At 35.3% G+C, this 72089-nt stretch overlaps 2 protein-coding genes across 2 annotated transcripts; both read left to right on the forward strand.

Moving 5' to 3' along the window:
- The first annotated feature begins 18171 nt into the window (after positions 1-18171).
- Positions 18172-18894, forward strand: LOC145661020 (uncharacterized). Its single transcript, XM_081726456.1, has one exon. The coding sequence runs from the start codon at positions 18172-18174 to the stop codon at positions 18892-18894; it is 723 nt and encodes a 240-aa protein (XP_081582582.1).
- A 16331-nt stretch (positions 18895-35225) lies between these two features.
- Positions 35226-51090, forward strand: LOC145661021 (uncharacterized). The gene is made up of 3 exons (XM_081726457.1): positions 35226-35531; positions 44585-44644; positions 50314-51090. The coding sequence occupies exons 1-3, from the start codon at positions 35226-35228 to the stop codon at positions 51088-51090; spliced, it is 1143 nt and encodes a 380-aa protein (XP_081582583.1).
- The last annotated feature ends 20999 nt before the right edge of the window (positions 51091-72089 follow it).

Below are 72089 nucleotides of genomic sequence, written 5' to 3' on the forward strand. Positions count from 1 at the left end.
TACCTTACAAAATGAAACATCCTAAAGAGTACAAAGATGAATTATCAATTTTACGTTGAAATAAACATTTAAATTTATTTTGTGTGATTGTAATGTGAGTCTTGAGTCCTTTTTTCTACTAATGATCTCACGTATTGTAATAGGAAGAGGTGTACAATTAAATGCATGGGGGATATTTTGTTATTTTTTTGGAGGAGATTGTCGTCATAGCCTGATTTTCATCCCTAATGATGGTTAATAATCAAGTACTAAATTTCTCTCTTTAGTACAGAAATTCCCCAGTCACCATTTTAGGTGAGGTGGATTTAGTTAAGATGGAAACTCTCATCTCGCCTAAAATAGCGGATATTGTTATCTTGTGGAAATTAGTGGCTAATAGGCCATTAGGAGAGGTGGGAGGATACTTCTCGTATAGTGGCTAGCGCGTCTTTTGTTCACAAAGTCCCAAGTTCTATTCGCGGTGAGAGAACATTGCAATCTGAACACAATACGGTCGTTCGGATAGACTATGTTAGACTGTAGCTCCAGGTATATTTGACTGCTGTATTTCTGGGTACCACTTCACTTTTCTAATTGTATACGACTGACCCTTTGCCAATTGTCCGATACTTGTCCAGATTGTATGACTTTCCCTATTAGAGTTTATCGAGCAACGTAGATAAAATGTTAGCATTTTCATTTTACAATCAGTAGGTTTCTCGATCGAATAATACAGCCAGACATTCTTACCTACTGAAATCTTTCTAGCCTGTTTGCTCAATTCCAGAACTGTATGTGAAATTGTGTCTTTAAACTTATATCCTAATCTACTTCGTTCTAAACTTTCTTTCCATTATGTGTTTGTTAACTATTATTCTCAATACATCTATATTAATATATAAGTACAAGACTATTACATGAAATGACTAATACATAGAGCAGTGGCGGATCATGAGAGAAATCACATCAACAAAAATTATAATTTAATCACTACAACTCAAGAGAATAAAATCAACTTATTGCAATTCTTCTTAATAAGCCTTAGGACCAATGGGTAAGTTCTCTTCTCTAATCCTGAAACGATAAAATCGGAATTTTAGTTGATCTGGCTTCCCTCACGATCCGCCTCTGAAATAGAGAATTGTATGTCCGAATACGTGTGTGCCAACTTGAGCAAGGATAACCCCCAAATATTCAAGATTTTGAAGATTTTTCCGGTCGAAGTGTTCGTTGGTGTTACCCAGCGTTATTGGGGTCACTGTTTCTTCGTCCTCTTCATTCGTCCCATAAGCCACCTGGATATATATTCCCGTTTCCTTTCTACACGTTAACCGGTAACTTAGATCTTAAGTTCAAGCAACTTTAATTACGGAAATATGATGACCTTGGTGTGTGCTATTGAAATAATTTCGTTTACTTTCCCCCTGTTTCCTTTCTTTCTTTCTTTATTTTAAAATAACTTTCTTCCTGGTTTTAATATTTACCTTAAACATACGAAAGGAGGAACAGAAAGAAATAAAAAATAAAAAATTAATTTCTCTCTTATTAAAAAAACACGGACCTGAAACCAAGTCAGAGAGTGACAGACATTTTGCCCAAACGTGACCACGCATTCACTCCAAATTGCATTCGTAATCGTCACTATCGCTCGATGTAGAACGTTAATTAAAGAAGACTGATAACTTTTATAATAAAGATGTTTTATTTTCATTCATTCCGTCATTGTTTCCCCAGCCAGCATGTTACCGTGAAAGTAGACAGGGCGTGTCTTCCAAGACATCTTTCAATAAAAGAACGAAGCCGCCATAGCGGCGAAGTCACACACTTTAAGTGTACCAGTAGTGCCTGTAGTGCAAAAAGTGCTACACGTAAACAAACATGAAGATTTTGGTAAGTTTATTTATAACATGTCCATAATACACATCATACAAATATCACGTAATCATCTAAATTTCTATACACAACACCAAGATAAAAACCACTTCGCGCATGGATGAGTAGGTGTTACAATTTGCATGATCACTTACGTGGGGATTTAGAAGGTGTATTAAAGTCACGTAGATAACGTTAATAGTCATTATCAATATTTTACAAACACGTACCAATACATGTACATAATATCTTGTACGTGAGACTATTTTACTATTATAATGGATATTTTATACTTATTTTCCCTCTGATCAATAACTATTGGTTAGTTGCTAATTGCTTGAACGCAAATTTCTCCATTTTACAGTTAGCAAAGTTTTACGAATATTATAATATTAAGATTGTGAGTGATTTTAAGTAGTGTTGTGTTATTTATGTGCTGAGATTTTAAAACCCTGTGTTAATTAAGTGTCTGTGAACTCTGAGTGAAATTTTATTAGAATATCTTTACAATCTGTTGTCGATCCAAATTTTGACCGAATACCATGAAACGAGTCCCTTTAGCGGTGAGTGGCGACAAAAATCTAGGTCTGACGATAAATACATATATCCTGTATGTCATGATATAGGAATTTATCTAACTTTTAAAAAATTGACAAAATAATATTAAAGTGTGGAATATAAAATTTCAAAAGAGTTTGACTGACCATCCAAAATGATATAATTCAAATATGCGTTTACATTTTGAATTACCAAGTAATTCTTATAAATCTAAGATCATTTTTTGTCTTCTTCAGTGCGAAAATGACACAAATATGCAAGTGTTCTGCAGTTTTTATTTTTCGTGTAAGATCACGTGGTTCGAAACTCAAGATAAACTATTATGTGTTATACAACTACATTGCCGAAAGAACACGTAAAATAGCAAACAGCCATTATATGTAGAAAGAAGGGGTATTAAAAATGAAAGTGTGTTAGCAAAATCCAATTAAAAGATTATATTCAATGTATTTGAATTATACATAATGTAGTTCACGATAAATCTCAGAAAGATATAAGAAATGTATTGCCTCAAATTTGTTTTCTAGAGCTGAACAACACATTATGCACCAAGAAAATTTGAGATGTAAGTTTACATTGTAAAATTGGAACAAATAATAATGTTCTCCAACAATTTAGAAGAGCAGATCAAGAGCATAGAAAGCGCACGTGCTAATCTCTCAGTCAATAGTCCCAAATAGATACACTGTAGCAAAAATACACTGTAGCAATAGTCCCAAATAGTACAAAATTGCACATTCCACTTGGTTACTTTTAATTTTCGTCCCTCAGACCATAATTGCCATGGACACATTAAATTCATCATAGTTTTATAGTTTATAGTAAACATAGGTACATATGATATCAACAGAGCTCCTTCATAGCTAAGCGGTTACCATACGCGCTTTTGACGTGGGAGAAACGGGTTCAATTCCCAGCGGGAGCTCATGTGTTTCGGATTCCACGTTGAGCAGTAGGTCCTGTCTTATATTACCTCTCTGCTGAAATGGACGTTAAACTTAAAAAAATGATATCAGCACCAATAAGATTACAAGACTTTGTGCATGAACGTCCCATCAAATATGGATTAAATAGAATAGAAAAGAACCCTATGACAAAAACCAAATTTACGAATCTCGCAATACAACAACAATAACAAGGTTTGAAGCACTATATGCACTAAGTATAAAGGTGTTCTTAATGTCTTTGAAAATTATTTTTTAATAACTTAATAAATATTTTTCAATTTTTCCATACAAAGATGTTTTGAATATATAGGTACTATTTATTATCAAACATCTTCATTAACACCGTCACCATCACCATCATAGGTATTACTTTCTATGTCATTATTGGCAGGTCACTTGCCGCAACTGAGATGCTTCCATGCTCTACATTCTTCAACTAAACTATCCCTTTTCATGCACGATTTTTCTGTTTTGATGCCGTTCATCAATTGTGGCCTGCTTCGTCCCCTTCCCCTTTTATCTACTGCCACACCCTCTAGCACGTCCCTTACGATGCAGTTCCTTCTTAGCCAATGTTCAAAAAAGTTTCTGTTCCTCTATTCAATAATGTCTGGAATTGTTCTTTTCTATCCTACCATCTCTAACACCCTCTCATTCGTTTTCTTCTCGACCCAACCAATTCTCTCCATTCTTCTCTACACCTATATTTCCAAAGCTTCCAGTTATTTTTAATCACTTTTAAGTAATGTCCATGCTTGTGCCCCATACAGTACAATACTCCACATGAAACGTTTTTATGAGTCTTTTTTTTCTCAATTCTTTGTTCAAGGTTCCACAAAACAGACTCTTCTTCCTCTTAAATTCTTCCTTCGCCATTCCTTTTATATCATTGCTTTCATTTCACGGTCACACTTCATATCATCACTAATAATACTACCCAGATATCGAAAAATACACACTTGTTCTATTTTCTCCCCTCCTAGTTCCATATTTGACACCGATCCCTTCATGCCAATCACCATGCCTTTTGTATTTCTAACACTTATTTTCATCTCATATTCTTCACAGTCCTTCCTCAAGCAATTTAACATATTATATTTTCAAATTTCGCAACAAACGCCACATCATCTACAAACCGTATAAACCTATTCATTCTACCTCCTACCAAAATGCGTCTTCCTTTTGTAGGCTCTCTTTTACTATCCCTTCTTAATAGATATTAAATAATGTTGACTAAATACAGCATCCCTGTCAAACTTTCCTTCCTCTTGCACTGTTCTTTTTGTCCTCCGTTACTCTAACACATACTTGTAAGTTGATACATGAGTTTCTTATGAGTCTTCAATCAATCTTTCCGTTCCTACCCATTCTACTTTAGAACTCCCAATAACAATTCCCAATTCACACGGTCAAAACTCTTTTCTAGATAATAAGATCAATAATAATACATCTGCTTCCCTTTCTCTATAATCCTTTCACCGATCATCCCTAATAATCAAATTGTATCTCTTGTGTCCTTACCTCTCCTGAATCCGAACTGTTCCTCCTCAACTTTTTTCATCTGTTCTTCCGTACAGCGTTCTATTTAGGAATGCGCACGAGACGAGTCGGGATACGGCTCTTCCAATAGATAAATATACAATTTTCGAGTCGAGACATCACTTTTACAGCACATTTTCGAGACAAGACAGTGATAAATCTTGTCTCGTGTGCATCCCTAGTTCTATTCAGAATTCGAAGCATTTTTTTTTCTGCGTGAGATATGAGCCTAATAATTCTAAAATCTCACATATCTCTGGGTTCAATTTCTTAACCATTGATATCTTGATCGCCTTCAGGAAACCTTTTGGCCACGCTACTATTTCATATACTTCATTGAAAAGTCGGAACAATTCTTTTTTACCCTTGCCTCCGATATTCTTAATGAATTCGATTAGTATATTATCTATTCCTGTTACTTTCCCATTCCTAATTTCGGATATAGCTTTTTCAAACTAATCTCGAAGAATACTGAACTCTTTATCATCCTCTTGTACTTCACTTTCTACTTCAGCATCTAGGTCAATCTGATATGGGTTCTCAACATATTCTTTCCATCTTCCTAAGACCACTTTTCTCGCTAACTACCTACCCAGTTTTATTTTCTGCTATAATCATTATACCTCCTTGTTTCATCGGAAGTTCCATAAATTTCACCTCCTTGTATATTTCCTCATATTTCTCAACTCTATTTCTTCTACGTCATCGCATTTTCTTTTGTAAACCTCCTTCCTTGGTCTGTCTGTTTCCCTTCGTAACTCGTCGTTTAACCTCCTGTACATCTTTCTGCCCTCTTCCTTATAATCCTATTTCTCCGTCTTTCTTTCCCTTATCTTCTGCAACATCTGTTCTAGGAAACCCTTCTTCATCCTCATGTACTACATTTTCTACTTCAAAGTCCAGGCCACACGGTCTACCCCTACTCTCATATAAGTCCTCAATATATTCTTTCCACCTTCCTAAAACTTCACTTCTCTCGCTTACTATGTCCCCAATTCTTGTAGTTCTTGTAAGTTCTATTCTTCACAATAAACTTCTAATTGATCAACCTGTGAAAAGGATAAATAAGGGTTGGAAAGGCACATTTTTTGCTTATTATTTAGTTTCTCATATTTTTAGACTAAAATATTTCGGGATACTCAATGAAAATTTACAGTATATTCATAGGTATGCATTTGTTTCTTGCTGAGATGTCAGAAATAATAGGTTAACAGGTTAAGTAGTAATACTTTAATTGGATAACATGTTGCGTGACATAGAGTAGATTATTTCTATCAGTTGAATATCGGTCACTAATAAAAGCGGGACATTTAGAGTCCCGGACAATACTTTCGTGCCAATGGGATATAACATATAAATTTAGGACTGTCTCAACTAATTCGGGACGTGGGAGAGCCCTACCAATAACATAGTCCTTTTTCAAAATTTTTCTTGAACCTTTTAATAAATATAGGATATGCTTTATATAGTTGCATAATTAAACTACAATATTTCTGGAAGTCAATTTCTTACTGTTTGTTAATTTCACCGTGGAACCCCCCCCCTCCCGTTTCTTTTTTGAAAAAGTAGATACAACAAATAAATCGGAATGAAATGTGCCAAATACTGTATAATATTGGTGACCATCGACAATTAATATCCATCATACTCCCGAATTCATTTTACGAAAATTATTTTTAATGTGGAAAACCTCATTCAACTTACAAATAGGGTCAATATCCATGAGTTACTATTAATAACTAAATCAGAAGTGGAAAGTTTTCTTGTTACAATATGTATTCTGCCACTGCCTGCTCGTGATTAAAAGTTTATACTTTCATTCGGATAAAATAGATCAGCGGATTACGATTGTGAAGTACCATTGGAATCCAACAATAGCTTTCGTTCCTATCATGAATAGTCTGAATAATAATAATAATACAACCAAACGGTATAGATTAAGCACAAGTCGACCTGAACATAAATTTTAAGTGTATCTTGCTATCGAAACACGATTATTCTGCATTGCCAAGATTCGTTTGTTACAACCAAAATAATTAAAATATTATAATGTCAAATATTATGAATTAGATTAAGTAAAGTGACATAATTTAGTATTGTGTAGCCCTTCCTAAGTAGCAGCCATAGTTTCGACGGAGGCCACCTATGGACTCGCTGCATGATAATATCTAAGTCACTATAGGAACTGAATAAACATCTACACAGCAATTTTAATACTGCATTTAGTCGAACTATTAAAATTTACTTTAATCTCCTGTCAATATACAGCCACGTATTGTATCTTAAATTTTATCTCAACTCATGGAAACTTGCCTCTATTTCAGTTCAAATTCCTCTTTTGAGCAATTCCAGTAAATAACTAGTATCTCAACTAATTTAGTTAGATTGTTTTAATCAGGAAAATTCGATATTTGACTTCCACAACAAAACTTACGGTACTTGCATTTGAAATTTCTGCTCAATATCTTAATCTGGATCCCAGAAACCCATTTCTGAAGAATTAAGTACTATTTGAGGTTCTGAAATCTGTCTCATGCTGCAGCGTAAACTAAAGCATATGATTTATAACAACAAACGAGACTATGAAAATACCCTTTTAATTAATCATCGATTTCTAAAATCTATCTTTATGGAGAATAAACCTGATTATTTAGACTTAAATAGTTTTATAAATAAAATTTAAAAAAATAAACTGTACAACTAATTTAAAAATCATATGATTTTATATTTTTAATCCCTCCATATTATGGGCACAATATTCTCATGGCGTCATCATATTTCCAATGACGTAAATGCCAACCCTCTATATACGAATTAAACTAAAATACTTGAAATTATTACAACACTATAAAACTTAAACTAGAACTTATGTAATGAACGTCAATTAATTCCTTTTTAAGTTTAACGTACCACGATTATGCCCATTAGCCTAAAGGAGACGATGATTGAAGCTAGTGAATAATGGTGGAAAACAATGGCATTTAAAATGTGGGAAGAAACAGGAGTACCCCGAGAAAACCCAAGGACACAATGTTGTCCACCACAAAATTACTTGGCCGGGAGTGGAGCCAGAGAGCTACAGTGTCCGCACGTCTACCGCTGAGCTACAGTGTCCGCACGTCAATAAATAGATCCAGTACAAGAGAATAAAAAAAAAAAAAAAAACTCCGTTCTACAACTAATCCAGAATTTCGAAGAAATGAGTGGAAATTATAAAATCGCTGCCTAATTACGCGAAAACTGAGAAAATACCTAACTATATAAGCTGCAAAGATATAATGTACTATTAACACTAGTATTCTGAGGCTCTCTTAACGCTGGACTAGTGGCTAAAGCGCACACGCTGGTATTTGAACTCATTACTGTAGTTCATATTTCACTTTAAACTGTAGGTACACGTCTTCTATAAAAACGAATATCTTACTTATACAAAGCATAAAGTTCACATCCTATATTTATTAGGATCACATATATGGGCCTTATAATATTGTAATGTTATTAGTATCACGCTAGTGGCCTTATTAGATTATAATGGTAGGATCACGCTAGTGGACCTCATAAGATTCTAATATTATTAGGATCATACAAAATTACCATATTAGTGAACCATATTGGAAGCACGCTAGTGGGCTTTATAAGCTTTTCATGTTAAAGTCCGACCATCCGTCCGTTCATTATATCACACGATAACTGTTGAACGAAAACGAATTTTTGACTTTTTGCCGAGTTTGGTTAATGAAGGAAATCTGTTAACATTTTCGGGGGTAATTGTGGCTTTAACTATGGTTAACCATATCCCATTTAGTCATAGATGTACATTTTGCGTAACGCTAAATATAAAAACGCCTAAATTATTCAACGGTTACAGATTGCATAAATATCTATGTGAAACTACTTATATTTTCCTTAAATCTTGTTGGTTCGATCCCAGCTCCCGCCAAGTGAGCTTTGTGGTGGACGAACACCGTGTGCGTGGGTTTTCTCGGGGTTCTTCCGTTTCCTCCCACTTTCTTCATTTCACCATTTCATTCATTACTCATCATTACCGTCTTCTTTAGCCTAACCGGCATAATCGTGGGACGTAAAACTCAAAGATTTCATTTCATTTTTTAAAATATTGTTATAAACGCAACCTCATTCATTCAAAAATGTGCGTTACGCGTGATCGTCTTTACTATATTTAGCAGATTTTTTTAACCGTTTCACTACCAAGCGTAAGCACAATTCACATAGACCAAGAGAAGGAAAAAACTTTCAAAACATAAAATGTATTTCAATTAACAAGTAAACATTGTCAATTCCAATTTTAAGTGTTTATCTGATTTATTTTTCAGAAAGCAACGCGTAAAATTTTCAAGTATAAATTGCGTGTTTCCTTTTTAAAAAAAGAAAAGAAAAAACATATTGTACAAGAGCTATATAAAATAGTAGGGTATCACACTTGCACTACTAATAGCAATGTTGTATATAGTCATCAGCTGATTACTTATCAAACACTTTGTCAGTTCATTACGATTACAGAAACAAATATACTTCCTAAAATTAAGATTAGTAATAGGGCAAGGGCATTTTGTACCCTTTACCTACTATTTCCGTTACTATTCACTTAGAAAATGATTTAAATATATTTGTTATAAGAAAATAGATGTACTAAACTCTTATTGTCATAATCCCAGTGGTAATACTCAGTCGAAAGGGAATAACAGTTTCCTCAAGTACAGCCATCCTCACTTTTCTGGGTTTATCTCATTCATACCGGTCAAATGGCTGGATGGTACCTAGCAGACACGTTAGCAGGCCGCTATCTACCTTCCCCATTCCTTTCATGGTTTCCTCCTTCCCCGGATAGTATGCTCGCCGAGGGACGTCATCCCTCAAACACGACAAGTTCAAGGCTATAAAAGCAAGTAATGTCCACAGATATTTATAAACAAAATAATCTTATTGACATAAGACAAAAACTTGAAGTAAGAGGTCACAAGTATTTATAAATAAGTAAAAACTTAGATTTTAAAAGTGTGAAAACTTTACGGGACTCTTAGATCTGCGAGGTTTGTTGGTTGGATTGTATTTTCGAGTTCCTTTCAGCGTAAGGATATATAAGACATGGACGTTTAGCTTCAGGTAGATTCCGAAAGCTCCTTCATGGTTAAGCGATTAGCGTACGCGCTTTTGACGTGGGAGATCTGTGTTCCATTCCTGGCGGGAGCTCATGTGGTTCGTATCCCACGTTAATCAGTAGATCCACGTCTCTTATAGCCTCGATGCTGAAAGGGAACTCAGAATCAAATTAAATCAAGAATTCGAACCACAGCAATGCTTTGAAATTTCAAGGTTCTCCCACAAGGAATCGAAGCTAGGTATGGCTTTAGTCTTAAAAGATAAAAAAAGAAGTATTTCACAAATGAAAAGTATATATATATATATATATATATATATATATATATATATATATATATATATATATTGAAAACATCAATGACTCCAAAATTAGGCTAAGCTCCCTCGTGACTATGTGATTAGCGTACGTACCTTTCTTGCGGGAGACCTGTGTTCGATTCTCGGTAGGAGCTTATCTGGTTCGAATCCCACGTTAAACTATACTTCCACGTCTCAGATAGCATCGCTGTTAAAAGGACACTAAACTGCAATCAAAAACAACAACCAAACATGGGCCTTATGGGCCTTATGTCAACTCTTATTCTTTAGAATTTAGACCAAATGATTGGCCGCATAATCGGTGCTATTACTTAGACATTTAAGTCGTCCAACTAAAGCCGTCTTTAACTTTCAATCTTTTATATGTGAATGGCGCTATAATGTACTGTATTTGAGACCCAAATTTACTGGGAGAAATGGAGAAGCGTTGGTAGATCTCTTTAATTCTTGCCCTGAGCGCCTAGGTTATTTCATCTTCCTTCCTTTGCATTAGATACCAATTAGCTGGTTTTAGGAGATGTAGCATTTTAAAAATAAAACCTGGCTTTTCAAAAAATCGGTTCTCTTTTAAATCTTTTTAAATGGTTTTCTTATTCATATTAAATATCAGAGTGTTATTTTAGATTGGGTACTAAATTTCGCTTAATTTCATCCTCTGTTCGGAAAACACTTTATTTTGAGTTTCAGATATTCTCTTAGAACCTGATCGGCCGCGTCATTTCAGATTTTGGTAAAGGGACCAAGATTCTCCATTCATATAAGAAGTTTACGTCTTTTTATTTAGTATATTAATATACAGTTAATTAAAAATGTGTATTTCTCAAAATCCGGGAAGGCGAATACCCCCTTTGGCCTCCCTGAGTAATGCTCCCGAAACTAATATGAATTCAGTTTACAAAATTAAAGTCATACACAGACATCTTGGGTATGCTGTTACTTTAATACGAATTCATTATTCAGAGAATCTTCTTTCATTACTGTTGTATTCCTGTTTGAATTGTAGGTTTGTTCCACTATGATTCTTTATAAAAATGTGCCTTTAGATGATACGAACTGAAGTTTTACTCTATGCATAAAATGTAAACCATAATTCTGTTCCACAAAATCCTCTTTATGCATAAATTGTGAATCAGAATTCTGTTCCACAATATCTACTTTATGCATAAATTGGAAATCAGAATTATGTTCCACAAAACCTAACTATTACATTTTCAGAGCAGTTATTGTTAACTCTTTACTAAAACAAACTTGCCGTTAAACGTTACTGTAATAGATCTACAAATAATTTGTTGGAACAAGCAAAGTCAATCCGTTCACTGATTTCCCCATTTTATTTCCTTCCGAACAACCAATTTTTTTTTATTGTCCATTTTTTAAGTGTTTTATTCCTGCTGAATACAGTAACTGGATTTTCTTTTTCGAACTATAATGGTCAAATAAAGGTGGAATGTATTGTTATTTTTTAAATGTTTTTTAAAAAAGATCAACATTTCACATCTAAAAATATCAAGGAAAAACATTAGCTTTTAAGGAGTTTGGTTTACTAAAACTCTTTTATATATTTTAGTGTCCGTCTGTCCGGGAGGCAAAAAATGTGTGTCCGTCCATCTGTCCAGGAGACAAAACAATGTGTGTCCGTCCTTCCGGCAGGCAAAATAATGTGCATCCATCAGTTTGGGAGACAAAAAATGTTTGTCTGTCCGTCTAGGAGGACAAAAATGTGTATTCGTCCGTCCGGGAGGCCAAAAATATGTGTCCATCCGTCCGAGAGACAAAAATGTGTGTCTGTTTGTCTGGGAGACCAAAAAAAAAAAAAAAAAAAATTGTGTCCGTCCATCCGGGAGACAAAGAAATAGAAAGGAACTCAAGAACTACTTGATGGTGCCAGGATGTAAAGACTCATAAGTGAGGAATGGAGTTCGTTAATGGACGTGGATTCATCCAACAGAAGGCAACCATTTTCAGTTTTAACGTTGATTACTATTAAGTAGAAACGGGAGTATTTAGCAAGAAATGGTTCTTTGCTATCTGTTACGCGTCCCAAGAATATTTCAGCTCCACTCTAATCTCTCTACGAAATCCAGAAGTGATAGAAATTACCTCTTCCGGTTTCAATATTAATTTAGAAAAAATATTATTCGGTAGAAACAAACTCTTTCACTAAGTGTACACATGACACTACAACTATTTTCTTTAGAGACATTTTTTCAGCGAGCTCTTGAATATCTACAATAGTCCTGTAGGTCCAAACAAAAGGGTCAATTTCCTTTAAAACATTTTCTTTTTTCAAAGTTCATTTAGCGTACATATATTCATGAGTACAAATTATGTTTGCCTTTACTCATTTAAAGTAAACTTATTTAAGTACAATAGAAGTTCTCAATCAAAATACACAACAATATTTTATGGTAGCTTCCCATTATTATATCGACATTTAATGAACTAATTTACATTTATAATGACTAAACGATGCACTAAATATTTAAGGTATGAATTTCCTGTTTATATGCATTCAGATTTTTTTTTGTTAAGCCTACAATGAGATCATGTAAACACACACACTCGCGAAATTTAAAATTTCTTTTACTTGACTTGACATCAAAGTTGGCCGACAACTTATTACACAAATATACAATCTCACATATGCTTAAATTATTTTATGATTTCACATATTTATAATACATTTAAAAGTCATTCTTTGTGTAAAACTCACTAAATGAACAACCAGTAAAATTAGCTTTGAATCTTCTTAATTACAACATACCTATACATTAACGCGTTTTAAATTATAGGTTTGCCATGTGAAAAGGAATATCATAAGTGGTCTTGAAATTAGAATGTGAAATTGAGAGTATCAAAATATTTTGAAAAAGAATTATACTGTATGATATCCATACAATAAGAGCGTATTTAGGTTATTCAAAGAAATAATTCGCGGAATCATAAAACTTTCTGGAAACATCTCATTGTTTAAAGTTCATTGTCTATCCTGCATACAGTGGTGTAGCCAGCAAGGTGTTCTAGGGGAGGAGGGGGCGACTTTTTCAAGCGGTCTGCCGTTTTACATACTAAAAGGAAACCAAAATGATTAGGAAAGGATTAATAACTCTTGGAAACATGGATCTTGATAATGCACAAGATAGAATCACAGGTTGTAGGAAATATACGAATAAACAACATAAGAAAACGAAAGCTGTTTATGGAAGTCCATTTGTTTAAGTATGTATATATGGATATTAACAGTGATGATTTCAAAGGATGACCCCGGGGAAATTTTCCTCGAGACCATATTACCTTTCGTGCTCAATGTAGATTCCCAATATTTCCGTAATACTACTTTTAACCCCCGCTGTATTGAAGTTCCCCCACCCACCCCGCGGAGAAAAACGGAAATCAACACTAGATGTAAATGATTAAAAAAAATACTAAATGAAAAAGCTTATGGGATGAATCTTATATACTATCATGTAATAGCGTAGTAATAAATTTGCAACTATGGTGCATCCAGTTAAGGAAATGAAAGTACAAAGTGGATGATTAATTCAAGTTGTTTTAGTTATTTTAACATCTTGATTTGTTTGTTTGTTTTTTTTCTTAATTTTCTTTCACATTCTACGTATTATAAACGATCTTCATTTGCTGTAAGTATTTAAACAATTTTATTGAATATATAACAGGCGAACCTCATTTGGTGAGGCTAAGAGGACTTTTGGAGGCCAGGCCCTCATTTTACCGCTTCCCTCTCCGTGGTAGATCTAAAATGTAAAAACTGGGGGGGGGGGAGCAGAAGCCAGACTGTGATAGATATATCATGAGTTTTCTATAAACTTTCAAAAACATATAAATAATAGCTTAAATTAGTTTTGTAACTCAAAAACTGAGGGGTCTAGTCCCTCGGCCGCGGACTAGATCAGCCTCTCCCCCCGTCGCTATATTTCCTCACAGCCACATACAAAAATAATTAATCACTTTGATAACATAAAGAGGGGAGAGTAGTCTTATCACATAATAGATCAAGTCACTGTATTATAATAGAATTAGTGTATAACAGACAACCTGTATTTGACACTTTTTTTTTTTTTGTTGTTGTTGTTGTTACGAAGCTTACAACATAAAGTTGGACACAAACTATATGTACTCGTTTTGGAAAATTGACCATGATTATGCCGTATTAAGACGAAAGTGTTGACAACCTCTGGGTGACATGGAAGCTATATTGACATCCAGGGCAGTAGGTAAGGACTGTGACCTGTATTCTCTTACGAACATTTTCATCCCTCTCTGAAACTTGTTTTTGTTTGTTTAGATAATCTAAAATATACCCTCACGTACTACTGCGTCAATTTGGATTTCTATTTCTGCATCTTTCCTATAGAATTAATCTCAATTCGAAGTCTCGCACGAAATTCTAACACCTCAACAGTGGCGGATTAGCCTGGGTCCGAGGGCCTAGGCCCACCAGTTTTTTTGAGTGACAAAAATAATTTAAGCTTTATTTATATAATTTGAAAGTTTATAATAAACTTATGATATACATATCATAATCTGGGTTTTTGCTGCCCCCCAGTTTTTATCTTCTAGATCCGCCACTACACCTTGAAGCTCTTAGTGAATAGTACATATTTCTTCTCTTGTAAATCAAGTATGAGAAAAGGAAAACATTAGAACGGGAGTATGAGAAAAGGAAACGGGAGAATCCCGAGGAAACCCACGCACACGGTGTTTGTCTACCACAAAGTTCACATAGCGCGAGTTCCAATCGAACCAGGGACTCCATACATCAGAGGTGAACGCTTTACCACAGAACCACCGCGGCCCCCGGTTTGATCAGTGAGTCAGTCCTAGGTAAAGGTATGTTCAAAAATAAACAGTCAAAAATGTAAGCTGCTGAACTCGAGTTAGTCCCATCCCGATAAATATTCTCCCTCTCCCTGCCTTTTGTGAATCTACTAAGGCTCAGGTTTTCGCATATGGAGCTATATAACCAGGTTTGTTCGTTTTCCTTGGGAATAAACACTGTTTGTATATATCAAAAATGGTTGCGGATTCGATGCTCAGCGACACCACCTCCCGAGTTGACCATCTCCCAATTGATCTACCCGTTTTTGGATATACAAAACCGACGATAGGAACAAACTTCACGAACTATCATGAATTTATTTCCATGTTAAGTGCAGTGTAACAGCCAATGAATTACTGTGGGTGATATTCCAAGAACTTGAGAGCAATTTGCAGCAAAACACAGGATGCACGTGAGTAAATACGTGCTATGTGTTATTTCACACCTGATACCTTTACTTCTTTTTTATTATTGTTGTTCCAATTATACCACGTGCCTGTTCTAAGTTAGGGACGGAAATTATACGAGCAACATTCTAATATGATATTCGAGGTCCACAGTATTAGTGTTCAAAGTTAACACTAGTCTACGCACAAACTTCATTTGTCCTTACGTTAGTTTTGCCTTATTTGGTTAATTTAAATGAACATATTTCATTTTAACTAAATATGACATGAAACCTGCTCTAGTAATTAACAATTTCACATCCAGATTCTGACATCCAGGTAGTTTTGTTTTTCCTCTCCCTAACCCGTAGCAAGGAAGGATAACGATATGATTGATGAGATATAGTTAATATTGTGATAAATGTTCGTTAACTACAATATTGTATAAAAATAAGGCATACATGAATACATTGTAGGTGACACCGATCTGAACAAAATTACATACTTTATGGTAAATTCTCGTGTGTGCTTTTCGAAAAAATCGAGAGAAACTAATTTTTTAAATGCCAAACTATGATAGCTCTTTAACTATTGTAACTGTTTGTTAAAATATAATATTGTCTAAAGATAAATCATATATCAATTGATATGAGATGGCATTGATCTGAGAGCTCCTTCGTGACTAAGTGGTTAACGTACGCACCTTTGGCCGGTTTCGATTCCCTGCGGGAGCTCTGTGGTTCGGATTCCACGTTAAACAGTAGGTTCCGTCTCATATAGCCTCGCTGGTGAAAGGGGAGTAAAACTCAAAACCAACTCAACTTAGAGTTGCCGGTTTTCTGGGACAGTCCCGGTTTTCAATAAAATAATCAACTGTCCCAAATAAAAAGGCTTTCGGAATGCCTGTTTGTCCCGGTTTTCGTTCTTCAGATTGAAAAAAATTCAACCCGGAAGAAGTAGTATGTCTTACCTAAAGCCGGAAGGTAATATTTCTGACTCAAATGATGACGCAACAAGGAAAAAAGTATTTCTTCAATCCTAAATGGGAGAGTGTGTCGTAATTGCGCAATGTTTTGGACCTGTTAAACACAAAATATCGGAATTCGGAATAAGGGACACCATGCAGCTCTTCTTATGTTACCTTTTCACATTCTTTATATATCCCTTGAGGGGCTCCATTTGTGTTAACTATATATAGAATGAACTGGAAAATTGTGAGTACTAACCTGGAAATGACAGGTAATTAATTGATTCTGACGAAATGAGAAGGAACCCTGATCTTATATATAGCCTGACATTGGTATCCTGGTTTTTCGCTTACAAAATCTGGCAACCCTAACTCAACATCGATCTGATGAAAATTACGCACTTTATGTCAAATTCTCGTGCGTGGTTTTCGAGAAAATCGAGAGAAACTAACTTTTTAATATCAAAAAGCATGTCGTTCTTTCCCACTCTAATATGGTTGGTAGTTTTTATTTTGCCGAACAAATCATTTATAATATATTTATGTACCAGCTGAAGTGTCCAACTTTGTACAGGAAGATTAATTTTTATGCACAATATTAGATTTTAAAAAAATATATTAGAACAAATAATAACGAGCAATACCTTTGGCGTTGCCAATGTCGATTTCCGAAACTGCTAACATCCACATTCTTGACTAAACTTGAGCTTAAATGTCAACAGGACTGTAACCAATCAGCTTAGCGACCCCGAAAAACTATGATTGTACACTAATCTCGGTCACTTTCAACATTTTCCATACTTCATCTCCCTCCCCCATATCCCGACGGAAGATGAACTTGGACTTAGACGAAATCGGGGATGTTACTGTTCACCTCAGTAATTTCGAAAAGCACATTAATATACGTACAATGTGTATTGTTTTACAAATGTCAATGATGATTTTGTTATGTTGGGATTTGGGTTAACCTTGATTCCGTTGCCTCAACGTCGAATTTTGCTCAGGCTATCTGTCTGTCCACAGCCCAAATTTCATGTTTCAAAGTATATGTGTCAATACACTGAAAGCACAATCAATGGATGATCGCTGATTGTTCCATTCCTGTCTCATTCACCTTCTAACATTACAATCTTTTTCTCTTGAAAAATGTTCAAGTTTATTTTGTTAGGCAACCCATGTCATTATACCCTAAAGATTTTAGTTTACGAAAATCCTGAGATGGACTTGTTAGTTCTAAATCCCCAAATACGTAATTTCACTTTTGTTTCCTTGAGCTACAAGAATTCATGACACGATACTGCACATAGCGGAATACCGGTTTTTAATTAAGTTTCAACCCTGGTCGTCGAGAGCGCTTTTTCAAGAAACAAACCTTCGTTGAGTTTGTCCTTACTATTCGGAACGCCTCAGCTGTACTCACGGACACAAAATTTGGTACAAAAAACCGAGAGCCAAAATTAAATTGTTTTGATTTAGAAAGACTCATACATCTCTTATGAAGTCTTTTACATAAATTTCTACATGCATAGTAAATTATAAGATTCTTGTATATTTATGTGTTAAATTTCAATTATGTACTGTAGTTTCGATTACCTTTTTCATATAAAAAAGATATTTCTTTGGTTTCAGGTCTTCCTACTTCAAATGATCCTCATTTCTACTGCTATTGCGAAGATCGAGAAGCATGGAAAGCCAAAAAGGGGAGTACGTTTAGGTTTTGGAGGAGGCAGTGGATTTCCGAGTAATTCTTTTCCTTCATCCGGGTGGAATTTCGTTCCTCAACAATTCGTGACATTTCCTCAATCTTATCCAAGTTTTACTCAAGCTGTGATACCACGAGCAGTACCTTCTTTCCCAGCAGTATTTGTTAATCCATGGCAGTCTGCCTCGTTCCCTCCTGGCCCCAGTCCTATTGCACACGTTCCACCACCGCCACCAATTATAAACGTTCCATCAACTCCCAGTTTTGACATTGCTCAAACTGCTTCAGAGGCAGCGGCCGCTCGAGAAGCAGCAAACGCAGCACAACAAAGAGTTGCTATAGCAAAGCAAGCAGTTGCAGCTGCACAGGAAGAAGTAGCTGCTGCTAAAGAGGCAGCATTGTCTGCGCAAAGAGTAGCAGAAGCTAAAGAGGCGGCATTAGCTGCACAAAAAGCTGCTGCTGCAAAAGAAGCAGCTGTTGTAGCTCAGCGTGCTGCCGCAGCAAGAGAAGCGGCATTAGCTGCACAAAGAGTGTCAGCAGCGAAAGAAGCAGCAGCTGCAGCCAGAAGAATTGCTGTAGCGAAAGAAGCTGCAGCTGCTGCACAAAGAATATCCACCACACCAAGTATTACAATAGGACCAGGAATTAAGACTTACGGCTACTAATAGATGTCAAGGTACGTATTATCTTTCAATTAAATTTTAATGTAGAGTCTACATCAGGGTAGAGTCAATGTTATTTATGTAGAGTCAATGTTATTTATTGACTGATAAAAGTTACAAACATAACTTTTATGACGTCATACTTTCAGTAAATATAACATTTGCACTTGTACATGAGAAATAAAAAATGGAAGGTTGTTTGATAAAAACATTTTATATACTTGAAAAATTGTTAGAAAAGATGAATGGTCACTTAATTTGAACTCAACTTTAAATGTTCATCTAGCAATAACTTAAATTTAACCAATAATTTGTATGTTTTATTTATTAACTATTTCAATGCATCATGATAAAGCTTGAAGAACGTTATTATTTTAACAATTTACTTGTTTAAAAAAAAAAAAATTATACAGCGTTTTCAATTTAGCATGCCAACAGAAGATTGTATTAGCAGTCCAAAGAAGTTTAGGCTATAGTTAGAAGTATAAAAGCAACTTTACTTCGCGGAAATCAATAAAGAAATTACAGAGAATAGTACTAACTTAATGCTAGTGTAGTGAGTTCTACGCTAGTGTAGTGATTGTAGAAGAATCTTTAGATCCTATAAGTTGCTGGGTTACGAGACGAAGTTCGTAAACCTTCTTAAAGCTGCCCATTTTTCTTTTTTTGGAGGGGTACATAATCCAATTGAAAAACAAATCAGTTTATATAGTGTGCTAAATATAGCAAAATATCTAACATTACCTAAATATAAACTGTAGTAAAATATGACGTATGCTGAAGAGACGACATAACAATTTATAGGAAGGTAAAGGAAAAAGCATTAATTAGTTCGGAAAGCTAAGACAAACTATTTTTTCTTGTAAGTTCGTACATTTTGTTTTCCATCTTTTTACTAAATTGTAATTACATTATTTATAAAAGACAAACATGTGACCTCGCATAATGTAGTTGCTAATACTTTCGCCTTTGGTAAGTGACTCGGGTTCAATTTCCGATGGGGACACCAGGTCGAAAAAGTGTAAGAGCTTTATCAGGCCAGCCATCCTGAGTGAGGTTTTCGTGGGTTTTTCGTCATTCACACCAGGCAAATGCCAGGATGGTACCTAACCTACAGATCCCAGGTCGCTTCCTTCCTTACCTTTCCTCGGATAGTGCGATCAAGAAAGGGACTTATTCCTCATACGTGACGGGCTAACATGGCCAAGATGCCAATAGCCCAGAAATCTAAAATCCTAATCATAATTTTAAAAGACAGACACGTTAATTCCCAATAATAAATATTTACGTTAATAGGTGTCGCCTAACTAGCATCAATAGATATTATTAGCGTGCAAGCAATTTGCAGATTTATAAATCTTCTGGCAATTTAATTCGAACTCAAAGACTGCATCATTTCAATCAAATTATTTCAAAAATCACAATGGTCGTAACCATATTTAGATATGAACATGAATATTTGTGTATTTGTACAGTTAATATATTGCATGACGATTTAATTACAGCTTAAACTGTACTGTTTAATTTTAATTACTATCAAAATAAATAGTGATAATACTGAAAATATTTTTTTCTTGCTGTTTACTATTAGGACAAGGGCCGTAGTCAGAGACGTATGCAGGAACTTATTTTGGGAAAATTAAAGAATTTTCGGGGGAGTCCTCATTCAATGTAGATAAATTATATTTAAATTTGTAAAAATCACCCTTAAAATTAGACTAAAATTACATAAAAGTAGGAGATTTCATGGGTGAAGGTGTCCGGACCCTTCAGGAACCATTCCCTGCGTACGTTCCTTGTCGAAATCATATTTAGATACCAGAATATTAATCATATTTTATACTTGTGTAACCGCATGTTAGTTGATAGGTAAATTAAAAACAGTATGAAATGTGAACTATTACGAGCTTTGAATTAAACAATTTTAACTTATAGTGTACAACAGAAGGAAAACTCGAGCGCAATAACTAATTGAAATAAACAACAGGAAGTGTGATTTGTTAATAATTCTAGTTACGATCTACCCTCTAAGCAAAGATGGTTTAAATATCTCGTACAGCACCCAAAATGTAATTAAATGTAGAGCAGCCGCGGATCTAGAAAGTAAAAAGCGAAGGGGCAAGACAGACCTCAAACTATGATAGGTATATCATAAATTTATCATAAACTTTCAAAAATATATAAATAATAACTTCAATTATCTTTGACACTCAAAAAACTGGAGGACCTAGGCCCCCACGTCCCCGGGATACATCCGCCACTGATGTAGAGTGTCAAAAATCCAAATACTGAAGAGTCTGTGTAAGTTTACAAGAAAGAAAGAAAGAAACTCTTCAGTTTGCATTTGGACGAACTTTCTATAAAAATTAGATTTAAACATAAATTTGTATTTAATGAATCCATTCATATCTATAATGTGAATACCGCAAGGATGAAGGAAAATGCAATTTCGTTCGCAATCATAAAATCCTCATTATAAAAGAAAAATCATTACGAGAAAGTTACACCCTCCCCGCACAGAATTGTCTGTAGGGTCATTATCGTCACCACTGCTATTAACTGTGTTTGAAGACTTGATATGAACCTGCCCTATCAAAGATTACCGATGTAAAAATATTATAGAATTAATAAACAATAACAACGAGTGGTTATTTGAAATAAAATGTTCTACTACCTATCTATATTATTATCTTACTGAAATTTGTTGACTAATTCATAATGTAGTAGGTCTATAATAACTTAAGAATGAAATCTGAAACTTTGCCGTTTCTAAAAGTAGACCTATGACTTTAAGGGTCTTCACTACACTAAAATTAAAATACCGCTAATTTTAGAGTTTATCTGTAATATCTTCAAAACAAACAAAAATATTCGAAAAGCAGAAACGTAGTGAACTAGACAATAAGATTTTACATCTGATACCGTTATCACAACTCATCTATCTGCTTTCGATTTGCAACTGTAGATAGATTTAGCATTTTTTTTGCGGGTTCTGTAAATAGCGGCATACCAAAAACAGATAGGTGAATTGTGGTAAAGGTATCACATGCGAAATCATATTGTCTAGTTCACTACGTTTCTGCTTTTCGAATATTTTTTATTTATTTTGAAGATATTACAGAAAAACTCTAAAATTAGCGGTAGTTTAATTTCGATGTAGTGAAGGCCCTTAAAAGAAACTTTAATTGTAAGTCATATTGTGTTAATCTGAAAATAGGATTGTTAATCTTTTTAAACTCTCGTACCTAATAACTGAGCAGACAATGTAACTTTCCAACCACTGGAGAAGAAAAGCACATAATAAGCTTGCGACTAGATGATGTTGATTAGATTAAGGCTGCATTATTGAATTTCCTATTTATTTTGTTATCTTATCAGAAGTGTTCAGTTAATTTAATTTTCTTTGAAACACAAATTAGTAAACACATATACTGAATAATAACTTCAATCAATGAGAATAATACTTATTTCAGTAACGTTGTTTATGAATCGGACAAATTTGGTGAAAATACGATTTGGCTGAACTATCTTTTGTAGAAAGAAAAAAAAGTTTTGTGGATATTAGGCCCTGTCTTCAGTCAGTAATGAGTAGGTAGCCCATGAGATTTATACTAGGATTATTGGAAGGAAACCTCCAGCATTGTCTAGTAGCAGTCTCGGTAGAGGTCTAAATACAACAATTGTCTAAAACAGTGGTTTCCAACCTGGGGTTGGGACCACGATGGCCCAGTGGTAGAATGCTCACCTTTGGTACGTGCGGTCCCTCGTTCAATCCCAGCTCGCGCCAAGTAGACTTTGAGGGAGACAAACACCGTATGAATAGACTTCCTTGAGGTTCCCCCATTTCCTCCCGCTTTATTCATTCCACCATTGCATTCATTTCTCATCATCACCGTCTCCTTTAGCCTAGCCGGCATAAGCGTGGGACGTAAAACTGAAAGATTTCATTTCCAACCTGGAGGTAATCGGCTCGGGAGACCTGATTCAATTTCCGGCGGATGTTGTTTGGATCCTACATTAAGCCGTAGGTCAATGCCTCATATGACCTTGCTACTGAAAAGGACGCAGCATCCTCTGAACCCAACATGTGGCTCGTAAGAAGCAAGCAAGGCGATCACAAACTACTGACAGAAATAAACTACATTCATAGTTATAAAAGTTACGAATGTTGTAACAAAAATGCGTTAAATTAAATACAGTACAAACACAAAGTATTGATTAAGATTAAGAACTGTGGTTTAATTAGGAATTAAGCTGTAGAAAAGAATACTAAAAGTACTGGATTACAATAGTATGCAGAAGTCTTGCGGGCCTTCCTGTTGGTCTAGTGTCTAGCGCTTGCCCTTGTGATCTTCGATTCGCGATAGATCATCACAAATAATTTAATTTCACAATTATTCGCTTTCATTGATCATCTGCCTCGACCATTTAGCGCTAGACTAAAAAAAAATCTTGCTGAAATACATTTAAATTGGTGAGAATAAGGATATTATTATTGTTGAAGATTTCAGGATGCAATACTGCATCCGAAATCGCAGGAGTCAGATATATATATATAAAAAAAAAAATGTTTGACTAACAATTGGGAAGAAGGGGGGAGATATGTACTATTATGTACTATGAGGGTCCAAGAAGGGTCCAAGAGATATGTACTACAAGGTTGTGAACCACTAGTCTAAAGTAGTAGTTCATATATTATTATTATTATTATTATTATTATTATTATTATTATTATTATTATTATTATTATTATTATTATTATTATTATTATTATTATTATTTCACTTGCGACATTTTCGAAACTTAATTTAGATGATTTGTGTATTGCTGAATTGTACTATTATCTGTTTTGTCATGTTTGTCTTAAAATCCAATATTTTAACATTTATTTTTCTTTTCTTAAATCTTATTTCTCAACAGATTACGGCTAATGAAAAACATCACAAGGTGAAATAGCTGCTAAACCTACATCAATGATGCATTATAACTGATGCGGGACATCGATTTATCCACTGTTTATTGTTTGTATAATTATGTACTTTTTGTACTGAAAAGTTGTTGTTCTGTAGGATTTTTTTTTACACTTTTATACGAAATTAAATATATGTTTATAAGAAACTTCTTTGTGTAATTTTATTTACCTATTTACTAGCAAGTAATATGAAATTCTCAAAAATATCTAGTTCTTGTTGCTTTGGCTGGTTGAATAACTTCGACAAAGAGGGATTTTTTAAATTTATTACTTATGAGTACGGTACAATGCAAGAAAATAAAACATAACAGAAATAAAGGAAAGACAGCTACAACGAGAAATAGTTAAGACTTAAATCCATTGATCCATAGGAGCCGCGATCGCTCAGTGGTAGAGCGTTCACCTCTGGTGCATGGGGTCCTTGCTTCGGTCCCAGCTCGCGCCAAGTGAACTTTGTGGCGGACAAACACCGTCTGCGTGAGTTTTCCCGGGGTTCTCCCGTCTCCTCCCACTTTCTTCATTCCACCACTTCATTCATTTCTCATCATTGTCCGCTTTAGCCTAATCGACAAAAGCGTGGGACGTAAAACTTAAAATTTTCATTTTTCATTTTTTATTTTAATTAGTCCAGGAAAGTCCTTCTGAGAACCTACAAGTGTCTTGGAAGAAACCGCTGGACTACGAAACAAGGCACTCAGAGATCAAGTGCTCCGTTGCTTGTAGAAGGCCACAGACGCAAGTGGAATTTTATGACATGTTCTATTTATTCATGAGGAAATTACAGCATCGCTGTCTGTACGTAACCTGCTGACGGTGGTTCTCAAATTGAACTGTGCTCCTCCTGTCTTAGTATTCTGGCTACGGGCTTGAGGTAAATGTGTTGCAATGCGATTTTATAAGTTAAGTAAATTCATATTTCAAGGTTTTTTGTTATTTTGGTAGCACAGTTTATAATTGTGTTTTAATATTACCGATATTAAGTAATGTATTTTATAACTCGTCTGGTAATATACACAAGGTACCCAACTACATACGGTGTCATTCTTAACATTATCACGTCAATGCTACTTTATGCATGCTGTTCTTTTTCAATTATGCATGAATTCTCACTTTACCCTAAACCTGAGATACATAACAGTACTATATACCAGTACATACTACAAGAAAGAAGTCTTGTTATAATCTATTCTAACTTTGAGTCCATTGAATGGATTTCCATAAGAGTTGGATCACGGTGTATGATAAACCGATTACAAACTATTTCACGATTCTTTTGAACATAAAGTCACGAGAGTAGGTACATAATTATCTCTTGCTTTAGAAACTACGTACAGCATACATCATTGGCTCCAGGAAGTTATTATTGTGTATATAAGAGAGCCCGTTGTGTAAACACTGTAAGTGGGATGAAGACACATTGGCATATGATTCAATTCTTTATATTGAAACTTATAATTGAGTTGTCCAGCTCTAAAACGGCTCTTGTCCATTTACAGAAAATCCCAGAAAACTTTTTTTTTAAAAATGTAAGATTGCATGTTTTGTAAAACTAGGAATACCTCAGTGTGTTCATGTGAAAAACGTGAACATTCTCACATAGTATTTACAGTTCTATAAAATGCATCAATTCTACTGTTTTCTCCGTTTTCTGGGATTTTCTGTAAATTGACAAGAACCATGTTGGAACTTGGATGACTCAATTATTGTAAACTTCTACAATATCATTAACGTTTAAATGGGGAAAAACATGTGCAAAGATAGAAAATATGGTAACTGACAGATCTTATGTGGAACAAATTATATGGGTATTATTCTTCATGCTTAATTTTCAAACAAATCAGGCTTTTATGGCACTAAAAACTGGTCGCTCGTTGCCAATAAGAATTTATAACTTTAAAGAGCTGTTTTGCCAACTGGTCCTAAGCTCGTTCTGAGAAAGGGGTGGCACCCTAGGTCACTTGAGTCGTAAGTCAAATTTTCCTCATAAATACATGATTAATCAGTGTGCCCATTTAGGAGGATTGAAACATTATTGTACAAGGGCATTGCTCTTCCTTATAGGGCAATGAAGTGTGATAATGGACATAGATGGATGGTAATGGGATCTTTTACCGGGGAGATAAGAAATCAAAAGAGACTGCCAGTCTCTCAAACGGGTCAGGAACCACTGAACTCGGGTGCGTACTTTGTACCTCACCACCGGAATTTTCAAGGAAGGTTATTAAATCCGCCCCTACAGGAGGGGAGCGATTGGTGCCTCCCAAATGGGAATATCTGCCTAGTGTATATAGACTGTATCAACCATTGGCCCCTAATAATGTGCGGTGTACCTCTTCCGTAAAATAAGATAGGCAGTACCTGATAACTTATCGTTCCTACCAAGAAGGGATTCTTCCCAAACGAGGAGTAAAGTATACCCTTGGGTCTGAGAGATGGAGGTTTTGTGTCTGGGAGGTACCTCTTGGTGCTTTTTAACGACAAGTAGGTAGGTAGGACCAGATTTCGGGACATCCTGGGGTCCCTGGATTGTGTTAAACTCTGCCTGGCTGTCGTCATACCGTAGGATTCAGTAACTTGGGGCTATGTCAGGCCCGTATCTAGGGGGAGTCTAGGAGGCCGGCTACCCCCTAAATTTTTGCTGACCCCTAAAATTTTCATGGTAGGCTTGCAAATGAACTATAATATGGTGATGAACTATCATATGGTTCGATCGGGCACTCCCTGACTTCAGCCGGGCCCCCCTAGTACATTTTTGGGCTGACTACGGGCCTGGGCTGTGTTCAACAAGGGAGAGAGGAGCTTGTCTTATAACGCTCGGATACCATTACTGCTCATTATGGCCATGCTCGCAAGAAGGAGCATTTGTAAATGTATTGACACTGTTACAAGTATCTGACAGTTCAGATACGAAACAAGGAGCCGGACATAATTGTAAGATCAATCTATAACAAAGCTTAGCCTCCATGTTGATCAGTCACTCGTTTACTTCTGCCTGTCCGTCCATCTATCCAGGAGACAAAACATCTCTAGAACCTCTTCATGGAGCACCATCAATTTCAAAAAGAAGGCAAAGGGTTAAAAGTTGGGAATCAAGATCGTTGGTGGAGATTATGTTCAAACCGGAAGTGGTAGAAACCAACCATTTCCGATTTTAACGTTGATCAGGATAAAAATAATAATAGGTAGCGAGAAGCGGTTTCCTGGAATCGATTAAGCGTCCCAAGAATGTTAAATCTCCACTCTAATGTCTCTACTAAAACCGGAAGTGATAGAAATCTAGTACTATTTCCGGTTTCAATATTGAGAAAATACCACGACATACAAACCAAACTTCTTCACGCGGTGTACACGTAATGCTGCTACTGTAGTTGTTATTTTAGTGTAGAACATGATTTATTTACGAGTATTTATGTATTGTGTATGTGAAAACTGCATTTTTAACTTGCAGATTTCATGTTTTATAGTTTATTTTCTACTAAAGGAGATACACATTCCTAGGAGTGGCACATTTACTATTTGTAAGATTGAGTATTTCTGCAGTGTTCCACTGTTCCCATTCATCATTATGTCTAGACCAGTGTCTTCTTCAACCAATAATAATAGAATACTTACAATAATGATTAATGATGACTAATTTTGACGTGGCTTTGGATTTCTTTCGTTAATTCTTTGTAAATTTTTAGTTGTACATTAGACTGATACAACTCAAAAAAATCACAATTAATGCTATTTATGTTGCAGAAAGCAATTAATGAAATCGACCTTCGTCGTTGTTCACTTAGTGTAACGTGTAAAAGTGATGAGCTGCAGTCTAACTAAACACCATATAAACGTGAGGTTTTTGACGGAACACTTTAATTGTTCCGGTTTGATGATTCCTTACAAATATCCTTTGTCATGTTTACATGGTAATTGGTGAGCATAAAATAAATGGCATTATCTAATGGTCTATATTTGAATCAACAATATTTTTTCGCAATGCCTGTCGCTCTATTTTTGTAGCATGTAAATATGTGGTTTCTTTGGAACTTCGCTGATAAAACAAAACTGAAAAATGTTCAATTAGTAAAACATGGACATATATTGTTGTACAGGCTGGTAGCCAGCCCAAAAATGTAGGGGGGTGGGGGCACGATCCAACCATATTGTAGTTCATTACAATATTATTGTTCATTTGTAAGACTACGGTGAAAATTTAGGGGAGGCAGTAAAATTTAGGGGGGCCCGACCCCCTAGACCCCCATTGGATACGGGCCTGTTGTTGTATATTACCTGTTCGTAGTTAATCACAAATCTTAGAAATTATAAAAAAATAACAACGTAGAAAATAACAAAAGTAACAAACATCTTAGTACGTGAGTCACCAGAATAGATGTCGCTACTTGCCCTATCGCTTGGCTGTATAGAGGAGTAAAAGTGAGGGGGGAACGTGGTGAAACCGTGTCCGTCCACTTCCTAAAAAATAACAACGGGTAAAGATAGATACAGGGAACGGCGTGAAGTCATGCATTCCCCAACCTTTTCAGATCCACTTTTACCACTAGCTGCATAAGAAACTACGATTTCAATCTCTAGTTGTACAGCGAGCTGAACTCTAGGGCGGGACAACTAATCAATGAAAATCAAAATGCTAAAACACTGATCTCTCAATAAATAAATAAATAAGCAAATAAAAAGGACTGTGTTGTTCCTCTGGAAAAGATGAGTAAGATAGCGCAATGTTACCTTAACTCAGGTCCAGAAAAGTTCGTCAGAACGATCTCAAACCGGCAAAGAATCATGTTTTTTCTCCATGTTTCGTTCCGATTTCTGAATTTCATCGATTACTTTCACATAATTATTCAAAAACCCTTGTGATCCATATCTTTTTGTCTTAATACTATAATCATAAACGACAACTTAATGAGCGTTTTGTTCTTATATGTGCCTTAACCATCTCAATTTTTCCTCTCAAATTAGAAGAGTACAATTTTGGGTTAAGACGCACATCAAATGTCGCTGTGAAAACTTAAATGAATCGATGATTACAGAAAGAATCTGAATATATTTTGAGTACTCTTGAGATATTACAGAGAAACAACTATTTAAGTCTTCTCATAATCATATTCAAAACATAGAGTTGATCTACTTACGAAGAGTACCTAAATATATATTTTTTAAGATATATTTTCATCAGTTAGTAATTAATTACAACAGTGGTCAAAATTTAACAGATCGATTCAGGTCCTTTCTGCAATCAACTCAATTAAGCGTCATAACATATTAATAAGAAAAAAAACACAATGTCTCCTTGCGCAAATGGTAAATAAAACAATGCATCTAAATAAGAAAAGTTACACTAATTTTATTGTTTCAGTAGTCAAAGAATGTAAGATAATTTGACATTTGACATACTTTTTAATATTGAAATATTGCAATTGACAGATAGCAAGCAATATCCTAGGAAACACTGCACGACAGTCACGCCACAGTTTTCTATTGGAAGATATAATTCCGAAATTTTTCATTTACGGTGGTTTTTGGCACATAAGCACCTGATTATTTTTAATATTAGACATTATCTTCTTATTGATAAGTATAGCATTATCTAGATAAGTAAGTACACAGATACAGTAACTGTCTGTTTGATAAGCGAAGACACAGAAATCAGCAGCGAGGCTATATGAAACATGAACCTACAACTTAAAGTGGGATTCGAACAACATAAACTCCAACTGGGAATCAAACACGATTTTCTCACGCAACAAATGTACACTCTTACATAGAACTAAGAGAAAGCTCTTCAGATTCCTTGGCCGGAGTCAAACATCATTCTGTAAGTTCCTATAGGTATTGGTCTTGATGTTTTTTTTTTTTTTTTTTTTTAAATGGGAATCTTTAAAAATGTGGTCAGTATACCTGACGGTTCACTTGCACTGATACTTTAAAACACAGTTCAGCGCACATTTGCATGGCAGTCTACTTCTTCGACATGATTTTTTTTTTTTTCAGTATAGTTTGTTGCTGTTTTCCACTTCAACAAACTAAATTCTTTTCGTTACATTATATTCATTACCAGAGCCTGCTGTGCAAAGTCAACGCCCGAGGCGAGAGTATACGTCGGTGCCCCCGTACATGCAAGTGAGGTCAATAGCGCCACCATTGTTGGCGCAAAGCGTAAGAAAATTTTCAAAAGTAAATCCTGCTTTTCGTTGATTTTTGAACACTTTTTAAATATATATTTTCCTTTCATTTGATTTATATCTTTTCTGTTTTCCTCCCGAATTTTGCGCCCCCTTACGTCGCCCGCTCGCTTCCCCCCACTTCACGGTACTATTCACCACTATTCATTAATCATCCTCTTCTACGTTTGTTTTCAGTTTAACCATCAAAACTGTGATTTGATTCTATTCTCACTGTTACAACTAATATACATATTATCGGTTTATTATAGAACAAACGCAAAATAACACACCAGATGAGATGCTGATATTCTCCGTGTGAGACTAAGCGTAGCGCGAGAAAATGCTTACTGTACACAGTTAGCCATTGAGTACAAAAAAAGACAGTAATTCAGTACTCCTTTCCTGTCTGCACTCAACTTTTAATTCAGTGTTACATTTACGCTGTTTTAATACTTTCGACATCCTTTCTATACACAAAGTTGCGTATACTTCTAGATAATAGCGTCATTTCAAAGTTTGCAAGGAGGGTGGGTAGAGGGGAAGCAGATTGTTCACTAACATCAGAATTTCACCTTTTTTGAGTACATTATTATACAATTTATTATTATACAACTGCTCTCCTACTCTTCCCAAATGACACTCCTGCTAGAAAATTGGAAAAGTTAATAACTTAAATTTCATTGTTTTAAAAATTGACTCAAGTTCTTTCCGCATTCACCAATTCAAATAATTGACAATAAGTGACGCACCCAAGAAGAGATTCCAAAACAGAAAACAAAATATACGTATATTAGCTTTGTATATGAATAATAGCCTAATAAAGTATTTTTAAAAGATAAAAGCAAGATATGTTTAACTAATCCTAATTATTAATTCCTCATTTTTACTGATACATTTGCAAGTTTTTCTCTTGCTTGTATTATTATTTACCTTCACTACCAATAGTTACACAAGGTAATTACATGCACAACTCACTCTTTACAAATATATGTGATGAGATATTCAAAGACGAAAGAAAATTTTGAAAATATACCTTAAACAAAATGAATTAACATTGAAACACGTAACTGCTTAAAGTAAGTCATCTGTGATTCTTGTTTGTTAAGTAGTCCTACATAATTTTTTTCCGTGCTCAAATCCCACTCTAGTCGGATTGCTACTTTATACGCTGCAATTCAAATCCGACCAAGATTGAGTTGAGTTGATTTTGAGTTTAACGGCTCGTTCTGCAGCGAGGCTATATGAGACGTGGACCTACTGATTAACGTGGAATCCGAACCACATGAGGTCCCACCGGGAATCGAACCTAGGTCTCCCACGCCACCGACCAAGATTGAATACGAGATTGAATGTGTTGAAAAGAGCTTATAATACTATAGGGTACTAAGAAAACACATTAGTTTAAATGTTGTATATGACACATATAAACTCCTTTAAGTTCAATCCAAATATTAAATATGATAAATGAAGGAAACAACCTATTCTCCTATGTCACAGTAATTTCTCTATAGGTGTAGATTTAAAGATGTACAGTCACCAGCAAATGTAATTCTCCTCTCACTGCTATAACTTCATTAGGTCGGGTCCAAGTACTGTTGCTGGGATCACAAACGTCTAGACAAATGCATCCCACTTTACAAGTAACATTTCAACCAAAAGACGAAAATTGGTAAGCTGGTGAAACACTAAATTAGGGTTTTGCTGTAAAGTTAACACACGTAATATTTTTCCATATCTATTGTTTGGAGTGTGTTTCCTAATGAATGCCTTCGATTCCCGGCGGGAGCTCATGTGGTTCGGATTCCACGTTAATCAGTAGGTCCACGTCTCATATAGCCTCGCTGCTGAACGGGACACTAAACTAAAATCAACTTAACCTAATGAATGTCTTATATTAATGACATAACCCGTTTCGTGTATGTAATGTATTATTTCATGTATACTCCATGTGATATGAAAGGAAAAAAAACATTGATTATAGTTGGGTTTGAAAATGGTTGAAATTAACTGAAAGGACAAATCTGGAACAAATTTAAGGAAATAAGAATTCCTTTTGTTTCCATTCACGAAACTACTGCATTTCCGTCATTCTAATCATTCAAGCATCTCTCTCCTTCTGCATATGAGAAAATCTTGCATATCACACTGAGAGTGGATAGAAATCTAAATTGGAATGTGTTAAAAATTTCTGACATGTGGGGGAAGTCGAAACCGGGCTTACTGGGTAGAAATACAATAAGGTAACCACTTACGTACGCCAATAACTTACTTGATGTTGTATAGAAACTATCAGTTGATTGAAAATCTTCCATTTTAGACTGATATAGATACCAAAAATTGTGTGAAAAGACGACCATTGCTTGAGTTACTTATAATTTTCTTCAACTCAGACACATCGAATAGAGCTTCCTCAATGAGGGAAATATCTCGAAACTTTACCCTAGTTGAGGCTGAGGATTTAATGTTCGTCCTGCAGCCTAGGAAGAGGAAAAGACGGTAGACGTTATTTTGTAATTCCTTACAAGACATGCAGGAATATTAGTTAGGTTTCGAGAATTTTAAAGTAAAATATGTTTAGCAAACATATGCACTCCTTAATTAGTGGTTTAATTAGTCAGCTTCACATGAAGGACTTGACTGATAAATGTAAGATTCGGTTGAGTCCTGTCGTGTAATTTCATTTTCTTCATCAAATGTTATTGTTTAAGTAATTTATATTGTAATTTTATTATTGGTTTATTATAATTATAATTAACAGTCACAGATTCAAACTGTTTTACGTAAGTTATTGTAACGTAAAATAAAACGTGACTTGTGAGTAAACTAAATATATATGTTGGAAAAACTGTAACTCTCAATTATTCGCCGCAAACTCAGTTGTATATAACTGTAAACAAAACCTATAGAAAAGCACTTTAAGAAAAGTCAAGACAGTGGCAGCGCTACAAGGGGTTGCAGGAAACAATATCCCAATTTAAAGAAAACATAATCTTGTTACACTTCCTTATAACTTAATAAGTTTTAAACATATTGTTCTTTGTATATAGGAAAAAATAAATTACGTTTCTTAGTTAACATTTGAAGTAATAACATTGTTATTAAACTATACATATATGTTAAATGGGTCTCTATTACCATCTTGCAATTTATAAGCTGTAAAATAATCTTGTGCTATTGTGTTGGTAAAATTATATAAATGAGAATAATAGAAGTAATTTTGCAATGGTGGATTCTAGAATCGAGCGAAATTTCCATTAAAAACAATTAGAAATATATCTGCCATCATTTTCCGTCCAAAGTGCAGTGGAAACAGCATACTTAGATCGGAGGAGTGGTGGATCCATACTTCAATGGAGACTGAGAACGTTCCTGTGCATTGGGTAGAAAGGGTAGTAATAATGCCAGTAAAATGGGTTAAAGTGGTATAAATTAAAATTTATATTATATTGAATTAAATTAAGAAAAGAATCAGTTCTTTATATAATTGAAGGTTGGCAAAGTAACTGAAAGACGTTTGGATTTATTACTTCCAAACTTTGAGATTCTCAAGTCTAGTGTGTAATATGCAATTCATTTCATTTATGCTTTCTCTTTCTATGTTTTAAAACTATGTCCAATTTTGGTTAGTTGATTTGGTCTTTTGTGTCCCCTTCAACACCGAGGCTATATGAGACGATGGCCTACAACTTCATGTAGAATTCGAACCACATGATTTTCCATTGAGAAATCTATCAGGGTCTCCAGCGCCGAAGACACGTACGCTAACCATATAGTCAAATGGAAGCTAAATGTTTAATCTAACCAGGAAAGTGTCCCAGCTTAATATGGGTCTCACATAATCTGAAAACAGGTTTAGATGGTTCTTCAGAGGGTAAAATATATTCCAGAGTTGTAGGTGTCAATGAGCATAACTAATTAAGTTATGTTACAATAAAGATTTAAGGGAAGTGAACCCATATAATAGTAAAAGTTTAAGATAAATTCAAAGAACTTCAAACAACCTACGTAAAACAGCTTGAATTTGTGAAATGTTGGAGGTTAAAATGAATGTTAATAACAATAATAATGAAAAGAAGAATAAACCATTAACCATTTGCGTTCCAGGTGTCATTTTCCTATATGTGTGCTGTAATATCATGCTTTCTTTTACTGTTTAAAGATTGTCTAAACCGTATAGGCCATAGTTATTGTTCATGCGCGAAGGAAGCACCCACATTGCTGATTTTTTTAAAAAAAATATTTGCATTGTGGAACATTTGGACTGAAAAGGGGAAAAAATTGATGTTCTAAAGGGATTTTATGCTGCTTCAGGTTGGCAGCACTGACCGGAGATCAAAAACAAAGTTTTTCCATTTTTTTCATTTTCCGATCTCGAAATATGATCTCGAATTTGCTAATTGTTTGTAATCAAAACAAACACATGTGTGTGGTAATTGAATGCTCCCTTGGGCCTCTCATCTACTGAGACAAAACTTTTCTTAATTTCTTTTTTTCTTTTCTCTTTTTTTTTTTTTTTTTTTGCTTTTCTGTCAGTAAGGTACTGTTATCTAAGGAGAACAGTAGAACTAACTCGTGCCTTGCAACCACTAAAAAATTTCATCATCTCCGGGATTAATACGACCTTAAATAAAGGATCCGTTTTCATGACATCGCCATGGATGTCACTGGTATTTTTCAACAGAGTATTTTATGACATCCATATAGACGTCAGTGGTACGCAAGGGGTTAATAGAATTACAGTAGCAATTACTTAAACAATTACCTTTGATGAAGAAAATAAAGTTACACGACGAGAGACTGAATCCGGACCTTTTGCTTGGCAGTCTAATATGATACCACTACGCTACAAGTAGTTGGAGGATGACATTCGAAAACTTGTTGTACGATACGATAAGTGCCTTAATATTGGTGGTAACTATGTAGAAAAGTAGATTAAGGTACAGGCTTTCATATAACAATAAAATAATTAACGATATATATAAAGTTGTTCCTTCTACTTCAAAATGGTACTTATTTAAGAAAACACGCATGGGAGAACCGAGAGCATCTCCATGTCCTACTGTTTGGGAGCAAGAGATTGCCCCAGGACGAGTAATCATTCTGGATTTGTGGAAAGTTCATCGTGGTTGAAACAACAATCATTCCAGAAGAAGATCAGGACAGTACTAGGTTTCCATTCTTCAGATATGTGTTAACATATGTGCGTCAGTGTCGCCCAGAAGGTTGATATTGCCGACAGCATTTCTTCACATGCATGGGGAATATTCCGAACGACAGGCAAAGTTGTGCGAAGGAAATTTGGTGGTCAACCACGGTCAGCTACACTGTGTAACAGGCAAGAAAGAAGCGACGACAAACAGCCAGTCCAATTGCAAACACAGTTAACAGGATTGCGAGACACCCAACTTCACACTTCACAATGGCATATAGACTGCAGGGAGTTGGCCTATTTGACCGACAACCATTACATTGTCTTTCGTTGCCAATCTCGAGTTGGCGGTACCGTTTGTGGTGATGCTAAAACCATCGAGACTGAACCAAAGAGAAATGAGTCGGATTCTTCTCTCATATTAGGGTAGATTTAGTCTGAGTAGTGGTTCTGAACGTATACTTATCCAGCGAGAGGTGGAAACACGCAATGAGTCCAGGAACATTTTCGAAAGTGATTGTTTCGGTGGGTTAAATGTACTTGTGTGGGAGGCATAATGTATGGACACCATGCTCGAAAGTTTTCAACGCACGAAACTCACTTGTCAACGTTATTGTGACACTGTACTCGTTCCCTACATGTGTAGGTGCAATCGGCCCGAACTTCATCTGAATAGATGAAAAGAGTGATATCTATTAATCAATACATATATAAAAATGTATGTGTGGGTTCCAGGTTAACCTGGAACACTTAGATAAATTTCAATCATACTTGGAACACATATGACTTACAATCTAAAAAGAATATTTAGGAGCGTGGGAAGGGTTGACGTGCAAAAATAATCGATAACAATCGATATTATTTCCGAATCCTTAGTTTTTGGTGGAAGAGTTGCTGAGAGGAATAGCGAACTTCTGATACCGTTTAGGTCCAACATGTGTTCCCATTAGGACTCCTACGGAGAGGGAAGAAATGAAATGTAGAAACGACCTTAATTAGTGCCGAATCTATATATTTTTAGGGTTCGCTAAGGTGATTTGTGAACCCGAATGGTATTTAAGCACAAGTTTTATCATGAAGAGGCCCAGAAATCTTCGTTATTTATTTATCTAACATCTTTCTTTACTTTCAAATATTTACCATAAACCTAATTTCCCCGTGCGAAGCATGGTCATTTCAGATGATCTATTATATCAAAACAAAACAGATTTTGTTAGTCATCGAATCATGGAAAAACGGCTGAATTTCTTAAAATTATTTTTATATAGTTATCACCTACCTCGAATTGGGTTTTAATCGTGTTACTTTGATTAAAATGCATATTCTAACGGGCAGGAAGAAGTCATAATCTATTCGGAAAGTATCTCAGTAACTACTGAACATGAAACTTGGTATTTAACTTCTCACTAAAATTACACAGAAACATATTCCAGCGCGTTTTTTCTTTAAATTTTAAGGCGTAGGGGGCTGCAATTTATGTATACATAAAAACTATGTATATATGTGTGTGTTCCGGCATAATTCTGGAACATCAGAAGCAATTTCAATCAAAATTGGTACGCATATTACTTACAACCTAGAAAAAAATACTGTGAGGATAAGATCCCAAGCAGTCCTAGAGGGTTGAGGGAGGGGGTATTATATAAAAAATGATCGAAAAGGTTCGAATCCGTAATTTTTGAAATCTCTAAGCTTATTGATGACAGTCTTGATGACTTTTAAGCTCAAGTTTGGTCGAAAGAGTAAGACATCCCTAGGGGTGGGACTGGTATGATTTAAAAATAATAGAAAATGACTGATATTAGTGTTGGAGTCAATAGTTTCATATTCATTGAGTTGACTAGTGACACTACCAATACCGTCTAATTCCAAGTTCAGTCCCTATCGATGTGGGAGGAGGTGAGAACAGGTGAAAAATGAAATGTCCAAAGTGACTGGGATTAGTGTCTAATTCATATTTTACAGGATCACTAAGTTGCTAGCTAAACCACCATATCACCAATAACACTTTCTGTGAGTGATGAAGTGGCTTAAAAAATCACACAGGACGTTCAGCAATATCCAAGCAATGTCTTCACTGTTTTCTTTCACGAATATTCTCGATTTGCCAGAGCAGATCCACTTTTGTTTATCTAAAGTGACAATCCGACGTAAGAAAATTTCCCGGTTATACAGAGAATTGCATATCTTTAGATGACGATTCTTATTGTTTGTTGGTCGATGTGAACTCATTCAGATCCGAATATGATGTTGTCGGTTTCCATGGAGCTCATTTTGCAATACTGTGTCACTACAAAGAAATTTGATAAACCAACGATGAATGATGTATTTATTCGCCATTTCTAGCCCAAGTACACTAGATGTCTTTTCTCTTTTTCGAACTTACTGTGGAGAATGTCACAGTTCCAGTTTGTAAAGAAATAATTGTGTATTCTCGTTTGTTCACTTTTGTAAGACTCTGTTCAACAACGCACTACCTCCTGACTAGTAACCTATGTAAGATTTTCTTGCGGAGAGGTGCAGATAAAATGTTCGATTTAACATATGTACTACTACTACTACTACTACTACTACTACTACTACTACTACTACTACTAATAATAATAATAATAATAATAATAATAATATAGGAAAGTATAACATATTTAGGTAATATTTATACTTCTAAGTCTTCCTAACAGAAAATTGATTGAAATTTATTAACTAATTAAAATAATTCTTTCTAAAATTTAGAAATGTTATGCATAAAATATCACCTGCATTTTAATGAACAAATTTGTGAAATATTTATCAAGATCAATCTCACAGTTAAGAGAGCAAATTACCAATACACTCGAATGTGAAAAACATCCCCAACAATAACAATAACATTGAAAATATTCTACAATGTTGAGACGAATTTAATCCAAAATTTCTAAAGTAATCACGAATATCGTCATTTGTTGAGATATTTACTCGTGTAGAAAATAAAATATTTCTATTTTTCTCAAAAAGTAAATAGGTTCGTCAATTGGAACCGATACTTTTAATTTAAGGTTTTAAAAAAAATAGCTATAAACTTCGAATTAATAAGCTCTTATTCATTATATTAGATTGGTGGTTCAGAAAGAGAGAGAGAGAGTCAAGTCAAATGGCAAGTCATGGCAAGTCAAAATTACGTCACCATTCAAATGTCATAAATATTTATTAAAGATACATCAAACATGTACTATAACGATTTTTTTTATCATGCATTGTCTTCTTTTGTTTCTTTCTTCAACTTACTTCACCTCAATTTTATTGTTTTCATAGATCAGCTTCTATTGTTTATTCCTTCAATTTTACTCACTATTTATTTCTTCTTGTTTTTGTAGGCTAGACATCGGATGGCCGATTAACACTGGAGAAAAAAAGAGCTGTAGCAAGCTTGATAGAAGTACATGATTCGCTGACTACTTCGTCGAATGTTCCAACAGTGATTCATACGTCACCCACCAAAAAGCTCGCATCATTTATCAAAAGATTGTGGAAACTGAATCGGTAGAGAACAACTATCGACAAAATCCAGGTCACTCAAGATCAGGAAGATGTGATTTGAGTATTTTTGTGTAACAAGTCTCATTGCAGAGTCATTCGAAATTAACTAGACCAATGATTCTCAAAGTGGGGTTCGCGGACCCCTGAGGGCTAGTGGGACCTAGCCAGGGGATCCGCGACGCCTAAAAATTGAAATGTGTTGTAATAAAATGGAACTCACAGCTGTTATGCAAAAAATATTTTTAAGAGTAAGAAGCAGTAGCTGAGAGTAGTGCGAGTACAAAACATAAACTATTCATCATTTCCAGTGCTCAAGGATTTCAATGATTTACCAGGTGAAAAGCTCTCTGCTGAAATACACAAAACACTTGTAGGACACTTGAGAGCACTAACACAGAACAAGAACACCTATTGGAAAGATCCTGTTATACTTGATGAAAAAAAAAAAGTTTTCAAAGTAAATGAGCTTTGTAGCTTTTGGTTCCGTGTGCGTTGTGAGTATGAAGAGTTGACTAAGAAGACATTGCAACATTTGATGCCTTTTCCTACCACGTACTTATGTGAACAGACCTTTTCTGCTCTTTGCAACATTAAAATCTTAAAGCGAAATCGTCTTAACGTGGAATCGGACCTCAGATTAATGGTGACAAAACTTATTCCAGAGTTCAGTGCTTTTATGGAAAAAAACACAAAGAATTTCATTTCTCACATTAGTGACCCCACATCTGAGAACATTGTTTATCAAGTGCGTTTCTTTTAGGGAAAAAAAACCACACACTTTGATTTCCAGTCTTGAAAGTTACTGCATTTTCAATTGAAATTTCGTTCATTAGCAAACAATCATGTATCTTTAGAATAAATTACTTATTGCATTATATTTCTAGATCTTTTTCTTGTCAGTGGTAATTCTAATTAGTATAATTTTTAATACCATGTGAAATTTCCGATAGCATTGCAAGGGGGTCCGCAGGTCACTTTCCGAATTAACAGGGGGTCCGCGTTATCGGAAAGTTTGAGAATCACTGAACTAGACGGTTCGGTCTTGAAATAAGAATTCCCCAAAAGACGATCTGACGTATCTTGAAACAGACCTTGAAACACCTTATGCCACATTTAAGTCGTTCAAGCTTTAACAATGGCACAAAACGTGTTACAATGTTATGCTGTCAGATTTTAGCTGAAATTCAGAATATCCAAGAACAATTTTGAATGTAATGCCATTCAGCAATGAAATCACTTTTCACAAAGTGGACTCGTCAAAACGTAACAATTTTCTGGGACATTGGAAATCTTAAGAGTCATTGGAAGCATGAACATGACTTTCCAAAGTTGAATGTTGTGCGCTGGACCGCTTCAGGGTAATTGGACCCTTCCTATCTGATACCTCCATAGTGAGGTATCAAATGGTTATATAATTTCGACGAATATATAAAACTTTACATCAAAGTCAGAAATTTCGGGGATGTCCGTACTCCCAGAATCCCCTTAGGTAGATCCTTACTTTTTTTTTTTGACTCATCTCCTCCTTCAGTAGATCCCTGCTTTCTTGATCCACCTTCCTCTTCGGTAGATCCTTGCTTTCTTGACTATGTGGATACCCCAGTCTGCTTGCTGGACATGCACAGAGTTTGTGAAGTTGGGTGCGTGACTTTAGTGTTGCTGAGGTAAGTTACCTACCGAACTTCAAAGTGGACATTGTATTCGCAGCAAATAGTTTGGCTTGACATGATACTTCAACGGTTTTAAGTTTGACTTATTCTACATTTCGTAATGGATTATGCTATGAACATTAACGAACATAAGGAAACAAAAGTGAGAAAATTTTAACGAATTTGTTTACACTCTAACGCTGATGGTCAAGTTCTGTTTCTGTAGTTTTCGATTTATTACAAAATACTGAAATTAAGTCACGCATAACTGTAATTTCATCACCGGTTTTGTGTCAGAATACTTCAGTCCGAGATCCTTAAAAGTTAAGGAATAATTTATTACCTTTTCTTCTTTAATTTTAAATTGAATATAGGCCTATCACAGGCTATTAGAAATTTTGACTGAATTGCTTCAACTTTCAATACACGCCAAAAATCATTATTTGGCCGTATGAGATTCATGCAACAGTTTCCGTTGTGCTAGAAACGTTTCCCTTATAAATTTAATATATATAATTTCAGCACAATCCCTGAATTAAAGTGATTTTCATGTCGTCGCATAGTTGCCGCATTTGTTTTTGATGTTATCCTATTTTTCGATCTTCATTAAAGGTATCGATACAATTTTACGTGTCAATCTATCATATTAGAACAACTGAGAAACTACTTCAATCAAGAGTTAGTTCCAGCCTCGAAACGGAGGTTGAGATTGTTGTTTTGACCACACATCGTCCAATTAATGTTAGTTTACCATCCATAGTCTTTCGTAGGCAGAACGCCAGATGAAGTACTACCTATACTATATAAATCAAGTTATAAATGCAGAAATTTAATTTCTCGTATTAAAACGTAGTGTTATCAGTGCTAAATACAATTGAGAATTACTTTATTTGAAACTATTAGTGAAATGTTAAGTTTTGGTATATAACATGTAAAATTCCTGTAGACGATTTTGATTATAGGTCTATTCATTTGATGAAAACTTACTCACCACTAAACCGTCTTCTTTGCCTTTTTCGAAAGAAATGGACCATGTAAAGAGTAGTAGTGTAATATTATTCATACACACACACACACACACACACAAAAAATACACAATTATCACAAATGAAGAGTACACGGAAAGAAGGGTCTAATCGACATTTTCCATTTTTGTTAGGAGAAGCAATTTAAAATGTTGATGAGCGCCTTCTTTCCTTGTATAGTCGTTTTTCGTGGCTAAGCGGTTAGCGTACGCGCCTTTGACGTGGGAGACCCGGGTTCGATTCCCGGCGGGAGCTCATGTGGTTCGGATTTCACTTTAATCGGTAGGTACCGTCTCATATAGCCTTACTGCTGAAAGGGAACTCAAAATCAACTCAATTCAGAGTAGTGAAAAAAAATAATTATAGATACAGCAGCGTGTATAAAGGACAACTAAAATTCGACCGAAAAGAATTTGTCCAACAGCAGCTATCATTTCTAGTTTATGTCAGGAGAAGTGAGCTTACAAGTAAGGGACCATATGGTTGTCGCGCAAATCAGATGCAGACATACGCCATCTGATTGAGCATGAAAAGATATGGAGAACACAGAAATTTAAGGTGCTAAGGGCCATAGGGAGCGGAGCGAGGAAAGAGGAAACATTGAATGTCGGCAAAATTGAAGAAAGTCAGAAATGTCGGGAAAAGTTAATTTCGTGCAAACAGGGACAGAAAGTCAACCAAAAGAAAGAAACTAAACATAACAAGGGCATCAAGGACGAAGAAAGACCATAATCAGGGTTGCCATCCGGACCGCAGTGTTGCCAGCTCTGCATAACATTGATATGGAAGATATAGCACAGTATAGCAATTCATGCACAAGGAAAAATATTAGTAACACAAAAGACAATTGAAAAGACTCTGTGCACGTAAGTAAAATGGTTTAAGGTAGTCGAGTGTGAATAATGTACATGAGGGAGGACAAATATAGACATGAAAGTGAAGGGGGTATACATGATAACACAGAAAGGAAAGTGTTTGGGAGCATCGTTCCATGATGATGATGATGATCGTTCATCACAGATACATTAGTGTTCTCCAGTATTGATGTGTGGCAACGTGAGAACTTTCTCCGCCTTCAGTCATTTGTTCATTACCAATTTTCCTCTAGGCGATTCCAAAAGATGATACGCTTTGCGTTTTTCAAATCTGGCTACTCCAATGAACATCCTGGACAGTTTGAAACACCTTCCGCATATTGCTTTGAAAAAGGACTCACAGAGGAATGGTGCAGAGACGCGTGTGACCAGCTTGCTTTCATCCACTGTGCTCACTGCGAGAAATGTTTGTGTGTTGACCACGCATTCATTCGTGATCTTCACGTCAACTGCAATTAAACTACAAATGGTGCATGCTGTTCTCTATTTTCCTCCATTTGTATTCACGCGGGCGTAATATTCACTCACGACTACGTTAAACCTTTTTACGCACGTGTACAGAGTCTTTTCAATTGTCTTTTGTGCTACTAATATTTTTCCTTGTGCATGAATTGCTATACTGTGCTATATCTTCCATATCAATGTTATGCAGAGCTGGCAACACTGCGGTCCGGATGGCAACCCTGATTATGATCTTGCTTCGTCCTTGATGCCCTTGTTATGTTTAGTTTCTTTCTTTTGGTTGACTTTCTTTCCCTGTTTGCAAGAAATTAACTTTTCCCGACATTCCTGACTTTCTCCAATTTTGCCGACATCCAATGTTTCCCCTTTCCTTGCTCCGCTCCCTATGGCCCTTAGCACCTTAAATTTCTGTGTTCTCCATATCTTTTCATGCTCAATCAGATGGCGTATGTCTGCATCTGATTTGCGCGACAACCATATGGTCCCTTACTTGTTAGTTTTTGCAGTATTGTTAACGTATTATGTATTTAAATTATTTGAACTAAACTGTTATATATCCACCTTAGACACATTCTTATGTGTAACTCATCCTACCGTGAAAAACACCGATACGCCTAAATCACACATTCCAGATTTCTCAAAGAAAAATTGCATGGTCTCCGTAAACCATACTGAAGTGAAACATGAATCAATTCGTTTCGGTTACTTTTGATAAATAAGTCCAAATAGGTAAACCACATATCCAGTATGTTATCCTAGACAAATAACTTATGTCATACTGTAAACTTGTTAATGAAACATTTATTTATGTGATACGAAAAGGAAGGAGAGTATAGGTACGTAAGTACCCATCTAATATTCTTATACTTCAGAGTTTTCTCACTTCTAAGTAAGACAGGTAATAGAGGATATAAGATTGAATAGGATGCCAAAATTTTGGAAACGGTTGAGTGTATACCTATCGAAAATTCTAGCAATACATCATTAAACACGAAAGAAAATATGGTTGAACTAGTTTTGAGGAAAAGGCAATATTCAATTTTCTTACCTTCTGAACAACATTTTTTTTTTTTTTTTTTTTAGCTAGACCTTCCCGTTGGTCTAGTGGCCAGAGCACGCGCTTTAGGTGCACTGGGTACCGGTTTCGATTCTCGGCGGAAGAAAATTAAACGCATTACGATGATTCAAATTAGATCTTGCGCTGTAGATCCATTTACCATGTAGCCTTGATGATAAAAAGGGACGCTAAACTTCAGCGAAGCAACAGATTTTAGTTAAAATTCGAAGTATCGGTTTAAAGAGGTTTTACTGTATCGGAGGAGGAAATATCTGCAAAATCAAATATTATGTAAGGAATTTCTTTTAGAAACAGGAAGTGACAACGGGAGTGCATTTTGGATAACATAATTGCTCTAATAAACCGTGTACACAGCTGAAGAAAGCCCTTCTACATCGAAATAGACCTCCCAAATACAAAACATTTACTTCGTTGTCATAATGTACTATAGATTGCGTAAATCAAATATGTGAATTATAAGCTATCACCCAGATTACTTAGTATTTATTCCAAGAATTCCGACTCTGAAAATGAAAGTAAAGTGAAATTCGTCGTGATCATCTCTGTCCGTAACACTCCCATCTTTCTCTTTTTAACTTCATTTTAGTTACAATAATGTTATGTATATATTGTTTCTTTTTATTTTTCTTTTAATTAAGCCATCATCGTGGGGGAGAAAATGTCTTCGTTTTTAGATCACGTTTTTCGATAAGGAAGTGCTTAATAGTTATTTAAGACAAACTAAGCAATATGTCTTACTTCAAGGGCGTTTTCCAAATTATAAAAGTCTATATAAAAATCCGTTATTGTAATATTGTCTTCAGTTTGATGTTCGTTCGGAGACTGGAGTGAAAATGCAAACATCTGCCGTAATGAGGAATCTGGTAAGCATAAGTACACACTACTAACTGCCAAGATATAGCTATTTCTTTTGTTAGGTACAAAAGTCGAATCTTTGAACACAAGAGTCTTTAGTTGAATGTTGTTCATTCTAGGTTTTGAACTTCTTTGCCTTAATTTTAAAAAAATAAAATTTGACCAAATCAAATTTTAATAAATAATACTATTAGTGTTTCGGTAATCTATAATTCCCTTCATCAGACACATCATTTAACACTGGGCGCATTACTAGTGTGGAGCCAAAACGGATGCTCCACCATTTTAGATGGAAAATAATCTTTTCCAGTAACTCTTCTACCTTTCCATTTTGGTGGAATAGTGGACAACATCGTGTCTGTGGGTATTCTCGGGATACTCTCGTTTCCTCCCATATTCTCATTCCACCAATTATTTAATCATTATTCACTTGCCTTAATCATCGTCTTCTTTAGCCAAAAATGGTGGGACATTAAACTGAAAAAAATAATTTCATTTCATTTTTTCTTTCCATTTTTCGTATTTTAACTCATAACGAAGATAGTCCATGACCTCGGTTCTTTTGTTACACCCGGTATAATGAAAATGAACGTTCTCAACTTTATATCGGGTTTCTTTGCTTCAATTGAAGCAAAAGTTAATTCTGCCTGTGTTCCCTATTTCACTCTATGTGCGTTATACTATTATTTAAATGCCAAATATATTATTTTGCCCAGTGATGTATTTAGGGAGGGCGGCTATCGGGCTCAAGTCCCCCCCCCCAAATAAATTTGTTACATGCAAAACTTCATTAATATTTGTTGGCACCCAAAAGGAAAAATAGCCCATTCCGAAATAAACTTCTAAATATGCCACTGCTATAATTGCCTATTCTTCTTAGTTTTCTTCAGAATTAGGACTTCATTGGGATACCTACATGGATTTTGTTGTTGTTGGTGGTGGTGGTGAGTTGGAATTAGAGTCTCTTTTCAGCTCTTAAGGCTATATGAGACGTGAAGACGTGAACCTATATTGAATTTAAGCAGGAAACTGAATCATCTTTATGCGCTCAAATTTCAAGGCTATCCTATCGAATTCTGGACTCCGTACACTAGAAGCGTACGCTTAGTAATTAGGGCAACGGCGAGGGCTACATAGATTTTATTATTTCAAAAAAGTGTTTTATGTCTGTTTCAAGATTTTTTTTAAATAACAGAAACTAACAGACCTATGTCCAAGTAAAATTTATCACAAAGAGCAGACTGTCCAATTCCAGTTATTGATTAGTATAGGTAAGACGAATTGTTGAAATAAATTAAATACAATTCTCTTCATTTCAAATTAGCTAATAGTTTCTTTCTTCTGCCTGTTGTGTGAACTATTGAAAAATTTGACATTACTGTGATAAAGTACTGTAAACAATTTATTTATTAGTGTACGTGAAAAGAATTTAAAGCGTGTTTCCTTTTAAACTACTGCTATGTATATCCTCTATAAACAATCTTCAGGCATGTTTCTAAATCGTACGAACACAATTTATGACTTTTTATATGTCACTGATTGTTTTTATTTCGGTTTAGATGTTAATGCATATTTCTTTTTGAATGAAAAGTGTCGATTTTCCATGTTCTTAACGTCTAACCATCCGATATATAAAAATTATAATGTAAATTTAGAAAGAAGAAGAAAAGGGGAAAATAGGGAAAACACATTAATGATCTGACTGAAAATCTGCTGTGAGAAGAGGGCTTACTAGATGTTAAATCATGGAGAGAGTATCCCTCTCTATTTGCTGCCGTGTTCTTACGAGTATGTATATCAATTACGGACGTTCATTGATACTAAGGTTGCATTCTCAGTGTAGAAATTAAAATATTTTGGTTTGTGCTGGAAAGAGGTTAACACTATCTTATTAGTTGCTTTGTCCGTCTAACTGGTTTCTACATTCGTCTCCATCCAACATTTCAAACTCCTTTCTTCGTAAGAACGAATGTCGGCTCTTCTAGACACAAAGTTCTTTACTACTATTTTTCATAACACTATTTTCACAGTGTATTTTCTTCCTTCTAAGTGATTGGATATTCCTATCCCTGCGTTTATTTCTTCTTTACTTCTTTACTAAAGTACAACAAGATACTTAAGACTAGCATCTCCGAAATGTTGTACTTCTTTATAGTCGCTCTCACGGCTTTCATCTTTTTAATATTTTATTTTCATTCCATATTTTGTTTCCCCTCCCCCCCAAAAAAAAATCCAAAAAATTTAAATTTCGTAAATTGCTTAATTTTCAATATTCAAATGTTGAATATATTAAGTGGAAACAAAAAGAGCAATATCATTTCTAAATCAAATGCATTTAATCCTTCTACCTGGTGACACGGTGGCATTAGTTGAGTGGTCTCTGGCGTTCGGCTTCGGATCATGAAGCTCAATCCATTGGAAGTTCGAGTCTTCTAAAGAGCATGCTTGGAACTTTGCCTTGGATATGTTCATGTTGGTCTCCCTCTCCACTTTCGTAAGGATTAAAACCCTATTACGGGAACTCTGGTACACATTAAACTGAGGAATGATCGCTTAATTTTTCTCTTTTACTTTAAATTTTTTTAGTGGTACAGCGTTTACATCTGATACCTGGATTCCCTGGTTCGATCCCCGAGCAGATAGGTTTGTGACGAACAACATCGTGTACGTGTTTTTTTATAAGGACACTCCCATTTCTTTTCTAACTGATAAATACTATACTTAGAAGGGGTTTCGTTTTCTTTTTCCATAAGTAAAAGATAAAGAGAACATTCTGTTCCTCACACGGGATCGGCCTAGTAGCATCGTTTCAAGATTTTGCTCTGGACAGACAAGGTTTTTCACCGACATAAAGGTTTTACGTTCTTTATTAGCATACAATTGATAAAAAAAATATATGTATTATTCAAATGCAGCGGGGAAGAGTCAATTCTCCCGCTATTTTTTTCGAGACGTTCTTGGACAGGTCATATAACAGCAAGTGCTTGATTTTGAGGTAAGGTTCTACACCTCTCTTGAAGCTTATTCGTACACTTCATACTAGCGATGAGTAGTCAAAATCACGCTGCGACACCTTTGTGGGAAAGTTTCTCCAGAAAACCTCACTGAAAGTTTCTCTAGAAAACCTCACTAAAAGTTTCTCCAGAAAACCTCTGAAAGTTTCACTGGAAAACCTCACTGAAAGTGTCTCCAGAAAACCTCACTGAAAGTTTCTCTAGGAAACCTCACTAAAAGTTTCTCCAGAAAACCTCTGAAAGTTTCACTAGAAAACCTCACTGAAAGTGTCTCCAGAAAACCTCACTGAAAGTTTCTCCAGAAAACCTCACTGAAAGTTTCTCTAGAAAACCTCACTGAAAGTTTCTCCAGAAAACCTTACTGAAAGTTCCAATAGAGACCAATTTCACAGAGGCTAAGTACCCTAAGTCACAATCAAACGAAGATTAAATGAGAAATAGTTCCCGCGGCCACCGAGTATCGATCCCATATTATTTTATCTTTATATTTCTTTTATATATATATATATATATATATATATATATAAATTTTTCAATGTTTCGATGCTTCTCTCTAGAAATAAGACCATATTCTATATAATATTTAGTCTATAGCAACTTCCTAGATACTAACATCTTTAGTTCAGTCTTACATAATTGCCTAGGATCAAACTATGATCCGAATCACAAAATAACCTTTAGGTCAACCTTCTCTAGTAAAAAAAGAGGAAAAAAATGGATGCTTATAATATGTTAATTTTTAAGTAAATTAGGTTCACCAAAACATTTTTTTTAAATATATTTATTCTGTTTCTTGGTCTGCCTGTTCTGAAGACACTCAATGGTGAATCTAGAAAGTAAAGATTGGGGGGCCAGTCAGAATCCAGACCATGGTAGGTATAATTTCTTATCACGAGTTTACAATTTTTCAGGTCCTGCAGAAGTTTCCAACTTAAGTCTCCGATGGATATTATGGCTAGACTGGACTTTGACATTGGGGACCTCAAGTATTGGTTTACAAATTGCATAACAGAAAAACTGCAGCTGAAACCGTATCTAATGTGTAAAAAATTTCAATAAAAAATAGAACCAACTAGTACTATAAACTTTAAAAAGTATAATAATAATAATAATAGATCAATTATTTTTGTGACTCAAAAAAGGGGGGCTAGGCACCCCGGCCCCGGGATAGATCCACCACTGGAGACCCTATCAAGAACTATTTGTTGAATCACCATCCGTTTTTGGCCATGATATAGAAGGTCAAAAAATAAGAATTAAGTTGGTTGATGGAAGTGATCCATCCAGTTGATCTCAAGAAATAATAGACAATCAAAAATGATTCATGATATATTCTTATGGGAAAAAGTATGGATATTATCCTCGATTGATAATGTGCCCACAGTGCTGTTGAAGTTCGTCAGTATAATCGTCAGAATACAAAATAATAATCTGTCTCTTCAAATGAAAAATTAATGATTTTCTACTCAACAACAGGATACAAAAAAAAAAAAAAAAAAAAAAAAAAACAGTCTGAGAAAATGAAAACTTAATGATTTTCTACTCGACAATAGGATACAAAATAATAACAGTCTGAGGAAATGAAAAATTAATGATTTTCTACTCAGCAACAGGATACAAAATAATAATCAGTCTGAGAAAATGAAAACTTAATGATTTTCTACTCGACAATAGGATACAAAATAATAACAGTCTGAAGAAATGAAAAATTAATGATTTTCTACTCAGCAACAGGATACAAAATAATAATCAGTCTGAGAAAATGAAAACTTAATGATTTTCTACTCGACAACAGGATACAAAATAATAATCAGTCTGAGAAAATGAAAAATTAATGATTTTCTACTCGACAATAGGATACAAAATAATAATCAGTCTGAGGAAATGAAAAATTAATGATTTTCTACTCAACAACAGGATACAAAATAATAATCAGTCTGAGAAAATGAAAAATTAATGATTTTCTACTCGACAATAGGATACAAAATAATAATCAGTCTGAGGAAATGAAAAATTAATGATTTTCTACTCAACAACAGGATACAAAATAACAATCAGTCTGAGGAGAGGAAATGAAAAATTAATGATTTCCTCAAATAAATGATTTGTAAAATTAATGATTTTCAAATATTCATTCATTTTATTAAAGCTTCTGAGTTTGGAATGAGGGGTGAGAGAAAATACAAAAATTCAAACTTTAATTTTTACATTGTGTATACTGTAACAAACCAAACTTCTTCACTGTGATACCGTTGCTTATTATATTTGTACTCTAGTAGACATTAAGAATTGATGATTTATATGAGGCGCCTTGTATCAAAATTTGCCACACCCATTTTGCTTAGTTTCGAGTAATCTCGCAAAACGTGCAGTGAAGCTTCATATACACGAGTACAAGGTCCCATATTTTGAACTATTTTTTTAGCATGAAATATTAAGCTTTTAAACAAAATTTTGTTTCCATGGAATTTCTTTAGATCAAATACATAACAAGCGATATATAACTCAATTTCGGCAAAAAAAAAAAAAAAAAAATACTGATATTAGGCGCCTTATATGTAACTTATACCTACTTTGTATACCACCTTTATAGAATTATCTTCTTATTAGTAAGTTTTGATTTTTAAAGTTCTTTATTTATATGGTTTTGCTTTGTTCTGCAGGTGACCGTCTTTCTGTTCGGGACTGTTGCACTTGCGAAAGATGAGAACACTACAACAGCCACATTAGATAAGCAAAAAAGAGGGACATTAGGTTTAGAATATGTAGTAGGAGGTTCAGACGTCTCTGTACCAGGGCCATGGTTTAGTCCTTCGACACCAGTAATACCACGACCATGGGCATACGATCCAGTAGGAGCCATTCCTCCACCTCCACCAGTTCCTCCAGTCTACCTTAACCTTGCAGCGGGACCGGAATTCGAAATTGCCCAAAAAGATGCTGCAGCTCTTGCAGCTAAAGAAGCAGCACGTTTAGCCCAACAAAGAGTTATTGCAGCCAAAAATGCTGCATTATTAGCTCAGCGGCAAGTAACTGAAGCTAAAGAAGCTGCTTTAGCCGCACAACGTGCAGCTGTGTCCCGTGAGGCAGAAGCAGCGATTCAAAGAGCAAACGCTGCTAGAACAGCTGCTGTAATCGCCCAAAAGATAGCAGCCGCTAGAGAGCAAGCTATATTAGCTCAACGTGCAGCTGTACAACGAGAAGCAACAATAGCTGCTCAGCGACTACTTGCTGAGAAGGAAGCTGCTGCTCAACGTATTGCAGCGGCGAAAGAAGCTGCAGCAACAGCACAACGTATTGCTGCTGCGAGAGAAGCGGCTGCAGCAGTTCAACAGGCAGCTGCCGCAAGAGAAGCTTCTATAGCAGCAGCAACTCGTATTGCAGGGCTTTTACCTCCGCCTACGCCAGCCTATGGACCGAAGAAATATTTGCTGAAATGATAAAGGTAAGGAACTTGTCATATTTCTCAAATTGATATAAATATAAACCGAAATCAAACTTTAATGTAACATATCACGTAGTTCATTAATATACAGTAATTGAATATTGTCCTGGTTTAAACTTTATGATTGTAAATGTAAACATTTGAACGAATTTATCTTTCATTATTATCAAGAGCATTGACTTATTTTAAATGTCCTTTCCATATAACAGTTAAATCATAAAACAATTGCCTAACAACTACAGATCCATAACTATATTTTATGTGTATTTCTTCTTCATAATAGACTATATTATAAAACTAAAATAAACACATGGTACTTGCATAAGCACTAGCAGCACAGACAGTAGGCCCAACAGTGGGAAACGGTTGGCTATCCAACAGTCAACGTTGTAATTGACCGCTTTGCCGAGTATTTCCCAACCTATTCAATTGTCAGTGTAGCCCTTTCGAAAGAAGCAACATTTTCGATTTGGAGTGTGAGATCGAAAATCTTGGGTAAATGATAGCAACCTGTTTATTGGAGAATGCACACTTTAAACTACGAGAGCCGTCTTTCTTTCAAGTTTTGGTGAGTCACCAGAGAGAATGAGATGGTGAAATGTAATCTAGTTAAATCTGTTTACTGGAGACCACACACCCTTCATATCAAAAGACAGATTCTGGTGTTCAATCATTATGAAATAGTTGAGCCTGAAACCATGTCGAGAGTAACCGAAGCTCCCGCCAAGTGTGTACTACATAATGTAACTCGATTTCTTCAGGCGCCTGCTGATTTTCCCTGATATTCCAAATCAGACAATTTAGAAACCATATTGATAACCCTTGCATGAACCATTATTCGCGCATTCATCAAGATCGTCTTCTGCCACAAATATCCACAACTGGCTTCTCTCGTCGTGTAGGTCGATTCACCTTTCTTTAAACTCTCTGTAGCACTTGTGCACACGGCAATTACTTATTAAGTTCCCGTCACAATCCTTAATCGTTCAACGATGAATTGCGGCTGTATCATGTTCTTCCGTCTGGAGAAATCGAATTACATACACTTGGTGAGCGTTTTCATCGCATTCGATACGGTTTCACGTTAACTACTCCACAATGAATAGACAACAGAGTGTGTATTCTGATATGGAGGATGTCCGATCTCCAATGAATGGTTTTGGCTAATTTACGTTTCGATATCTCAAGTAAGCCTCTGGTGGCTTAACGGAGTTTTTTTTTTTTTTTTTTCAAGCGGTTCTCATACGCTAGGTCAACGTATTTGTCAACTTTAGTTATGCAATTAGTAATTGGTAATCATTAGACTACGAAATAACTATTAAGTATACTGTTAGAGGAAAAAGACGATTTGTTAATCACAGCACATGATTATAAAAGAGTTGATAGATTGAAAGTATGAGGTAATCAGAGAACCTGGAAGCTGCCCATGGAAACCATATCACTTAAGCAGATACACGTGACCTGGAAACAAACCAGAGAAATACGCTTTACCTTGAGCTTCCCTAAACCTCAATCTACATACAGGTCACTACATAAAAGAGAAAATCCACTAACTTACTTATCAACAAATCCCCAAATGTGAAAATATTCTTGGGTCATGTAGATAACAGGTTTTTTGCGGAATGTGACTCCGAAAGGGGGGGACAGGTTTTTTATTTATTTATTTATTTATTTATTTATCTATTTATTGTATTCGCTGAATTTCCGAAACTATTACCCTTATAATGTTAAAATTATATACAGTGTTTACATTATCAATACAAGTCTGCGGAATAGTGACACAGAAATGTAGTGTTATTGTGTAAGGTTAGTGACAGAAAATTCACCTGGGAAACTAAGGAACCAGTTTCGTTGAAATTGTTTAGTATAGCAAAGTAGGCCTAATACAGAGAGTATGTTAATGTAAGAAAGTAACATGAATTTTTATATTTCTTTTCTTTGCAGGTTTTCCATCTAGAGGAAAAAAATATTATCATCATTTAAAACTGCCTCATATTATTTTAATTTTATTATAACTAATGTATCATATTGTTATACAATTTTGCTCACACGTAATCCAAATATATATAACAATACCTAATCCTAAAACATTATGGGTTATTTATATTTTATAATATTTTTAATGTATGCTATAAATAAATTGATTTGATACAATGTATGTATATGTAATTTTCTTATTTACAAATACTTTACTTAACTTTAAGTGTAATTTATTTGATTTATTTGACTCTTTTAAAATAATTGTGAAGCTTAAGTTAATTGAGTGTCTCATTGGACACGACTTTCACATACGTATGTTTCACACGTATTTTTTTTTTTTCAAGGTATAAATTATTAAAGCTTGCTTAGATTGACTTTAATAAAGGAAACGGAAATTAAAATACCAAACACATGAGATGAACAAAATATTACACTTAAATACTTAAGAATATTTATGTTTAAATTACATAATGTAAACAGAGCAGAGTAAGTTTTTTGTCTTCGTGAAATTATTTTATTTGATCTACAAAAAAGCGTACAAATCAGGATGCGAAATACGGGAGGAAAGGGGATAATTTCCCCAACTTTATATTTTTGAAATATAATTTACATCTTCGCTAATAACTTACTGGGGACGCTGAATGCTAATTAATCAGCCAATTAAACAGTTTAATCTCTATAGTTAAGATAGCTGTTGAAGCAAATATTTATTTGTTGTGCGTATTTAAGTAAAAAAACAAGAGAAATAGGAAAACCAAAAATGGATCAAAAGTTTACGATCTTGGGCAATAATTAGTTTTTAAATCAGGGGCAACAAAATGTTTGAAAGGCCCCAAAATCGATACAGAGTTAACTGATAGTTTGGGTTTGGCCACCCTATACGTATTTCTCCAGATATAAGGCCTACAAGAAAATTTTTAATTGAAGTATATTGGATCTTTTGATCCAAAAAATGAATTAAATTATGCTCTAGTAATTAATATTTTCATTTCTGAACCACTATTTCAATCAAACTTTACAGCAAACCTCCACACTTCGGAACTCGTCATCGGATCACCTAATATTCGCTTTGGATCAGGGGGAAAAATAGAGGAATTTGTTAGGTTTTAAGTTCAATGATTATATCGAGTAGACTAAAAGAGATGGTGATGATCCGAGTGAATGAAATGGTAGATGAATAAAGTAGGAGGAAACGGAAAGCCCCGAGAAAATGCACGTACACTGTGTTTGTTCATCATGAATCCCACTTGGTGCGAACTGGAATCGAACCAAGGGCTCCATGTGCAAGATGTGAACACTCCAACAGTAAACCACCGCTGCCCCTAGGAAATACATGTGAAAACGTGTTCAAATGTATTGAAATCCGAACTGTTCGTGAAACTGTAATTTCCTTGAAAATCCTCTTTAAATCAATTTGTTAAAATTTACGTTTAATTAGAATTTTCGCAGTGTATATTTGCCTAGCGAATTTCAAATTCTGTATGAAATAAAATGAAATATTTCAGTTTAGCGTCCCACTTTTATGCCTTTTAGGCTAAGGGTGACAGATAAGTAAATAATGATGAAAGAATTGGTGGAATGAAAGTGTGGGAGGAAATTGGAGTACCCCGAGAAAGCTCACGGACACTACAAACTTACTTGACCGGGAATCGAACGAGGAACGCTACGCATTAGAGGTAAGCGCTCCACCACTGAGTCAACGTGCTCCGAATTCTAAGTCGCTATATCATCAATTTCAGGGATATTGAAATTCTGTATTCTCGAAGTAAATGCAAAGGATTCATTCATTTGCGATGTAAATTTTGTAACGGGACTGTAAAAGGAAGGAAAGAGTGTTAAAAGTTAGATTTACTCTGTTTATTAACAAAAGCAATTTTAGAATATTTTTTCTCTCACACAACTTTACCTTTTTCATCTTTGGAATTGTTCGAATTTCTGCACATCCAAATTCCGTCCACACCTCCATAGACGGAATAATAGGATTTATATTATATTACAGGTACTATGCTGTTCAATCTATGATAAACCATTTGGGCATAAAGCTAATCCTATATATGAATCAATATGCCATGGACTCACTTATCAACTCATTAATGTGAATAGAAATAACTTTAGCTCAATAAAATATATCAGAATTCTTTCTTCGAGAGTGTTTGTTTATCTATACATAAAATACATATAAATAGCTGATTGTGTTTTATTGATGACTTTAGTGAAGTACTCTACCATTATTCTAAATTTGATTGTTATATCCTAATTCCCTGAATACTTTTACAATAGCTGTAACTTGCACATCTTACTTATTCTCTTATTCAGCGTACTCTAGTAAGTTGTGTGCACAGTCCTAGCTCTAAAGTGGGCTAAAAAAATAGTACCAAATTCAAACAAAAAGGGCTGAATTCATTTTTTGTCAAAAAGTAAAATACTTTTGCCCACCTATGATCACTGATCTAACTTTAGACCTATACATAAAGTTTGTTACAACGCGTCGATATAGGTATCTAAAACGCAAAAATGTTCGGGTATTTTTATATTCGTCAATATGGCGTCACTAGTAAACAACTTAGCCCGGTAAGCCGGTAACTACCTGAATGTATTTTTTGTGCTATACCATGCCCTTGGGAGGAGGGGACGGTCCCGGGCGCCGAAGTAAAGGGGCGCAAAATTCGGAAGGAAAAAATAATATATATATATATAATTGAAGGAAAAATCAAGAAAAAGTGCTCAAAATCAAAGAAAACCAGGGTTTACTTTTTTGGCAAGTAACTCTAGAAAGGACAAATTTGATTGTAGATTGTTGTAATGTCCAGAGAATTAGGCTTTTCTTATTTAAAAAAAAAATTATATATTTAAAACACACACACTATATGCTACTTTATACATTCATTTTCACGTTCTTGACAAAAGAATAAATATAGAATAACTATACAAGCATACTTGATTTTCTTCACGCTCCCAACAGAAGAATAAGAACAAATCATCAATATACATATATACACATAAAATATAACTTATAATACTGTACAAAACAGGGATGGTTCATGAGTGTGTTCTGTAAGATTTCTTGTTTAACAAAAAATTAATTTGTACTTTTTAAATATTTTATTTAGGTGTGTGTGTGATTTGCGGGGTTGCTATTAGATGGCGTTGTTCCATATACAGGCATTTGGTTTAATATGGCAACTTCGCAGACGTCTTTGACGGGGGAGACAGGGGCACGCGTTCCACCAATATTTTGTGTAGGATAGGAAACGGATAAACACTGTGTAAATCATTGAACCGCTAGCAATAGGTCCCAAAGTTTTCAAGGTAGAGCGTTTTAAAATGTGATGTTTTGCATTTTCGGCGGTCCATATCTCTAAAAATATATCTTTAGCGGCCCATGCTTATTAAAACTTTTTTTTTTCACTTGCTATAAGGAATTTCCTTCCGGAATTTTTCGATGCAGTTGTCTTCCACCCTGTATGGAAATAAAACGAAGGGTATAAAAATAGCACACTTTTCTTGTCGGAAATCCTTCATGCTGCTAATAGCATGTCCTCTACAAATACTAAGATCAGCCTGGCGTTTAAGGTAGCTAATGTGCTGGAACCATCAAACTAAGATGATGATGCCTCTACAGACATACACATTCCGTGGAGTTGATTTCATTCGAAATGAAATGAAATGAAATCTTTGAGTTTTACGTCCCACGGTTATGCCGGTTAGGCTAAAGGAGACGGTGATTATGAGAAATGAGTGAAATGGTGGAATGAAGAAAGTAGGAGGAAACGGGAGAACCCCGAGAAAACCCACGAGCACGGTGTTTGTCCACCACAAAGTCCACACGACGCAAGCTGGGATCGAACCAGGGACCCAAAGCACCGGAGGTGAACGCTCTACCACTGAGCCACCGCGCCCCCCGTTGATTTCATTCGACTCGTGTAAGCTGACTGATCTAAAATGTTTTCCCACCGGTGTCTTAGTTTCACATCGCATGCAATAAAAATTGAACTTCGAATATAAAAGAGATTAAATTGGCCAAGAAGTCAGGAAGTTGAACCGTTTTGATTTGGAAGGACATATGATACAAAGATGCAATTAGCTTCCATCGAATAAAGCAGGTAAAAGCTTCTAGAGAAAGGGAAGGAACTGTACTGGTATTTGTTGATTTAGAGAAAGATTTTTAACTATGTAATCCGAAAGAATGCAGGGATGAAATGAACGATTAGACTGGGAAGAAACTTAAGTATGAACCAACTTAAGAAATAATATAGCATGATAAAGTTGGAAGAGGTGTTCGACAATAATTTCGCCTTTCAGTGACATTATTTGCTACCTAGAAGAGTAGCAAAGATGATTTTAATTAGGAAACAGATTAATTTGATAGGAACTAAAAGATTAGCATACTTGAAATTTGTATCGAATTATCTACAAGTATGGAAGGTGATGATGATGAACGCCAATGGTAAGGAGAAAATGCAGAGATTGTTAGATCAGAATTGTATGATGATTGAAATTGAATTTCACCGAAAAACATAACTAGAAGGAACGTAGGAGACAACAAGTTAGACACTAGAAAGTTTAAATACGGAAAGTAAAACTATATTATATATAGTTATTTAGTTGTGCTTGTTCCACAACTAGTTAATCCTATATCTACTTCCTTTCATATACGTTCCCTCTACTTTCTTTGGGCGCCCATGTATGTGAGTTTTGTTTCACTTTGTGAAACTATCATGGATTTCGCAAAGGCACACACATACATCGGGGATGTCCACCGAGCCCTGAACCCACGAACTTTCTAACTAAACATGCATTTGTATACTTTTTCAATAAAACTATATTTGTTTAACAGGGAAATGATTGATGTAGCATGAAAATTTGATCTTGCGCTTCATCTTTATTCTTTATCTTATAAAAACAATCTAGTTATATCATTTTTTTTCTAAAAATATAGGTGGAAGTATTTTACAAATACTTATCGTCTTTTCGGGTGCAGAATAATACCTGGATCGTAGATGGAATTCAATTTTGAATCCATAGTGAATCCATATCAGAAAACTACTTTTTTAAGTTATCTTATGACGTTTGTGCTCTGACACTTATCAAAACATTAACATAGACCCTATATATGTACAAATTCATTATATAAGATTTGTCACACTTATTACAGTAAATAGGAAACTGCAAATTTGAAATCAGCCGCTCATCTTATTAGAAAGCAATGTCTTGTAATCAGGGCCTGCGATTAGGGGGGGGGCAAGAGGAGCAGTTGCCCCCCAGTTTTTTGAAGTGACCCCTTAATGTATATAGTTTCATTTGGAAATGTAAAGTTTTTGGATTTATTATTGGTTCATACAAAAAATGATGAATATATATGTGCCGTTGTGTGAGTACGCATTGGTTATTTATTTTCCTGTGGAGTTAAGAAAGCTACAGGAATTGCGTTTTAATTGCAATTCAAAGCAATTAATATTGCATTTGCGTATTTCTTTAAATGTCGTAGCATATGCTTGTAGTATTTACTGTCTTTCATTTTCTAAGAGTATAATAACATAAATTTTAAGCATTTGTGAAATTAAAAATATATGCTGTTCATTTTAACTTTAGAAAACAAGCGTTATTCATTATTCATTACTGTGATTAATGTTTTCCTTTCTATTTATTTATTTTGCAAATTTGTTATTAAATAATCTGATCACACAATTTTCCACACAGAATTTTAAAATGTTCATGAGCAAGGAATCAAATCTCCTCTTACACGCTCTTGTCAATAAACTTAATAAAATATGAAATACGATATACGGAATTTTAACTGAAAAAATAGTATCCTATTAGTTATACAACTTTTCGTCAAACGAAGAGTTTGAAACAACCAGGAAAACTAATAGGCCCCTATACAAATGTTCAGATCATGTCTTGTCCCCCCCCCTACTAACGTCCAATCACCGCCACTGCTTGTAATGAATTCATGAACATGACGAAATTATCAAATTGTTACCCTCATTTCCCTGGATAGAAATTCTTTAATTTCTGAACCAATAACTTCTGTCAATAATGGTTCTTCTTCAATTTTCTTGATCAACCTAAGTATTACTTAAAGAGACTCTTCATATAGTCAATTAAAGAAAGAAATTGATTTAGCTGCCATCTATGTTTATTGTAGAAAGTAACCATCACGAAGTAGTGTAATCGAAATTTTCGTTTACTGTAGAGAAATGAAGCACTACTGTGAGTAGGTGTGTGTATGTGTGTGTCAAAGGGTTTGGGGCTTTTACTGTTCGTAATCTAGTTAAACTTTCGCTAGTACTTACTTACTTTCTCCTTTTTAAGAGAGATACATGAAAAAACGTGGGAGAGAGAGATAGAATAAGAAAGGATGCAATACAACGCACATCAGAAGGAGAACTTGGAAGCAAGCCACCTGTTCCAGTTCACTGACACGCCCTCAAGACCTTCAGATGTTGGTCAGCCTTCTAAAGAGTATGACAAAGACACTATTCTTTCACCAAGATACTAAGTTCTACGCTTCTTTTCAACATTTTTTTCTTGCAAGATGTAGCTATATATTTCTAAAAATTGGTAGCAAAGCAACAGATTTTGTTCATTACTAAGTAGAAAACTTGTATTTGCGAAAGAATGCTTTAATTGTTACATGGTACATTAAGTATTTTGCTTCATTTCTCGCTTGGTTCCTTGATAAAATAATAATCGAGCTATAGGGAGTCCCAAAAATAAGGAGCTATTTTTTAAAGAAAACTTTGGAACCAACTGAACGATTAGTATATAATTTGAGAGTTTTTATGAACTATAGTAATTATAATCACAATTACATAATTGGTAACCTCAGCTGCGCTCACCCCTTTGGTGCACAGGACCCCTACCTTCGATTCTTGCTGGGAGACCCTTGGAATTTTTAAACTCATTATGAGGGTTACGATTCCATCTTAAAATAACTATATGTCCACGTCTAGCCTAGAGCTGGGGAGCCTAGGCTCCGCCCAAGGGTGCCGATTTCTCTGTAAATTTGGGGGGGGGGGGCATTCAGATGCAGAAGGTAGATGAAGATTTCAAGACAAATTGCACTCAAATTATGCCATATATTGTGTACTCATAAATACAATAAGCTTAATACGTAAGCTTTGGGGGGGGGAGGGCCCTTGGCTACGCCAGTATTTTGAGTAACAAAAATTATTGAAACTATTATTTATATATACATATTTTTTTGAAAATTTAAAGTATGCGTTGCTTTTGTTCTTTATTGGAATTTTTTGAAACATTAGATAGGCCTATATTTTCAGTTGCAGTTTTTTTATTATGCAATGTGTAAAATAATACTTAAGGTCCACAAAATCAACCTAGTCATAATATCCTTCGGGAGAGAGTTTAGTTAGAAACTTCTGCAGGACCCATGAAAAGTTGTAAGCTCACGATATATCTATTATTATCTGGGTTTTGGCTGCCTCCCCTTCCAAATTTCGCCTCCGCCACTGACTGAAGTCCAATGAACCATCCAGCTACATCATGTAAGTCTTTGTGCCATGTGTAATGAAATAACATGTTCTCTTTGATTTGCTTTTTATTATTATTATTATTTTTATTATTATTATTATTATTATTATTATTATTATTATTATTATTATTATTATTATTATTATTATTATTATTTTGCATACTTCCCACATATCGACGGTTCCCTGGATGCATTTCGCAGAAGAAATGTTGCAGTTTAGTGACATTGTTATGAAGAATTTGAACTTTGAAGTCCTATGGGCTAAGGTCAGCAGACAGTCCTGCCATGAACTATTCCCTAAGGTCTCTTAGAAACACAGTTAACATTAACGTGGGATCTGAACCACATGAACTCACGCAGAAAATTGAAGCGGTGTTCTTACGCTAAAAGACGAGTATGCTAAGAGAGCTCAACATATTATTTAATAAAATACGGATCGCTCACTTATTCCTAAATTTTCCTAAAAATAGTTACTTACATTTAGGACGCATTGTAGGCATATATAGGACTATATCAATGAAATATATGTCACATGAGTTACACTGTCCCCAACTGTTTCATATTTTTAAAATGTAATACGAGGGGTATACTGAAAGTCGTGAGCATGATTTTTTTCACAACCGTAATCTGTATTTGTAAGTGAAACCAAATATATCATCTCAATTTACAGACCATTCTTTCACTTTTCCAGCCACATAGTCTCCGATTGTTACACACATTTTCCCCATCATTCTGCAAGTTTGAAAATACCCTTGCGATAGAATTCCGTTCCAGCTGCCCTTAGACACTGACGCACTGCTTGCCGAATATCCTCCAATGTCTCGTAGCGATGGCCTCGCATGTGTTCCTTCACAAAATTGAAAAGATGGTAGCTAGAGGGCGCCATGTTGGGGCTGTAGAGAGGATGTTTAAGTGTTTCCTACAAAAATATCCTGGTCTGCTCCATAGTGGCACGTGCAGTATGCGAACGCGAATTATCCTGCTGAAGGATGATCTCTCCAGGATGTTTATCACGCAAGCAAGGCATTACAGAGCTTCAAAAAGTATCTGGACGAAGCAGGCAGAATTTATGGTTTGTCCAGGCTCAAGAAAGTCAACCAGAATGCAATCCTGTGCATCCCAGAAGACGCTCCCATAACTTTCCCTACCGATTGCACTGTCTTCGCTTTCTTCTTCGGTGGCGAATCAAGTGGTATCATCCCATACTCTGTCACTTTGATTAAGGTTCATAATGATGAAACCAACTTTTATCTCCAGTCAAATTACTCATCAAAAAGTCATCACCTTCATGTCGAAATCTCTGAAGAAGGGTTTAGGCAATTGTTAGTTTCCGATGCTTGTGGTCCTTGTTTAATAAACGTGGGACCCAACAGGCACAAACCATACGATAACCTAAACTCTGAATCATTTCTTGCACCGCACCAAGTTTTGCAGCGACTTCATTCACAATGATACGTCTATCTCCCCTAATCAGTTCATCAACTCTTACCTTGATGAGTTCCGTGGAGGCAGTTCGAGGGCGCCCGCTACGAGGCTCATCTTCGACACTCGTGTTTCCATCCTTAAAATATTTCACCCACCTCCTAACACTGCTGGCACCCATACACACATCTCCGTTGGCACATCGTAGTCTGCGGTGAATTTCAGAAGCAGATTGGTCCTCTTTAACAAGCAATTCAATCACAGTAAGCTGTCGCTACGAAAGATCGCTGCAGGCATTTTGGAAATCCTGCCTGTGGTCACGTGCTAGCAAAAAAAACAGCGTCAACGTCTGGAAAGAAAGAAAGAAAGGTCTGTAGATTGAGATGATATACTTGGTTTCACTTTACGACTAAATATTACGGTTGTGAAAATATGTTGCTCACGACTTTCAGTATGCTTCTTGTATATTTTATATAAAGAGGCGTTGTGGTACTCTTAGTCGTCCAGTGTTATCTAGTGGACTCTTTTCGAGCCTGAAGGAGAGGAATGCGACATTTTGAAATAAAAATACGTGCTGGCTGAAGTAGTACAACGTAGGATTAGAGAATCTGCTATTTGCAAGTGCTGCGCACAGAGCGTATCAGTTCTATGAAGCTCACTAATATACATATAAGAGATTAATGGGGACTACAGCTAACATTCGCCCATATACGAGTATTAAGTGAAAGCTTCGGGTTCTACAAAGCAGAAATGATTATGTTAACTCAATTTTAGAACTTCGTATTGAAGTACCAGAAAAAATACAAATGCAACAAAACCTGCATATTGAAAGAGAATTAGAATTGAAAGGTAATGAGATACCTGAGCATGGTGTGATTTCACTAGTCCGGCAATGTTCGGTTCAATCTTCGTGACGCACATTATCAAGTCATTTAAAATACTCAATATCTTTTTTTAAAAAACTGTCCAAGTTTTTTTTTTTAAAAAATCAAAATTAGAAATCACTTTATTTTTTAATTGGTTTTAATCCATTTGGTTTTAGGGAAGTTACTATATCCATTATATACAAGAAATAGATTCTAGTATTATAGAAATAGATGAATATTGTGATATCTCCGCAATAGATATATTAAAAATCCTACACAAGCTTATTACTAACCAGAAATTATAAATTGATCACTGGCAACAGAATGTGATAAAATGGGGGTCGTGATAGGAATTAGATTGAGAACCACTATTCTACACCATGTGTTGTAAGTAGCGGTCTAGCTAGTATGGTGAACATACGCCATTGACATACTGGCATTGAGAGAACTCGTCAGAGGTTGGGGAAACTTTTCATTCGCTAAGAACAAGGACTTAGCAAAGGTATCACAACTGCCTGTTCGGAAAGTAATGCCATACATTTTATTCTGAAGCGATTGTACGTTGCAGAGCGCACTATCTGCTGGGTGCGATGTTGGTGTAAGTCAATCATTGAATGTGTGCTTGCTCAGTTGTCTCTGAGCTTTCGGAGGTGAAGGACGGGAGATTTCGCCAACCTCTGTTTCGTCTCTTGTTCTAGTCACGATGCAGCACTCACTGGAACAAAGACACGCTATCAAGTTTTGTGTGAAACTCGGCATGTCTGCAGCGGAAACTTTTTCAGTAGTTCAATAGGCCTTCGGGAATGAGTGTTTATCACAAAGACAAGTCTACAGACCGCAGAAGGCGTTTTTGGAAGGCCGTGAAAAAGTCAGCGACGAATCCTGCATTGGACATCCCCCGATCTCCTCAAACGACGAAAATGTGACTCGTGTGGAAGAACTCTGGAAACAGACCGAATGAGTGGTCGTTTAATGGCTGACATGTTAAGTGTTCCAAAAAATATCCTCTGTGGAAGGTGATCATTAGAGAACAATTGACGATGTGAAGACAGCCTGGGAAATGGCTTCAAACACACTTCCTGAACAGACCTTCCAGGATGCCTTCGCAGATTTTAGATTCCGCTGACAAAAATATATCGACGCAGAAAGGCAATATTTTGAAGAAAAAAAAAATGAAATGAAATCTTTCAGTTTTACGTCCCACGCTTATGCCGGTTAGGCTAAAGGAGATGGTGAAGATGAGAAATGAATGAAATGGTGGAATGAAGAAAGTGGTAGGAAACGGGAGAACCCCGAGAAAACTCACGAGCACGGTGTTTGTCCACCAAAATCCACACAGAGCGAGCTGGGATCGAACCAAGGACCCCAAGCACCGCCGGTGAACGAGCAATATTTTGAAGAATTTTATGTATAGGTGTTATTATTATTATTTTAATAAATGGTTTTTTATTCATACTTGTAGACTTGGTGATATTACTTTCCGAATAGACTTTGTAGGTCTACAGTAATTTTAAGCGTGTACATTGCCTTCCGAGGATATCAAAAATTTAGTTACTGATATTGAGCATTTTATTAGTTTAGTTTATTTTAATTTTTGGTATAAACAATGCTTTACGGGGTACACTGAGAAAAAAAAATGTAGGTGGCATACTTAAAAACGTAGGTTACATTCGTAATTCCTGTAGTTTCTGGACTTAACGTACAACCGTATATAACATCCTGCAGCAAACTTATAGCTGAAAAAGTATGTATTATACGTACTGTCTGCACAAGTGCAATGACGTCATTCGTGTGACGTTATCTGCAGTAACAAGTATATACGGAGGTAATATCTAGCTTTGTGACGTCAGGGTCGTATGTAGCATGTGGGTTAATAATGACGACATACACTGACTATCAGGACGGAGCATGATTTCAAGAAGTATGCAATATACGTTCTGTACGTATGTTTCTTGCGTTCAACCCCGAGACAGCATCTATATTGTACTTGTGCCCCATACGTACGACTAGATACAGTATACGTATTGTACGTATGTATTATACAGATTTTCCTTATGTCGCACACAGCTTGTCCAGATACAGCATACAGAATATCCGTATGCACCATACAGAGTGCATATATGTAGCTTACAGACTGGCTGCATGCAGCATATAGATTATACGTATGTCGTGTACAGGTTGGCCATATGTAATGTATAGATTGGATGTATATAGCTAATAGGTTGTCCATATGAAATATACAGATTTTACCTGTATCGAATACGTATTGCCTTCTTGTAATGTATGGATCGGACATATGCAGGATCTAGATTGTACGTATAGTGCACCATTATTAAAGTGCTGCAACATACTGCAAAGTGCATGATACATTCTTACTGTAATGTTGTCAAATATTGTTTTACTCTGTATGAAAACAAAAATAGCTTAAAATATGGTTGATCTCCTTTGTGCCAATAATAATAAAATTAACAATACTACACTTTTCAAATCTTAGTTTGGAGCAGTGAAACTGTCCAAAGAAATGTATTTACCTGCAGGGTGTCCTATAAGTTTGGGCTTCCTGCTAATTCGTTGGAAAGCTACTGCAAAATCAAGTGTTGAAAAGTGACACAAGCGTTAATTTTAAAATTATGGGCACAAAGCAGGGGCGGATCCAGGACGGACTTCTGGGGGGGGCGGTCGGCGGTAATACTGCTACTTTTAAGAGCTCCAAACTTGTTATGGATGGGTTTATTTATATATAAAATAAGAAAGTTTCCTCTTGTGGGGGGGGGGGGGCGATCGCCCCGATCGCCCCCCTCTGGATCCGCCCCTGGCACAAAGGAGGTTAACCATATATTAAACTATTTTCGTTTCCATACAGAGTAAATCAATATGTGATATATTACTGTAAGAATTTATCATATGGTTTGCAGTTAGTTAGTTGCAGCACTTCAATAATAATGCAAAATGCACAGCCTTATACAATCCTATATTCAAACTCAAACAAGATTTACGTACAATCATTTATTAAGCTGTTATCATCCATTGCTTGTACGATATAAAGATTATTTTACCTTATTCGCTGTGTGACAGCGGAGGCGTTGTGCAGCCATCGACTAAACATATTTATTCTTCCCTGCTATAGACATTCTGCAAATTTGGACTTTCCTGGATGCATCCTTCTTAGTGCAACATTTTAAGGAAAGAGCAATTTAACAGTCTCATACATTGCTTAAAGAAAGAGCAATGATTCTCAGAATTACTCGGAAGATATATATACACAATAATTTAAAACGGTTATTTCAAACTTTGCAATTCAAAGCACGAAAAGAACTATAGATAAAGGAACACTGATTTTAGCCAAATAGTAATTAGTAAACTCAATCACACTCAGTACCATTAGTTGCTTGGTGTTATCCGTAAGTCAGAGATCACGATATCTCATTTCGTGTAGATTTTTGCATTTGTTTAACGCTAAAAATGTATTTTATCGCTAATTGAACCCAGTACCATATATATACCGACAGGACGTACCTTAGTCACAAGGTGACATGAGTGAAACACTAAACTATTCGATTGACACCTGCGGCCTTGTCAACACTAGAGAAAGTTACAAAGTGATTAAGTAAATACGGAACATAGTTCATACAAAGTATAGCGATGTATGAAGTCTCCGTTTCACACGACTTGGATAAAGGATACATCTGAAATAGCAACAAAGAAATATATAATGATTTCTCTGGATAATTTGGATTAGTCCAGAATTCGAACACACACGCGCTGGTAAGTCCAACATTTTTTTTTTTTTTTTTTACTTCTTTCTTCGGATTCCCAATAAAGTTGACTACTGAAAAGCTGAGTTATAGATTCTGTATTAAAACACCACCTTCGCTAGACATGTTCAGTATACACATTGTCTTACATATAGAACAATACATTAGTTATTAATGCATGTCTGAAATAATAGTGCTTCGTATAGAATTTTACTTCATCCAATCGCAATAGCACAAAGATAAAAAATATTGCGAGGGATAATGTTCTTATTACAGAGAAAAAGAATTAAAATGACTTAACATTAACAATCATTTTCTTTAAACAGAGATAATATTTTATTATAATTTATGGAAGAAAGAAATAATTTGTAGTACAGTGTCTTTATTAGGGTTATATATTCGTACAAAATAATGTAAGTACAACTGAGTCTGTCTTCAGAAAGGGCGTACTTTTAGCCACAACCTACACTGCTTCTTTTGACTGTCTTTCAAGCGGAATCTTGGTTTGATGCACGAAATACCTGCAACAAAAATCAGAAAATATTTAAAATGTTATATTCAGTGTGCTTAATTTGGTTGTACTTAACAATACAAAGTATCTTAACATTTTTGAGATTAAATGGACAAAATCTGTTCGGTCAGGTATGGACTTTTGGGTTGCACGTAGAAAAACTATGAAGTGTTTATTGATGCTGAACAACAACTCAAAATGTATTACCATTCAAAAGTAAGTGGGTACCTCAATGGTGTTCGGGCTACCATGGGGTACCTAATGTCTGTATTTTTTAGATATATGAAAATATATGTCTCTAAAATGTAAGGAACTGACATCTGTTTACCGAAAACCTCAACTCGGTAAGCCTTATGGATATCGAGATATGGGAAAATAAAGAGCGACACTACAGAACTGTGGAGTTTGCGTACTAGATGGTGCAGTTTCGGAAACGTAATTACGAGGGCTTACAACAACCTCAAAAGTAGTTTCAATTAAATACACTACACACACGCCCTGATGGGGGTTTTCGGGTACCATGATATTCCCAGAACTATCATTTCTAAATATTCTAAAATATGTCTTAATAACGTTTTAAAGAACGTTAGAGGTGTGTGTTTACCGAAACCGCAAGTCGGTACGCCTAATAGTTACCGAAATATGGTGAAATAAAAAGCGACACCATAGGTACGTGGAGCTTGCATATTAGACAGTACAATTTAGAAAATTAATTAAAATATGACTATCAAGATATTGTCAAATAAAGGGAGGATCCATATAGTTATGGGGTTTTCGTGTTAGGTGGTAAAATTTCCGAAACCGGTCATGTAAAGTTAATAAGCATCAGTAGCAATTTCATCTTAAAATAATTAGGTATTTCCATGGAGTTTAAGAACATCATGGGGTCTACCAAGATTAAATTTTAAAAGTTTTGTAAAATATATTTTGACATTTGTAAAGAGTATTAGAAATATGTATTTACCTAAAAGTTCCAGCTAGTACATCTAGCAGCTAGAGAGACACCATACAATAAAAGCGTATTAGATCTTGAAATTTCAGAAAACAATTATTGATCCTAACAAAAGTTAAATAAGATGGTACTTTTATGGGTTAAGTGAGTACCTCAGACTCGTCAGTACAATTTCGATCGAAAGATTAATTCAGCTCTAAATTTTCTTTGGACAATTCCAAGCGTTCATCGGGCTCTGAAATAAAGTGAACATTTTTTGTCAATATCTAATATAGCAAGCGAGATATAAGGAATTATGCATTTTATGACGTCGTAAAAATAGAGACCCACATGGATTTGTACTTTTGAGTATTTGCTGTAAGAAGAAGAAATTTCAGAAAACAACCGTATATACCTTAATAGACAATTAAATGGGCGAGGGCACGATGGCTTAGGGGTAGAGTGCTTACCTCTAGTGTATTGGGTTCTTGGTTCGATCCACGGTCAAGTCAGTTTGTAGTGCACATCGTATTCGTGGGTTTTCTCGGGGTACTCTCTTTCCTCCCACCTTTGCATTCCATCAATTCTGTCAACAACATTCACTTGCTTTAATCATAATCTCCCTGAGACTAAAATGCATAATCGTGGGTCGCTACACTGAAATATTTCCTTTTATTTAATTTTAAAATTAAATAGGGAGTTAAGTATGATCGTATCTCTACAGGTTAAGTGAATACTCCAATAGTTTCTGCAAAAAAAGATTAGTTAAATACCCTACCACCAGTGGCGTATTTAGGGGGGTGGCTTCCGGGCTTAAGCCCCCCCCCCCGAAATCTTACTTAGTATAGCAAAGTAAATGAAATATCTTGCAGAATTTTCACATTTTCAGGCAAAGCCCCCCCGAAAGTTAGCAAAGCCCCTCCCGAAACAAAATCGTAAATACGCCACTGCCTACCACTAAGCTACTGTGTCCCCGCCCACTGAATTGTCTATTAAGGTATATACAGTAGTTTTCTGAATTTTTTTCTTATAGGAAAGAGCCAAAAGTACAAATCCGTAAAGATCTCTATTTTTACGTCATAAAATATATAATTCCTTATATCTTGGTTACTATCTTAGATATTGACAGCGAATTTTCATTCTTTTGCACAGCTCGATGAACCCTTGGAATTGCCTGAAGAAAACCTAGGACTGAACTAATCTTTCGATCGAAATTGTACTGAGGTACTCATTTAACCCATAGAAGTACCATCTTATTTAATTTTGTTGCCACCAATAATTGTTTCCGAAATTTCAAGATCTCGTACGCTTTTATTTCACAGTGTTTCTCCAGATGTTAGATGTACTAGCTGGAAGTTTTGGGTAAACAAATATTTCAAATACTGTTTACAAATGTCAGATTATATTTTCAAAAGCTTTTAAAATTTAATTTTGGTAGACTCCATGATGTTCTAACACTCCATGAAGATATCTAATTACTTTAAGATGAAATTGCTACTGGTGTTTATTAACTTTCCATGACCGATTTCGGAAATTATAGCATCTAACACGAAAACCCCTTAACTGTGTTGGTCCTCCCTTTATTTGACAACATCTTGATAGCCGTTAGTCATATTTTAATTCAATTTCCGAATTGTAGCGTCAAGTATGCAAGCCCCACATACCTATAGTTTATTTTCCCATACCTCGGTATCCATAAGGCTTACAGAGTTGCAGTTTTCAGTAAAAAAAAAATCAGTTCTTTACATTTTAGAGACATGTATTTCCATATATCTAAAACGCAGAAATTAAGTACCGCATTGGAACTCCATTGGAGTACTCACTTACTTTTGCATAGCAGGGTAAAAACGCCAGTGGTTCTCACTTTAAGGTTGAAAACATACTATTTTGTCTCTTCTCTGAGCATCGTGAATCTGTCGGAGCTGTACCATAGTTGGAAAGACTCACTGATCCTTCCTATAATGACCATGTAGTTAGAATTAAAAAAGGAGTAGCCGTTGGAGTAAAAACAATATTTTAAAATCCTTGCACCAGTAGTCGTCACCTTAAAATCAAAATGTTCCAGTAGTAGTCAGGATTTTCTACCAGTGTTCGTCACTCAAATAACTTGACATAATTTATTCAAAAACGCACTGTGTATCAGTTTAGGGTTAAGAATACAATATAAAGTAGTAAGCTTAATAACTTTGCATCACTTTTAGCACTCAAGAAATAAAATAAAAACGTTTTTACATACTTTTTAAAGCAATTTCAGAGAGAAAAATGTTAACTGAATTCAAACGTTAACTGTATATCACTTCCACGTTAAGAGTACAATAATAAATACTATGTTTAATAACTATACGTCACTTTAAACTCTCAAGAATGAAAATAAACGTTTGTACATACATTTTAAAAACAATCTGAGAAACAAAATAAGTTAACTGAATTCAAAATTTAATTATACATCACCTTAAGCTTGAGAATACACTATAAAATACAGAGATTAATAAAAAATGAAATCTTTAAGTTTAACGTCCCACGATTATACCGGTTAGGCTACAGGAGACGGAGATAATGAGAAATGAGTGAAATGGTGGAATGAAGAAAGTGGGAGGAAACGGGAGAACCCCGAGAAAACCCACGAGCACGGTGTTTGTCCACTACAAAGTCCACACGGCGCGAGTTGGGATCGAACCAGGGACCCCAAACACCGGAGGTTAACACTCTACCACTAAGCCACCGCGCCCCCCTGAGATTAATAATAATGCATTACTGAAGAATGAAAACAAAAATGTTTTAGCTACCTATATTGTATTTACATGTTACCGGTATTTCTCATTAACTTTTTTTTTTTGATACCTCATGATCAAGTGTAGGGATGCGCAAGAGAAAAGATTTGAGATTGTCTCCTCTCGAAAAGGTGCCGCGAAAGTTATGTCTCGTCTCGAAAACTGGATCCGTTTCTATTGGAAGAGCTCTATCTCGTCTCGAATTTCGTAACAAAAATTCTGTCTCGTCTTGTCTCGTGCGCATCCCTAATCAGGTCCATAGCCAAAAACTTCATTTCGGAGGGGGTTCGATAGGGCTTTGGGATATCCGAATTTAGATATAGATAATCGATATTGACAAACTATCGAAACTTGTTCGAAATATCGAAAAATACAGCAATATCGAAATATAAACAATATCAAAAATCGAAAATATAGAAATATGAAAGAGATCAAAAATATGGATATATCGATCAAAAATGGATATATGATCTTGGAATACGATTTGGTGGAATAATGAGGGAGAAAAATAATCATTGATTAAATATTAAATTGAAAAGAAATAAGAGCCTGACGCTCAAATACTTATCTATCCGGCACCCATCTTGATCCCCATAAAATATCATGAAGTGCTTGATTGATTCTAAACCCAATAATAGTAATAGTAATTTAACAACAAACACAGAATATATAATTTACGCACCTTGAAATGTAGAAATTAATGATTGTAATCCCCAGCTTTCCAATAGACGTTTGATTTCTCCAAATGAAGATTCGGATATCTTGTTTCTTCTCAAGCAATAATGGGTTACAATAATCAGTTGCAGTCCAAAGCCAAGTCACTAAGTTAAGCATGAAAATAAAGAATTCATTAGTTAGATGCATACAAAATCCTACGCATATAAATCCGAATCTACTTGTATTAAATTGTAAATTTAAACAAACTAAATTATACTACTTTGGAAAGCGTCTCCAAATATAATGTTTTCATTCTAAAGTGAAGGAATTTTTAAAATCGGATGACCCGTTTGCGCTGTACACTCGCTATGCGTCCAATGTGAAATGAAAATGCAACATTGCCATTTACCTGGACCCACAACGTAAGTGAGTGAAGTTACTGTCTTTTACGCTAACATGTCGATGGCCAGTTCCCGTTTCAAACAGTAACTTCATTCACTTATGTTGTGGGTCCAGGTAAATGACAACGTTGCATTTTCATTTAAAATTGGGTGCATAAAGAGTATACAGCACAAACATCTCGTCCGATTTTTTTAAAAAAAGTGT

The sequence above is a fragment of the Thermobia domestica genome, chromosome 9 (genome assembly GCF_964235325.1).
Source record: "Thermobia domestica chromosome 9, izTheDome1.hap1.1, whole genome shotgun sequence".
In the NCBI taxonomy this organism is placed as follows: Eukaryota; Metazoa; Arthropoda; class Insecta; order Zygentoma; family Lepismatidae; genus Thermobia; species Thermobia domestica.

Coding starts and splice junctions, on each gene's coding strand:
- LOC145661020 (XM_081726456.1), top strand. CDS start 18,172: ATGATCCTCATTTCTACTGCTATTGCGAAGATCGAGAAGCATGGAAAG.
- LOC145661021 (XM_081726457.1), top strand. CDS start 35,226: ATGTGCGTCAGTGTCGCCCAGAAGGTTGATATTGCCGACAGCATTTCT. Junction 35,532..44,584: donor AATCTCGAGTTGGCGGTACC/GTTTGTGGTGAT, acceptor TATTGTCTTCAG/TTTGATGTTCGTTCGGAGAC. Junction 44,645..50,313: donor CTGCCGTAATGAGGAATCTG/GTAAGCATAAGT, acceptor TTTGTTCTGCAG/GTGACCGTCTTTCTGTTCGG.